At 37.5% G+C, this 72,089-nt stretch overlaps 3 protein-coding genes and 1 long non-coding RNA gene across 5 annotated transcripts; 3 read left to right on the forward strand and 1 right to left on the reverse strand.

The window, feature by feature from the left end:
- The first annotated feature begins 2,481 nt into the window (after positions 1 to 2,481).
- Positions 2,482 to 45,313, forward strand: LOC140153726 (uncharacterized). Of its 2 annotated transcripts, XM_072176557.1 has the most exons (23): positions 2,482 to 2,579; positions 3,219 to 3,258; positions 3,850 to 3,923; positions 5,857 to 5,919; positions 8,737 to 8,877; positions 11,503 to 11,600; positions 19,826 to 19,931; positions 20,726 to 23,209; positions 23,732 to 26,154; positions 27,825 to 28,069; positions 28,885 to 28,992; positions 30,464 to 30,573; positions 32,327 to 32,417; positions 33,095 to 33,211; positions 34,636 to 34,723; positions 35,054 to 35,207; positions 36,332 to 36,478; positions 38,356 to 38,462; positions 38,988 to 39,047; positions 40,318 to 40,421; positions 41,993 to 42,093; positions 43,538 to 43,663; positions 44,889 to 45,313. In XM_072176557.1, exons 1-23 carry the CDS (start codon positions 2,539 to 2,541, stop codon positions 45,007 to 45,009), a joined length of 7,149 nt encoding a protein of 2,382 aa, XP_072032658.1. In that variant the 5' UTR covers positions 2,482 to 2,538; the 3' UTR covers positions 45,010 to 45,313. The 2 variants fall into 2 exon arrangements, with proteins under 2 accessions (XP_072032658.1, XP_072032657.1); XM_072176556.1 differs by having other exon boundaries at positions 20,726 to 26,154.
- A 6,675-nt stretch (positions 45,314 to 51,988) lies between these two features.
- On the reverse strand, positions 51,989 to 56,129 carry LOC140153728 (sperm-associated microtubule inner protein 10-like). The gene is given in 4 exon segments (XM_072176559.1): positions 51,989 to 53,604; positions 53,607 to 53,730; positions 54,920 to 55,013; positions 55,975 to 56,129. Coding segments are annotated over 4 exon segments (354 nt in total). The 5' UTR covers positions 56,019 to 56,129; the 3' UTR covers positions 51,989 to 53,512.
- On the forward strand, positions 56,124 to 65,851 carry LOC140153727 (small ribosomal subunit protein uS12m-like). The gene is made up of 3 exons (XM_072176558.1): positions 56,124 to 56,200; positions 63,565 to 63,681; positions 64,601 to 65,851. The coding sequence occupies exons 2-3, from the start codon at positions 63,594 to 63,596 to the stop codon at positions 65,023 to 65,025; spliced, it is 513 nt and encodes a 170-aa protein (XP_072032659.1). The 5' UTR covers positions 56,124 to 56,200; positions 63,565 to 63,593; the 3' UTR covers positions 65,026 to 65,851.
- Positions 65,852 to 67,710: 1,859 nt separating this feature from the next.
- LOC140153730 (uncharacterized) lies at positions 67,711 to 68,831 on the forward strand. Its single transcript, XR_011859136.1, has 2 exons — positions 67,711 to 68,279; positions 68,746 to 68,831. It is a non-coding gene; the product is annotated as an uncharacterized lncRNA (long non-coding RNA).
- The last annotated feature ends 3,258 nt before the right edge of the window (positions 68,832 to 72,089 follow it).

The following is a 72,089-nucleotide window of genomic DNA, read 5'->3' on the forward strand; positions in this document are numbered from 1 at the left end:
TGACACAACACGCAATTACAGAATTTTTTATTTTTATTTTTTGACAAATTGGGCATGCAGTTAGTGTGTATACAAAGTTTCAGACCTCTCTTTCTTTTTTTATAAAGAAGGCACAGACTCCCAAAGATGAAATTTATTTAAAGGGCAACTTTTGGGTCCAAATTTAGACCCCTACTCCAACTTTAAATGGCTGCCACAGAAAATCCAGAAGAGCTACAGACCTCAAATTTGCAGGTTTTTAATATTTTTACAGGTACAACATATGACTAGAATATAAAGCAAATCTGAGGGGGTCAGGTGGGGCGACTCCTTGATTTCATATGGAATGACCCGTTTACGTGTAAAACCAATGACAACGTCAAAATTCAGCCAATCTTGGCCGGCCCCCCCTGGTTGAAAGGGATTCAATCATGTTTCACCGTTGTTCATCACCGTTTAACAACTCGCGTCCGGCGCGTCTGCATGGTTTACTTCCACGCAGACGACGCGGCCGCATCGTTGTTAAACGGTGATGAACAACGGTGAAACATGATTGAATCTAAGGCTGGCATTTTCGGGCGGGTATTCGGTACCGAGATTACATTACCGGGCAGGAAATACCCTGCCCGGGTACCAAATTCAAAAAAAAAAAAAAAAATCATTGATAGAGTATGACATGAATACAAATTATCAATTTTCATATTAAAAATACAAAACATCTTGAAATTTTTTTTTTTTTTTTTTTTTTGTTTTAGGTCAACCATGAATGATCCTAGCATTTAGGTCTAGGTCCACCGACACTACAAAACTGAAAAAAATTTTTTGGTACCGGTTTACCCGCCGAAAAACGGGCGGGTACCCGGTACAAAATTACCCGAAAATGCCAGGCCTAATTGAATCCCTAACTGAAAAGTGAGTCAAACTAAATAAATGACATCAGCTGGATTTGAAAATTGACGGGGTGGAGGAGCAGGTGGGTGAGGAGCAGGTGGGTGAGGAGTAATGTATTAGCATAGGAAAATGTAAGATTTCCGTGGTGTTGGTTTGAATAAATTATTGTATCTTCATAACTCCTTGTCATATTGAGCCAGTGTGGTAAATAAGCAAAAATGATCACGGGCCATTTGGGCCCTTGTTCTTGAATCTTTGGGGGCCCTCGCTAACTTTTGCGGGCCCGAATAAATTGAGCGTGGAAAATAAACACATTTCTTGAAAAAATAAGCATTTAAAATGAATCTCCATTATAAATTAGTGTAGTGTGGACGATGTCTTGGAAGATTTGTGCATTTTCAGTCCCGTTTTTCAGTAAGCTGAAATTTATTTATTTATTTTTTCACGGGCCAGATGGGCCCCCACGGCAGATTTTCATCGGGCCCACATTAATTTTCATGGGCTATGGGCCCCCGGGCCCGCCTTATTTACCACGCTGTATTGAGCTTGTTAATGTCTCATTTTAGAGCCAATTACTCAAAGAAACAAGATTGACTTCAAAATTGATCAATTTCATATTCCATATTAGTTTGTCATTACATTTTGTACCACAGGTTGCCTCTAAATGCACAGAAGTCAATGCAATCACGTGCAAAAACTGCACAGGTCCATATCTCTTTTAATATTCACTGTATCATGATAAATGTATGTATTTTCTGAAAGGAAATTGCACAAGGAAACTAATTTTTGCATTATAAAAATGGTGGGAAAATATGAATGATTAATTAAATTTTAATTTAAAAATATCAACTTTTTTTGGCGCACCCTGTATATCGTGAATGCGATTACATAATTTTTTTTTTGAAGGGTGAGACTGATGCATCACTATGTTGTGAACATATATCCTAGCACATTGGACAAAATCCAACTTCAGACATTTGTTGTGGGGTAAAAAATGTGAATAAGGTCCAATTTGAGAAAAACGCATTTGAAAATTATGATTTACATTGCGGCCTATGGGCTAATTAGTTTTTAATTAGGCAATTACGCCAAAACGATAAACATTTTTGAGGTAAAAATGGTATGAGATGTTGCAGTTTTACAATATCTATAACATATTAAAAAATAATTTTTTTAACCATTTTGACCATATAACACAAAATGGACCACCTCATGACATGCGACCTGCTAGCAAAATTCCCCAAAACAGCATTACGGGGGTGTTTCTAGATCTTTAAGTCTCATGACGATAGCAGCTTTTTTTAATGGAACTGCTATCAAAATCCTCTGAAATTCCATGTGCGTAGTCTCTCATCACCAAAAAAAATCATATATTTGGGTCAAGTGAAGTATCCCACATATTTATGAAGGTTTCCTTGAGCAAGCGGTTCTTTTAAATTTCAATGTAAATTTGTATTGCCGGTTTAGGTCATTTTGGCTGACTAGCAAATGTGTTAACTGAGGTTTCCCTGTCATATGAATTATGTTTCTAGTACTACAAGTAGTAGTATTTTACCTTATAGCCCAATTGCTTCATTATTTTGATTGGTTGTGTTTTATGATTTTATCATAGGATTTTAAGAGTTTAAATTACGTTAGGAGTGGTGTGAGCAATCATTGGCAACAAGAATGAGTTCAATCAGGTTTGCTGGAGAAGGGGAGAATGCAGGGTAAGTATACACTTGTCAGGATGAGACAGCAATGTTGATTCATTGAGGTGGTACTACAACCCCTGATAAATTTTGTGACTAATTTTGCATTTTTCTCAAAAAATAACTACACAGTGGTAACAAAAGTTATATTATAGGGGCAAGGAATCAAATTACTTCACTGAAATTTCAGTGATTCAAGACAAGGGTTCATTATGTTAAGAAATGTACATTCTAGCGGTACCTCTTTTCTTATCATAAGTAACGTACTGCTTGTCTTGAGTCACAGAAATTCCAGTGTAGTAACTGGATTCCTTGCCCATATAATATACATAACTTTTGTTATCAGTGTGTTATTATTTTTGAGAAAAATGCAAAAATAGTCACAAATTTATCAAGGGGTGTAGTACCACCTTAAAACAAATCATTATCCCATGATCTCATCAGAGCAATTTGTGTTTGACATTTATGACAGAAAGTTGAAATCCTGGAAATTATTCGAAACCTTATAAAATGACCATGAGTTTCACTTTTGATATGAAACTGGTACAGGAATCCTGTGCACAAAGTTACGAGCCTGTTCTTTTAAATACGCAATTCAATCAATCCATGTACCACTATGATTATTTATGCTTGTTTAAATGTGTTTTACCTATACAGGGCTGGATCATCAAGAAGCAGGAGAAAGAGGAGGACATCTGTAAGTAGTTTGCATCTAATGCCATTGTAGCTTATAATGATGTGATGTAGGTAAATCCACAAAATGGGTCTTTAGAATTAAATACTTCTTAAAGGAGTATTTTGTGATCCTAGCATCCTCTTTTTATGACATGTTTCAGTAGATATCCACGAAAAACGTTTCTCAAAATTTCAGTTGATTCCGATTTTGCGTTTGCGAGTTATGCATGATTATGTGTATTACACTGCTCCATATAGGCCACTGTTGTAATTTCGTTCTGGTATACCAGAATTGGGCAATATTTTTGCTAAACAAATTAATCTGCAAGAAAGTTTTGGTACATTAACATTATGTAGCCAGACGTATCCAGTGGTATAAAAATCTGAACATTTTTTGAGAAAAGTGGGGGGATGAGGCTGTGGATCACAAAATGCCTTTTTAACTATAATATAGGCCTACAACATTTCTCAATGAAAACAAAATGTTTGTGATGTTACCTCACTTCTGACATTGGAAAATTTGAGATCATAATAGCCATTTGAAACATGAATGAAGTTTATTTTTGAAAGCATTACTTCCGCAACATGTATCATGTGTTAATTTTACTTGTAGATACTGAAGGCCCCATCTCCATCTAGGACTGCACTTGGTGATTTAGATCCAAATGCTGCGGAACAACAAAAGTTGTAAGTATACTAAGACTGCTTTGCATTCCCTTTTGATTATACCATTTCATGCATAAAACAACACATCCCCAGTTATTGCTCTTTTTCATGGATAGCTAGCTGTTGGATCAGAACAGGATTTGTGGCCTTTCCATGGTCAGAGGAATTAGAGGGATGATAAATAAAATGGTCTACTAAAGTAGACTTTTTGTACATAAGATTTTGGGGTGAATCCACAAATTGATTATCATAAATTTTCAGTCTTTACTTTGAAAGTTGAGAATCAAATTTGATATCTTTAAATTTTAGAATCAATACAGTTGATAATTTTTTGGCAGGGTTCGCAGGTTTTTGCCGCAGGTGGAAAAAACCGCGGTTTTAACCGCTTGGCAAAAACAATTTTTGCCAGTTTTTGCCGGCAAAAATGGCAAAAACTGTGATTTATAGTTCAGTTTTTTCATCTCAAAACAAATTATTAAGTTACAAAAATAATTTCCTGAGTGTAACAAGGCCAGATTTTGTAATTATGAGTAACATATTAAGAAATTAAAGGCATGCGTTTTCATTACTCAAGTGCATTTAACCGAAATGTGGCATATCAAATTCAAAACTTTTTCATTTTAAGGCCCCGATGAGAAAAAAAAAATGTTTAATAATGATTCATTAAAAGTTGTGTGCTACTGTTTGTGAGCTTTCTGTGTTACATTTTAATATTTGAGTGACTATATGTGAGTTTTTGTCAGTTTTTGCCATTTTTGCCGGTTTAAACCGGGCAAAAACTGGCAAAAACAGGTTTTTGCCAGTTTCAAAAACCGAACCCTGTTTTTTGGGCCATAATCAAATGATTGATGCTTGTGAGCAAATTCTAATACTTGCATATTTATGTTTTGGTAGATCTTTAATTGCTATTGCATTCCACTTGAAATCCATACTGTGATTAATATACATGTTATACAGTATATAATATACACCCTCTTTGGATAACATGACCTTAATCTTCCTCACAGGGAGTGTGAATTCAAATTTGGGTTACCTGAATGAGTGACACCATTTGAAATTTACACCCCGTGTGTGTGAGATTAAGGTAAATAAGGTCATGACTTCCATCTGGAGATGTATGGAATAACCAATTCCATACAGTGTATACTGTTACATGTAGTTGACAATGCCTGTTTTGGATTCCTAAGGTATAAAAGAAAGGTGTATCCTTCGTGTAAGAGAACATCAAACATATACCAACTCTAATCCTAACCCTAAATCCTAACCCTAACTCTAATTCCAGGGTTGTCACTACACTGGTCGGTGCCGGTCGGTAGTAACCAGCACTCAGACAGACCAACCGGCACTCAAGGGAATATGAGGACTTGCCAACCGGCACTAAAGTAGAGAAATTGTACTTTTTACCCTAAAAAACAGCTGGAAAGTGATGCATGAGAGTATTTTGGGCAAATATCATGGAAATTTAGCCGGCACTAAATTCAGTCTAGTGACAACCCTGTCTAATTCTATTAGTATTTCGTGATCTCTTTCACTAAGGATAAACCAAAAGAAATTAATTTTGCCTGATTTTGTGATTTTTACTTAGACTGCAAAAATACTGGTGTTTGTCAGGTGTTTGTAGTACTCTATTGCAATATTTAGTTAAATAAAATTTTAGGGCAACATGATATAAAAAGGTAAGAAATGTCCTGTGGTTGTTAGAGAAAGCCCAACAGCATCAATTGTGCATTCATTGCATCACTTGTTCAGCATGTTCTGTGATGACACAAATTTATGGCTCAAAACTGTGGAGCTCCACGGTTGTTAGCAGACTCCACAGTTGGTATGTGGCAAAACATACGCACCTCCACAGTTTGAATGCGATTACAAAACGCAAATAACAATGTGTAAATGATTGGACTTGTAGTGCTCATGGTACTTTGTTGTTTATTTTGACCTGTGTGTTCTTTTCCAGGGATGCCAAAAGTAAACGACGCTCATCAAAGAGAGTTAGTTTTGCTGATACCATGCATGTCCAGTAAGTATAGTGTAGTTTTATCAAGTACTATCATTGAAGAAGATGTCAAAGGTACAGCAACAACACTCCCTGCCTTTTTAAAATCTTGAAAGAATAATGCAATTGACAAGTAACACTAACAAATTCTAGCATAATAAAATGTAATTTGTAATCTAACTGAGCCTTGATAGTTGATATACTTTGCCCAGACAGAATTATTGTGGTACTCTATCACAGATACTTAAAAGGGCATTTTGTGATCCACAGCCTCATCCCCCCACTTTTCCAAAAAAAGTTGAGATTTTTATACCACTGGATACCTCTGGCTACATAATGTTTATGTTCCAAATATATCTTGCAGATTAATTTGTTTAGCAAAAATATCGCCAAATTTGAATTTCGTTCTGGTATACCAGAACGAAATTACAACAGTGGCCTATGGAGCAGTGTAATACACATAAACATGCATAACTCGCTGTAATGTTGTTATGTTTATAACATGATGAATGAAGACACAGGAATACAATTCATATGATTAATATGTATCACTTTAATAATATAAGAGATGCAGCTCTTTAGCTGCCCATAGCATGGTCCTGCATAGTCCAAGTGTGCCTACGTGGCAGGGTGTATATGAGAACAGGGGTAAGTTCAAGTTCAGTTCAAGTTCAGGTTAAGGATATAAGGTTGCCAGTTCATTTACCAATTTAGAGAACACTACATCCCTCCCATCTTTTATAGATAAAAGTCAGTTATATGCACATCTTTTTATTAGTTTAAATTTGTTTACTAACTAACACTGAGATTTGATTATTGATGTTGATAAATATGCCGAAACGAAGATAAACGATAACTGAATATAATGTTGACTATAATGTTCACACAGAACTTTTAAATGTAACAAAGATAAAGTTCACAAAGAGATTAAAATGTCACAAAGACCATGTTCACGTTTCACGAAGACCTTAATAATGTTCACGAAGACCTTACTAATGTTCACGAAGACCTTAATATTGTTCACGAAGAAATATTAACATATATCACAAAGATGATCGAGTCTCACGAAGTTACTCAATATATAATTATCACTAAGACATTAATTAATTCTCACAAAGATTATAGCTCATTAAGGTTTCCATATTCACGAAGATTGTCACACAGTCAGAGTCTCACGAAGTACAGCACAATATGAAGGTTAAATCAAAAGATGTAGTCCTCGTCCGAATCATGCGGCTGCCCTAGATGGATTGTGTCATTATCTTGGACATTTTGGACCAAATTCACTTGCGCTTTGGTTTCCTTCTTGGTGCGGGGTGAGCGGCATACAACTGAAAGATGTCCCATTCCTCCGCAGTTGTAGCATTTCTTCCCAGTTGCCTTACATTCAGTATCATGTGGAAAATCGTCACCACAAGCGAAACACTTCTTGTTGCTATGGTTACCTGGTTTCTGCGACACACGTATTTTATTGACTGTGACTCTCTGCTCGGTTCCTGGTGCCATTTTTGCCAATTGCAACGTTGCAACTTCCTCGGCACGTATTTTTGATAGGGCTTTCTCGAGCGATAAATCTTCAACACGGAGTAAACGTTGCCGTAGTCCTTGACTACGGACACCTAACACAATTCTGTCCAGTATAAGACTGTCCTGTAAAGTCCCAAAGTCACAAGTATCCGCCAATATGCGGAGACGGGTAACATAGTTGTCTATGCTTTCTTCTGCCAATTGGTTGCGGCTGTTAAAGATATATCGTTCATAGGTTAGGTTCTTTTTCCCTTTGCAAAACTGTTCAAATTTGGTTATGACCTTGTCATACTTCTTGTCGTCACCATCAGCATCCCAAGTAAACGTGTTATATACTTGTACTGCTGGATCGCCGATAACACTTAGCAATGTAGCGACTCTTGTGGGGTTGTCTTTCCTGTGTACACTGGTTGCAATTTCAAAATTAGTGTATCGTTGGTTGAAATTTTTCCATGCGTCCGCAAGATTGCCAGAAGTCAGGTCAAGTGCAAGAGGTGATGGTATCCGAAACGCAGCCATATTTGCTTGGTAGATAGTCAAAATTGGAGAAATTGTTCATGTAAAAGTCTACAATCCACCAATGAGAGTATATATACACAAATCAAGTCCACAAAGGCAAATGCAAATTTTCCACAGAGTCAAATGAGAGATAAGTCACAAAGAACTTAAAATGAAGAGCATGCATGAGTTCTATATAAAGATCCTCGTCGCCATTGTAATGTTGTTATGTTTATAACATGATGAATGAAGACACAGGAATACAATTCATATGATTAATATGTATCACTTTAATAATATAAGAGATGCAGCTCTTTAGCTGCCCATAGCATGGTCCTGCATAGTCCAAGTGTGCCTACGTGGCAGGGTGTATATGAGAACAGGGGTAAGTTCAAGTTCAGTTCAAGTTCAGGTTAAGGATATAAGGTTGCCAGTTCATTTACCAATTTAGAGAACACTACACTCGCAAACGAAAAATTGGAATCAACTGAAATTTGGGAATAAGCTTTTTTTGTGGATATCTACTGAAAAATGTCATAAAAAGAGGATGCTAGGATCACAAAATCCTCCTTTAACATGCCTGTTACAATAAACTTTAAATACTCATAATTTTGACTCCAGCTTCATACTTCCATCACATTTCTATTATAAGCTCAGCATATAGGGGTATTTAAAGTAAATAAGTTTAGATCGGAGATCAGATATAATCCACCGGGGGTGCTAATCAGGGAACAGGCACTATTCTGCCATGTGATTGGTTGTGTCATTATCGACATCAAAAACACACAACTTATTCTACATACTCCTATTTTACAGGGAATTTTGGACTGAGCATCATGCCAAAGAACTTGGTCTTTGGGACACCAGTCATGATAGTGTTGCAGGGTTGCAGCATGGTACACAAAAGAACCAGGAAAATGTCAATGCTCCAGATGTGCAGAGTTCAGTGGAGCCAAGGTAAGGATAGTTGGATTAGCAACAAATTTGGATACTTGCATCAGTGTGCTCAGCACTTTGTCATGTCATTTTGCTAGTCCTCTTGACAGTCTCTGAGCTGTTGTCATTTTCCTCAAGGTGTAAACAAGCTTAAAGCAGGGGTCGACAATTTTGACGAGTGCCACCCTTGCATGTATGTACATGATCCACCAGTGGAGCTTCTGCGACCCCTACGCAGAACTTCCGATAGTGGGTTATCTGCGCACGGTGGACGCAAGGAATCCACTGACGGATTTTCGGCGCACGATTTAATCATCTCATGAATTTGGAGTATGAACATTATTAACAAAATAATATTTCTTACTTTCTACCATTTAATAATATTAAATCATAACAATTCATGACATGATTAAATCATGCGCCGAAAAAATCCGTTAGTGGATTCCCTGCGATCGTCATGCGCAGAATTACTCCACCGGAGTTATATACGGAGGGGAGTTTCTGAGTTATTTTTTTAAACATGTTTTTTAAAAACATGAAACTTGATGCGCAGAACTGACTCTAAACATATAGGCCCTAAAATAATATTTCTTACTTTCTACCATTTAATAATATTAAATCATAACAATTCATGAGATGATTAAAAACGTGCGCCGAAAGTCCGACTGTGGATTCCCTGCGACCGTGCGCAGAATTACTCCACCGGAGCTATATCTGAGGGGAGTTTCTGCGCACGTGCGCCGAAAGTCCGACTGTGGATTCCCTGCGACCGTGCGCAGAAAAACTCCACCGTTCCGACTCTAAAAATATATATAATATTTCTTACTTTCTAAGTTATTTTTTAACATGAAACTTGATGCGCAGAACTGACTCTAAACATAGGCCCTAAATAATATTTCATACTTTCTACCATTTAATAATATTAAATCATAACAATTCATGAGATGATTAAAACGTGCGCCGAAAATCCGTCCGTGGATTCCCTGCGACTGTGCGCAGAAAAACTCCACCGGAGCTATATACGGAGGGGAGTTTCTGCGCACGTGCGCCGAAAAATCGGTCCGTGAATACCCTGCGACCGTGCGCAGAATTACTCCACCGGAACTATTTACGGTCACGGAGGGGATTTTCAATGCACGTGCGCCGAAATCCGACTGTGGATTCCTTGCGTCCACGTGCGCAGATAATCCACTATCGGAAGTTCTGCGTAGGAGTCGCAGAAGCTCCACTGGTGGATAGCTTACATAACTCACCCTTGAGAAGCTGATGTGTTGTGCATACCATGCTGGAGAGCCACTAAAATGTAAATGGGTGGGATCTAAGAACAACACCTCAATTATAGGTGTTCCTTGTTTATATGCAGTGGCGGCGCCAGGAATTTTTTTTTTTCTAGGGGGGCAAAGTGAATTTCAGGGGGCAAAATTGGCAAATTTTGCCCCAAATTGCCGCAAAAAGTGGAAATGTACGTGATTTTTTGGGTTTTGCCTCAAAAGTGGGGGGGGCAAGAAAAATATTTGCATGCCCCCCGGCCCCCGTAGCACCGCCACTGTTTATATGACAGCCCTAGTGCAGCAGGCATACTATTTCATCCAAATGTGATACTACAAACAAATCTCTTTACTTCATTCAGATCTTGATATAAAATTACACCAGGGGTTCAATTTCATTTAGCTTACTTTGGAAGAATTCAATCTGATTGATGAAGGATCAATCAGTTGTGTTGCATTATCATTGGCAGGCAAAGTAATGTTTATTCATTACAAGAATGGATTCTCAGAGTTTTATCAAAGTTGAAGCATATAAACTAGCAATAATATGAACTTGATTTTGAAGTTCGGAAGCAGGGTCTTAGCTAGAAATTGAGGGTTGCCCGTCATTTGAATAAAATTGCCTGTCCTAATTTGACCTTTAAAACATTTACCAGACATCTATAGCCCATTGGGGGTTCAAAGAGTTCAAATATGTGCTGAAATGGCCTTGTCCTACAAATTGGGTCTACTAAAAAGGGCATTTAGCTTCTCAAAACATACATTTATCATATAGCATCTGTCAAAGGCATTCATTTTGCCCGTCCCAGGAGCAAACTGACCGTCTAAAATGACGGCCAGACGGGTGGCTAGCTAAGACCCTGTTCGGAAGAGATTCGGATAACAAAGCCTGGTGGCATTAAATTTGACACCATATCTGCAAGCCTTAAACTTGAAATGTGTTAGACTGTAATGCTTCCATGAGTGTGAATATACAGGTTGATTTAGTCTTGGCTGAGATGATTCTCCTAATAATATATTGCATGTATAACTTATGGGTGCATGTATCGTGTTCATGTTTTTGATATAATTAGGGGTCAATGTCACCAAAACTCATTTTGTCTGACCAGTTCTTATCAGTTGATAACTTTTATTTTGGGTGTCTGTTATGAATACATGTTCTGTGCAAAGCATATTTTCAAAATGAAGTCTGTTGCCACTTGCCTAGGTGTCCCCTTATACAAAATTTGCAACCTACAGATTGTCACAGCTGTGTGTGAAATGGATCCTTGATCTGGTCTCTCACAAGCATGACAAAATTATACCATGTGTGTGCATTTGAGGTCTGGAGAATTCAGCAACATAAAAGGCCTAATCACCAACACTTTTATTTAAATAGATCTGAGGACCAAAGTCAGCAAACCAATGCAAGCACCAGTGATCAGCAAGAGCAAGTACCAGACGACTCGCCTGAAAAAACTGGACACAAAATATCTGGTAAGCTTGGTTGGTAGTAATGGTCATATTACTTGGTGTTTTTAAAATGTGCAATGCCATATCACTAAAAGATATGATCCATACAGTGAAACAATGTTCATTAATTGCTTTTTGTCTTATGGATTTTAACACTACTAAAGTATAGGAGCTTTCTGAATTATAGCTTTTTGCTAGCTGTTTTCAACTTTTTTTAATATGTGCAATGGGAATCTGTTAGGGGTAGTCACAGTCATTGTACTGATGAACCCTGTGCCATTTGTAGGCAGCAAACGTGGTTCCGACATATTCTAATGACGGCGGAATAAATGTAAAGAGCTTTGAGGCTGTTTACGGCATAAAGCACTATTTATATATCTACATTTATTAATTTTTTTATTTAACTGGTAGCTCAATCAAAACATGGTAGACGTAAAGATAAATTTAGCGATGGCATTAGTTTCTTAAAAATGCACTGCATAACATAACATTTTTGGAAGAAAACACAATCTTAGACAAATAAAAAAACACCACTTGCATTCCTAGCTTCCACCTTCGGTTTCGCTTCGTTATTCGAAGGGTCGTTATTCGAAGGTTCATTACTCGAATTAACGATAAGGTTCGTTATTCGAAGGACCGTTATTCGAAGGGTCATTACTCGAATTTACAACAAGGTTCGGTATTCGAAGGGTCGTTATTCGAAGGGTCGTTATTCGAAGGGTCATTACTCAATTTAAAACAGGGCTCGTTATTCGAATTTACAACTAGGCTCGTTATTCGAATTTAAAACCAGGCTCGTTATTCGAATTTAAAACAAGGCTCGTTATTCGAAGGGTCATTACTCAATTTAAAACATGGCTCGTTATTCGAATTTACAACTAGGCTCGTTATTCGAATTTAAAACCAGGCTCGTTATTCGAATTTAAAGCAAGGCTCGTTATTCGAAGGGTCATTACTCAATTTAAAACAGGGCTCGTTATTCGAATTTACAACTAGGCTCGTTATTCGAATTTAAAACCACGCTTTCGTTATTCGAATTTAAAACAAGGGTCGTTATTCGAAGGGTCATTACTCAATTTAAAGCAAGGTTCGATATTCAATTTAAAATAAGGCTCGTTATTCGAATTTAAAACAAGGGTCGTTATTCGAAGGGCCATTACTCAATTTAAAACCAGGCTCGTTATTCAATTTAAAACCATGCTCGTTATTCGAATTTAAAACAAGGGTCGTTATTCGAAGGGTCATTACTCAATTTAAAGCAAGGTTCGATATTCAATTTAAAACAAGGCTCGTTATTCGAATTTAAAACAAGGGTCGTTATTCGAAGGGTCATTACTCAATTTAAAACCAGGCTCGTTATTCGAATTTAAAACCATGCTCGTTATTCGAATTTAAAACAAGGGTCGTTATTCAAGGGTCATTACTCAATTTAAAGAAAGGTTCGATATTCGAATTGAAAATAAGGCTCGTTATTCGAATTTAAAACAAGGGTCGTTATTCAAGGGTCATTACTCGAATTAAAAAGTAGGCTCGTTATTCGAATTTAAAACTAGGTTCGTTATTCGAATTTAAAACAAGGGTCGTTATTCGAAGGGTCATTATTCGAATTTAAAAGAAGGCTCGTTATTCGAATTTAAAACAAGGGTCGTTATTCGAAGGGTCATTATTCAATTTAAAATTAGGCTCGTTATTCGAATTTTAAACAAGGTCAAGTTATTCGAAGGGTCATTACTCGAATTTTGGAGATGACCCTTCGATATTGATTCTTCGGAATAACGAACCTGGTTGTAAATTCGATTCAATAGGGTTCGTTATTCGAAGGGTCATTACTCGAAATGACAATAATGGGCCTTATATAGGTAAAAAAAAAGAAAGAAACAAAGAAACAAAGAAAGAAAGAAAGAAGAGGAAAGGAGAGAGAGAGAGAGATAAAAATATAGACAAAATGAAAGGATATAAAGAGAGGAATAAAAGAAAGAACGAAGAAAGGGGAGGGCGAGAGAGAGAAGAGAGACAAAGAAAGACAAATAGAAAAAAAGACAAAAAGCAGACAAAAAATAAAGAAAGTAATAAAAGAAAGTAATAAAAGAAAGTATTAAAAGAAAGAAGGAAAGAAAGAAAGAAAGAGACAGACAGAAAAAAGAATTAAAGAAAAAAATGACGAAAGTCAGAAAGGCAGGCAGACAGACAAAACATAAAGAAATACAAAATTTAAAAAAATGACTGATAGAGAGAGAGAGAGAGAGAGAAGACAGACAGAAATATAAAAAGAAAGAAAGACATACAGACACACAGACACAGAAAGAAAGAAAGAACAAAAGAAAGAAAAAAAGAAAGAATGAGAAGAAAGAAAATAAGTAAGCAAGTAAATAAGAAAGAAAGAAAAAAAAAAAAAAAAAGAATGGCCAAAACTTGCAAAAATATAGTCAGTCAAATATTAAAAAGTAACACAGAAAGCTCATAAACAGTACCACACAACTTAAGTTATAATGAATCATTCAACACATTTTTTGTCTCATTTGATATGATAACACATTTCAGTGAAGTGCACTTGTGAGCAATGACACCCAATGCCTTTAATTTCTTATACTTATAATTGCAAAATCTGGCCTTATTAGGCCTACAGTCAGAAATATTTTTTGTTACATAATAATTAGTTTTGAGATGAAAAAAAATGAAACATTTATCACTTATGCAAATTGAATCACAAAACATGGCTTGGCTATTTGCAATAATAAAAAAAGATACAAAAACAAAATTTTCTGTAATAAAATAGGTTTAATAACCAGTTTAACTACAAGTTTGTCAAAATTGCCTCATAAAAACAATAAAATACAAAAGAAATTGCATACGTGCATTAGTAAAGGAATGATTAGTCTCGGTCCCAGCGGTTTGTGCTCCTCCGTCACTTTGTTTAGTGATGGAGGAGCACAAACGCTGGTACCGAGACAAAGGAATGATAAGTGGTTTCAATTTTATGTTATCTTGTCCACGTCTATGACCATAATGAGAACCGAATATCCGATATCTTTCAAATAAAAAAGCCAATTGAAGCTGCAATTTCAAAGAATTTAAATATGAGAAAACCCGAATATGACTTAATTATAGGTTGATACATGCGTATCACTTGTTGGGAGTGAAATTATACAAGAGCTTGCGAAATGACGTTACGTTAACTTTAACTTTAACTTCTAGAGGATTATGTATTCAAAACCAAGATGGGTTTGAATACATAATCCTCTATAATCTCTAGAAGTTAAAGTTAAAGTTAACGTAACGTCATTTCGCAAGCTCTCTATTAATGCACGCGTACTGAGATGTTGATGCGTCTAATGCACGAGCCTCGAAGGGGGGAGTGCATTAGACGCATCAACATCTCAGTACAAGTGCATTATTTTGTACAATTTCTCGAGCAACAAGTGATACGCATTTATTAACCTATTTCATACATAAGAGAAAAAAAATCCTGTTACTTTTTCATTTTTGTAACAAAATTGTTACTAAAAATTTGGGAAATGCAGGCAAATACAAATGCACCAAACTCAGAAGTAAAATGAACGCGTCCGAAAGCACTGCGAGTACTACGCGGAGTGGGCGCCGTGCAATTATACAACATTTATGCACGGCTAGTAATTTACTAAAGCTGGTTTCATACTTTCTGCCGCTTGCCGCTGAGCGGCATGACGCTTCATCATGCCGCTTGTACTTTTCTGCAAGCGGAGCGGCACACCGCTAAGCGGCAGCGGCATGACTCTGAAAGCTGCTCTTGCCGCTCAGCACCGCTCCAAAATCGTATTTTGTTCTCATACGTCAGAGCGGCACCGCGCCGAGTTGACTTGAATTCAACTCCCAGCGGTGCTGCGCGCGCTGCAAAGCGGTGGAGTAATCGATATATCGGCTTGACGCTGGTCACCGCTCGCGTTTTTAGTGAGATTGCGCAGTGAAGTAAAATCATCTTCAGAGCGGCAAAGCGGCAGGAAAGTATGAAACCAGCATTACGGAGGCTTTGATTGGTTCTCACTATCTAGGAGTGTATACAATATCATCATTTCGCCATTTGCCCACTTCAGTGCCCCCCTTTGTTTTTTTTGGTTTTTTTTGTTTCTTTGCATTCCGTACCCATTCAAATCTTCGAGGTGTAACTTTTCATTAATCTCCTAATCTATACAATGAAAATTGAGTTTCTGCATGACTATTCCGACGCGCCGTAAGGTTATTATGATGTTGCGATTATAAAATTTGAAAACAAAATTTGATTAGCAAGCTAGCCAGAGCTGCATCATCTTTTCTTCCATAATATAGTACATGAAAATACAATGCGTTTGGTGAATTGTAATTCATTATGGAAATATAATAGACATATTAATATTGAATAGCAAAAACTTGTTGCATCGAATATTCGACGCGACGTGGACCAAAAAGTGACACTAACAATACCAAATCCTTTTATCTAAAAACATTGAAAATCTCACCGTATTATCAAACTTTTGATAACATTTTCAAACATATTTTCTCATTTTTAAATAGGCCTATATCACATTCTCAAAGATCATAGTTTGCCAATACCATGTTCCTGGTTTTGAGGGAGCGATTGACATATTTTGATACAGTTTTCTTATAAATGACACCCTTCCTGACGTTGATGACGTTTTGGGCGCTTTGGCTCGGCTAACTCTAATCAGCGGAATCAGTGGACCGGAAAATTCAGGGCAACTTTCATTGCATCAAAATGCGTCATTAAAGGGAAAAACCCGGAAAAACATATCAAGTACTGAGTAAAATGAAATCATTTACTAAGATATATTATTACTGACTTTTCCTTGGTCTCACATGAAATTTCTTAACATATCCAAACTGAATGTAGAACGTAGCCTTTAAAGTGTAGGCCTATACCGGGGCCTATACGAGGGATCCAACATGAAAGCTTACATCGGCTTTGCCATTTCAAGCAGCTTTTGATGACATAATGGTAATCTAGCTGAAACTTAACCAGGTATTTTCTTGTTTTGAAAGGGGCAGTAGCTTCTAGTGACAGAATTTAAACTTCTGAAGTCCAAAATCAAATATCTACAGTTGGTAAACATCATTAGCAAACATTCCTGACTTGAATATCTAAAAGTTGATATCCATGGTTTAAAAAGGGCACCTGAGTTTGAGAATAATTGTACAAGTGTGCTCTTTTCAAATATGTATTTGGATTTCCCTTACGATAATACATGTGAGAGATATAAAGGCTCGAAATGGTAAAGAGACTTTCGAGATAACCTATACTTAGAATGTCATGTACGTAGAACTATAATAAAAAGGGTTATGCAAGGGCCTATAGTTAGCCCTTAGTGTTTTTGAGTATTTACGTGACTGTTTAATTTACTGTTTAATTTGGTTAATTTAGTCTTTACCTCATGTACCTTAACTGTAATCATGGTAACCTTTAAAGGTATTTAAAAAGTAAACGTATTGAAGTGTTTAAACAAGTATTTAAAACCCAAACATTTTAATTGTCGGTGCATTAATAGGGAACGCTATTATTATACCAATTCATGTTTAACAAAATCTAACTCCATACTTTTTTATCGTTCATTAAAAAAGTTAGGTTTCTAGCATGTTTCGTTTTGTACCTTTACTCTGTTGAAATCCGACATCTAAAAACCCAAGATGGTCGCCAATTAAATATGCAAATTAGGTTATTTTGTATTTTTCGCTTTTATTTAACCAAAGTATTAATTAATTAGTTAATTGATTAATTAGTTTCTTTCTTTCTTTCTTTCTTTCTTTCTTTCTTTCTTTCTTTCTTTCTTGCTTTCTTTCTTTCTTTCTTTTGTATTGGTTTTTTACCTATAAGGCCCATTATTGTCATTTCGAGTAATGACCCTTCGAATAACGAACCCTATTGAATCGAATTTACAACCAGGTTCGTTATTCCGAAGGTCAATACTCGAAGGGTCATTAACGGAATAACGACCCTTGTTTTAAATTCGGAATAACGAGCATGGTTTTAAATTCGGAATAACGAGCCTGGGAGTAATGACCCTTCGGAATAACGAGCCTTGTTTTAAATTCGGAATAACGAGCATGGTTTTAAATTGGAATAACGAGCCTGATTTTAAATTGAGTAATGACCCTTGAATAACGACCCTTGTTTTAAATTCGAATAACGAGCCTTATTTTCAATTCGAATATCGAACCTTGCTTTAAATTGAGTAATGACCCTTGAATAACGACCCTTGTTTTAAATTCGAATAACGAGCATGGTTTTAAATTCGGAATAACGAGCCTGGTTTTAAATTGAGTAATGACCCTTCGGAATAACGAGCCTTGTTTTAAATTCGAATAACGAGCATGGTTTTAAATTCGGAATAACGAGCCTGGTTTTAAATTCGAGTAATGACCCTTCGAATAACGACCCTTGTTTTAAATTCGAATAACGACCCTTGTTTTAAATTCGGAATATCGAACCTTGCTTTAAATTCGAGTAATGACCCTTGAATAACGACCCTTGTTTTAAATTGAATAACGACCCTTGTTTTCAATTCGGAATATCGAACCTTGCTTTAAATTCGAGTAATGACCCTTCGGAATAACGAGCATGGTTTTAAATTGAATAACGAACCTAGTTTTAAATTCGGAATAACGAGCCTACTTTTTAATTCGGAGTAATGACCCTTGAATAACGAGTCTCATATTAAATTGAGTAACGACCCTTCGGAATAATGAACCTTAATATAAATTGAGTAATGACCCTTGAATAACGACCCTTGTTTTAAATTCGGAATAACGAGCCTGGTTTTAAATTCGAGTAATGACCCTTCGAATAACGACCCTTGTTTTAAATTCGAATAACGAGCCTTATTTTCAATTCGAATATCGAACCTTGCTTTAAATTGAGTAATGACCCTTGAATAACGACCCTTGTTTTAAATTCGAATAACGAGCATGGTTTTAAATTCGGAATAACGAGCCTGGTTTTAAATTGAGTAATGACCCTTGAACAACGACCCTTGTTTTAAATTCGGAATAACGAGACTTATTTTAAATTAGGAATATCGAACCTTGCTTTAAATTCGAGTAATGACCCTTCGAATAACGACCCTTGTTTTAAATTCGGAATAACGAGCCTTATTTTAAATTCGAATATCGAACCTTGCTTTAAATTGAGTAATGACCCTTGAATAACGACCCTTGTTTTAAATTCGAATAACGAGACTTGTTTTAAATTCGGAATAACGAGCGTGGTTTTAAATTGAGTAATGACCCTTCGGAATAACGACCCTTGTTTTAAATTCGGAATAACGAGCCTTATTTTAAATTCGGGATATCGAACCTTGCTTTAAATTGAGTAATGACCCTTCGAATAACGACCCTTGTTTTAAATTCGAATAACGAAAGCGTGGTTTTAAATTGAGTAATGACCCTTGAATAACGACCCTTGTTTTAAATTGAATAACGAGCCTTATTTTAAATTCGAATATCGAACCTTGCTTTAAATTGAGTAATGACCCTTCGAATAACGACCCTTGTTTTAAATTCGGAATAACGAAAGCGTGGTTTTAAATTGAGTAATGACCCTTTGAATAACGAGCCTAGTTTTAAATTGAATAACGAGCCTTATTTTAAATTGAATAACGACCCTTGTTTTAAATTCGAATAACGAGCGTGGTTTTAAATTGAGTAATGACCCTTCGAATAACGAGCCTAGTTTTAAATTGAATAACGAGCCTTATTTTAAATTCGGAATAATGAGCCTACTTGTAAATTCGGAATAACGAGCTCTGTTTTAAATTGAGTAATGACCCTTCGGAATAACGAGCCTTGTTTTAAATTCGGAATAACGAGCCTTGTTTTAAATTGAATAACGAGCCTATTTGTAAATTCGAATAACGAGCCCTGTTTTAAATTCGAGTAATGTGGCCCTTCGAATAACGACCCTTGAATAACGACCCTTCGAATAATGACCCTTGAGTAATGACCCTTGAATAGTGAACCTTGAGTAATGACCCTTCGGAATAATGAGCCTTGTTGTAAATTCGAGTAATGACCCTTCGAATAACGGTCCTTGAATAACGACATGACCCCCACCTTCAGTGGGTGAAGGCTTTAATAGCAAAAAGGACATTTTTGTGAGGAAAGCAACATATTTGAAATGGTCTTCTTTGTGGGATTGGGTTTGCTGTTTACTGCATCAGAATTCAAATAAAAGTCTTATTGTCAATGTGTGCATCATTCATTATATTGTTTGTTGGCTTCTCTAGGCCTGGAAACGCTACTGACTGGTCAAATCAGAAACACTCCACCAGAATCGGAGGAACTGTCTACAGCTTCTGAACCACCACAACCTACACATGTTCAAGAGTTAAGGTATATAATGTGACGTGCTGATAAAGTCCAACATCCCTTATCCAGACCTCTTTTGTACGGATCTCGCTGTTATCCGAATGTGTGATGTTCATAGAAAAATGAGTTTTTAATGCTTTGAGAGCTTGATTTCATGCACTGAAGCATTTAGAAGGCCATGTGTCATAACTATGTGGCATAAAGCACTCAAATACCATCTTTCAGTGTTATTACCCAATTTTTAATTAACATATCAATGTTAGTACTTCAGATACTATATGCAAAATTACACATAATTCACTTATCCGGATTTTTCATTTATCCGACCAATGCTTGGTTCCAACATGGCCGGTGAGAGGTTGGACTGTATATAGATATGTTACCTATTATTTCAATCTACTTCCTATCTCTCCATCAAATGTGTAGTAAAGTTGTAGCAAGTGAGATTTAAGACCTCTTATAAACATGTTGAATTTTCATGCATGGGACAAAAATAATGTACCTCCCTCATTTTTCGGCGAAGGAACTCGAACAATAATTGGTGTGATCATTAAACATGAACATTATGAATGATATTTGTGCATTTTTAAATGTTAAAACACTTAAAGTACATTATTGTCACAATGCATTGAATGCATCGCAATTTAGCGTGCAGACACTTAAAATCACAGCTTCTTGAGCACATAGAAAAATAATCTAGTGATACATCGATACATTTCTACTCCATGAGTAACATGCAAACATGGCAGATTTGGGGATCTCATAGTTCTTTGATTAATTGATTGATTGATTATTTATGGTGTTTTATTATCCAACAGTTCCAGTTCCACTACAGTAAATATTCCACCCTCTGCAGCACCATCATCCATCAGTCAAGAGTGTGATAATAATGATATCAAAGAACAACAGATTGAGCAATTTGAAATCCAATTTACTGAAACCTGCTCTGAATCCACCGTGAAAGAAGCCAACAAATCTGTGAGCAAGAAGCATTCACGGCGTAGTTTGACATTGGTCGGAGCACCCAGCTATCTGCGACGTATGCCATCCAACAACGACTCCACAATGTCAGTGTCTATGGATCCCCAGCATTGGGCTATAGCTCAGCAATCCAATCTGAATCTGTCACAGGGTACAGGAGACATGGATCTTACTGCAACTAACCTCTCTCTCACTCATCCAGAGAGTTTTGTCCATGATGAGAGTGTCCACGAGCAAACGGACAACCAGAGCTTCTTCCAACAATTTTTAGGCTCAAAGAAACCAGCTGCTTTGTCATGGCAAGGTGTAGATGCTCCTGTCGAAGACGATGTGTTCACTGATGAAGATAGCCCTGAGGGAGAAAAAACTGACAACAAAATATTTTTCCAACAACTTATGTCCAGAACGTCCATTGAAACAAATAATCACATGCAGAAAGAAGTGACATCTAGCTGCAACAGTCCAGCACAGAAGTTGGACAACAGGAGCTTTTTCTCAACTCTTATGGGTAGCAGTTCTTCTCAACAGAAGGCAAATATATCCTCAATGACTACACTAAATAAGACAGCGATGTTTGGTGAGGATGAAGCGACAGGAGGAATGGAATTCACTACTTGCATCGGAGGAATGCTACCTAATCAAGCGACTAATCAAGTGTCAAATCAAGCATCGTTAAGACGGAAGCCACTCGGAGAAAGAATTGAGGCTCTCGCAAACTCTTCCGAGATGACGATACGATTTGGAGGTCATAACAATGAAGGCGACATGGAAATGACTGCATGCTACAGTGGCAATCAGCAATCTGGCGGACTGCCATCGTCTTCTAAGCAGCCTTTGTCAATGAAAGCTGATGCCACACAGATATTTAACCAGTCTGGTGCGATGGAGATGACAACATGCATTGGCGGTATCACAGGCAATGACCGCACAAGGTTCACTAATGTTTCCGGGTTGACATTCATGAATAAAACCTACACTGATGTCACATTGAACAATACATCAGCCGTCATGAGAGAAATCGACTCTGCATTGGGACTGAAGAGAAAATCGGACGTGCCAGCGGATTCAATGCAAGAGGCCCACAAGCAGAAAGTAAGACGAAGTGAAGCGCCAACACACGAGTCCACAAGGGTGTTTTCTGGAACGTACGTGCACACAGGTGTAACAGATGCCAATAATAGCAAGGCACCTCTAGCTTTGTCTCCGATTAGGAAAGATCCAAATGATGTTAATCAATGTGGTGAAGAAACTGCTGCTATAGAACTAACAGGATGCATCGGCAACATCCAGCAGAGACGGTCTTCATCTTCTGCTCCTCCGGTAGAAAGTACAAGAATCTTACAAGCTGAAGATACGGCCGGTATGAAGTTCACCACTTGTGTCGGTAGCGAGTTATCTCAACTTGAGAGACATAACGCCACAAAGCAACCACTTGAGGGGGACAGAACCAGGGTGTTTACTGCTGAAGACTCTGGAGATATGGAAATGACAGAATGTCATTCGGTAGTGGTAACAAGTAAGACACCATCATCCTCATCATCGGCAACGTCAAAACTGGCAACTGGTCAGGATCGTACAAAAGTATTCCAACCAGATGAGACCTGTGGAATGGAATTGACCACTTGCGTCGATAATTTGATAGGTAAAAATACTGACATTGCAAGCCAAGAATCAACCCACAGCTTGTCTGTGATGCAACACAGTAAGGCACCAAATGACATGGACAAAACAAAGATCTTCCTATCAGATGATACATGTGGTATGGAATTCACAACCTGCGTTGGTAATTTGCTGCCCAATTCACAGAACACGAGTGTGAGACGAGAGAATAAAAATCGTACCAGAACGTTCTCAGAAGAAGCTGATAACATGGAGATGACGGAGTGCATGGATTCCTTTGTCTCCGCAAGGAATGCATCCAGTGATACCTCGGCAAAGGCTCCGAACCCAGATGTCACAAAAGGGTTTTCTGACAACGCAGCGAAAATGGAGTTGACTGGTAATGTCAATACCTCTCTGGGATCAATATCACACAGCAAAACCCCTCTTGCAACCTCGATTAGTCATCGCAAAAAGGAGGAGCGAACAAGAGTATTTACAGATGATGCCGGAGGAATAGAAATGACGGAATGTATCGGTGGACTTATTTCAGATTCAAAGCACATCTTGAAACAAAATGACAAGACTCCCAAAGACCACACAAGGTTGTTTATGTCCGAAAACACGGCCAAAATGGACTTGACGGAATGCGTTGGCAGAATGTACCCCGATTTCACTTGCCCTGAAGCGGAGCAACCTGTTTCAAGCACAGGTAAAAGTGAATCGAAAGCTGATCGTACCAAGATGTTCTCAGATCTAACTGCTAGAATGGATATGACGGAGTGTGATGGACGTATATTCCAATCCATATTCAACGGCAAGGAGAGTAATTTACCAACTGATAACGAGCACACCAGGGTGTTTTCTGACGAGACTGCAGGTATGGAAATGACCCAATGTGTCGGTAATGTGTCTATTGGCTGTAATTCTATAGCAGCTGGTAAGGAGGAGAACAAAGGGGCTGCGTCAGAGTCTACTCGAGTGTTTTCAGAGGAGACAGGAAAAATGGACATGACTGAGTGTATAGGAACTGCATTTGCTTCTCATCCAGGCCTCACTTCAGCTAAGAAGGCAAATGTTTCTACCCTAAATGACAACCCACCAGACCAAACCAAGATATTCAGTGAGGATACATGTAGAATGGAAATGACAGAGTGTGTTGGTAATGCATTCCCCTCATTTGCTTCTCATCCAGGCCTTTCGTCAGCCAAGAAGGCAAATGTGTCCATTCAGAAAGAGACTCTACCGGACCAAACCAAGATATTCAGTGAGGATACATGTAGAATGGAAATGACCGAGTGTGTAGGAGCAGCGTTCCCCACATTTGCTTCTCATCCAGGCCTTTCTTCAGCCAAGAAGGCAAATGTTTCTACCCTAAATGACAACGCACCAGACCAAACCAAGATATTCAGTGAGGACACATGTAGAATGGAAATGACAGAGTGTGTTGGTAACGCATTCCCCTCATTTGCTTCTCATCCAGGCCTTGCTTCTGCTAAGAAGGGAAATGTGTCAATTCAGAAAGAGAACCTACCTGACCAAACCAAGATATTCAGTGAGGATACATGTAGAATGGAAATGACAGAGTGTGTAGGTAATGCATTCCCCTCATTTGCTTCTCATCCAGGCCTTTCTTCAGCCAAGAAGGCAAATGTGTCCATTCAGAAAGAGAATCTACCAGACCAAACCAAGATATTCAGTGACGATACATGTAGAATGGAAATGACCGAGTGTGTAGGAGCAGCGTTCCCTTCATTTGCTTCTCATCCAGGCCTTTCTTCAGCCAAGAAGGCAAATGTTTCTACCCTAAATGACAACCCACCAGACCAAACCAAGATATTCAGTGAGGATACATGTAGAATGGAAATGACTGAGTGTGTTGGTAATGCATTTCCATCATTTGCTTCTCATCCAGGCCTTTCTTCAGCCAAGAAGGCAAATGTGTCCATTCAGAAAGAGAACCTACCAGACCAAACCAAGATATTCAGTGAGGATACATGTAGAATGGAAATGACAGAGTGTATAGGTAATGCATTCCCCTCATTTGCTTCTCATCCAGGCCTTTCTTCAGCCAAGAAGGCAAATGTGTCCATTCAGAAAGAGAACCTACCAGACCAAACCAAGATATTCAGTGAGGATACATGTAGAATGGAAATGACAGAGTGTATAGGTAATGCATTCCCCTCATTTGCTTCTCATCCAGGCCTTTCTTCAGCCAAGAAGGCAAATGTGTCCATTCAGAAAGAGAACCTACCAGACCAAACCAAGATATTCAGTGAGGATACATGTAGAATGGAAATGACAGAGTGTGTCAGTGGATCATTTCCTTCTTTTGCTCCAAAAGTTTACACAAAACATGCCGATGATAAAGAAAATAATGTTCCTATCAGCAGCATAGCTTCACGCAGCAATCAAAGTTTAGCGTCAGGTATAGAAACGAGTGAGTGTGGAGAAAGTGAAGAAATGTTACGGTTAAGACTGTCAACAATAGCAGAAGAGAAGTCAATGAGAGAGAACAATGAGAGTATGGTACAGATGAACCGCTCATCAAATCAAACTCAAATGTTCTCTGGTAAAGACTGTGGGATGGAGTTGACGGAATGCGTGGGCATTTCCGATATACTCAGAGATGGCCCAACAAGAAATATGGCAGCTGGAGCTGGAGGTGCAACCAAGATTTTCTCGGAACATACAGCTATGATGGACATGACTGAATGTGTTGGAGGTGAATCTGTTGGAATAGTGGAAAATGTTGTTAACAAAACAGGCAGTGATGAACTTGTCGGAGAACACACCAAGGTCTTTTCCGAAAATACAGCAAGGATGGATATGACAGAATGTGTGAGCGGGGTGCTTTCTACAGCTTCAGGCGGGAAGATGGACGACAAATGTTTGAATGGTTCTGTGAGTGAGAAGAAAAAGGAGGAAATAATTATTGAAGGTGCCGAAACAGACAGTACTAAGATCTTCTCGGAGTACACAGCAAAGATGGAGATGACAGCATGTATTGGTGGTGTTCTTGATGGGTCTATTAAAGCTGTTGATACAGTTAATAGATTAAATAGTGAGAAAGAACATCTGGGTGAACAGACTAAAGTGTTTTCTGATAATACGGCCAAAATGGACATGACCGAGTGTGTGAGTGGTATGCTTTCTACAAGTGCAGATGATAGGAATCATTCTGCTATTGCCACATGTCAGCAAGTTGATAGGAAACGTGTAGCGGATGATGTTGTGAATGAGGAGACGGTCGAAGAAAAGAGACGTTCAGATACCTTCACACTGGACACCACTAAAGTGGAGGCTTCGGCTCAAGACGTCGGTAATGAGACAAAACGTAGTTCAGACACATTTACCATCACCAAGAACTCGTCCACTCCACCAAGTAATGACGATGAGCAAAATCTGAAGGATGGAGAATTGCGAAGGTCTGACACTTTTACTTTAGACAAAGCCGTCGCACAGACAAAAGCTTCTGGAGAAATTCAATCGGCCATGATGCAAGACTTGTCCAAATCGAAGGAAGGTGCTCCCACAAACGAAGAAGAAAGACACGGCTCAGCTGAAAGCTACTCGGGTGATGGGATAATGGAGGAGGAAACTCTAGAGATGGACAACACAGGAGATATTATGTGCTACTCGGATCTGTTTAAGAAAGGATTGAAAGGTAAAATACGTAGGTTACAAGGATTGTGTTGGGTTGTGGACCAGAGAAGAGAAGATATCTTACCCTTCCCAGAATCCTTTGCAACAGGATGCATCACCTCATTTCATCAAATGACACTCCCATTACATGTAAGCCGCGGCTTAAATTCCGGAAATTACGGTACTTTGTACCTGTAGGTTCCCTTTTCATTTTGAGAATAAGTTAGTTAAACAAGGGTTGATACGTCAAGAAATAAAGACATTTTGAATGATGTGGATGTGATCAGTTCATTGAGGTACATTTCATCACTATATCACCATATGTTGCACTGGATAGCAAAACAGTACAGGAAATGATCAAAATGTGTTATGGGAAGTGTAAGATATCTTCACTGGTTGTGCATGATATGTATCACTATCAGGGTCTTTAATAGTCCAGGGGCCTACCATAGGGCCCCTGGTGGAATGCAACGGAGGCTCATCAGGGTTGATCCATTCCTTCACAGGAAGCCCTTCCAAATCAAGAAAGTAATGGATAGAATTGGTAAGAGACAGTCTGCATGTGTAACTGAAAGGGCTGCTGCATGGGTTATGAACTTAAGGGTATACGAGGTATTGTTGGTCGAAGCAGCCAAAAAAAAAAAATTGATTTTCATTATCTGAATCAATATATTATTGAAAAATAACACTTTGGTGTTTTGCAAAAGTACATTCTACAAATCACATACTTTGAAAACTTGCTTAATTTATTGTTGTTAATGAGTTATATACGTTTTACAAAAGTGTTGTTGTTTCAGCCCTCTTTACAACATAACTCAAGAACCACAGGACCTACAAAAGTATATCTGTGATATTTGAATTCTTCTACACGCCGCTATGAATTGAGCAATGCAATTTTGCTAAAGCTCACTACCATTCGCAAGATGCTGTGAACTACATTTTTTTGTTGCTGCTTCGACCAACAATAACATCGTATACCCTTAACACAAAGAGTTTGTCCAAAATGAGCACGATTCTTATATAGTCATAGCAAAGGAGTATTTTGTGATCCTAGCATCCTCTTTTTATGGCATTTTTCAGTAGATTTCCAAGAAAAAAGCTTATTCCCGAAATTTCAGTTGATTCCGATTTTGCGTTTGCAAGTTATGCATGATTATGTGTATTACTCTGCTCCATAGGCTACCACTATTGTAATTTTGTTCTGGTACACCAGAACGTAATTCAAATTTGACAATATTTTTGCTATACAAATTTGGAAGAAATTTTTTGTACATACACACGATGTAGTACATACACATGATGTAGCCAGAGGTTTCCAGTGGTATAAAACTTTTTGAGAAAAGTGGGGGGATGAGGATGACAAAATGCTCTTTTAAAACATGAGGAGTTGGAATCTCTACAAGGAATGGAGATTGCTTATTTTCTGACTGCCTGCTTGTTCATATAACTCTGGATGTATTTTGAACAAGATTACGCCACATAAATGGATTAACATGATGAAATAAAGTGTGTTTATAGTGAATCGCTGTAAATCTTTGAAGAGTGTATACTTTACTATGTATGTAACATATTCACTGTGTTAAATGCTTAAATTGTCGTATGTGTTAGTTCCACCTTGCCATACTTGGAAGTATGCTCTCAAAAGTTTACAATAATTTACTAAATCATTTCTTTTTGTTGCTGCTTACCCAGATGTAACTATAATGGACACAAATCTTTCCATGGATATCCCTGTGTTCCAGTCTGTATCATCTCAGAAAAATGATACGTTGGATGATTCAGTATTCAGGACAAGAAGCCTCACATCAGCACCATCTTCAACTTCCTCTGGGTCATCTTCGTCATTTTCTCAGAGTGCTTCCGAGAGCTTCTTACCTAGACCTAGATTGTCTCAAGCGGATATTTCAGCATTAGACCCTCCTATCTCGGAGTCACATGTGAGTATATTCGGCATTAGCCCCTTTTGTCTCAAAGTCACATGTGAGTATATTCAGCATTAGCCCCCTCCAATCTCAGAGTCACATGTGAGTATATTCGGCATTAGTCCCTTCTATCTCAGAGTCATGTGTGAGTATATGCAGCATTAGCCCACCTCTATCGAAGAGTCACATGTGAGTATATTAAGCATTAGCCCCTTCTGTCTCAGAGTCGCAGCTTTAAATCAAGTAAGCAAAATAATTCTGAATGCAATCTTAACTAATGTTTAGCTGCCATGTGTTAGATGAGTACAATATACTATGTGTAAATTGCCAAATGTTCACAGGGCAGATATTGCACTTAGGCCTAAAAAAATTGTTTGATTGGCGTAACCCGACCTACCCTAAAATTAGGCCTGACCCTAACTTTTTTTATTTTTTTTTGCAAAAAAAAAAAATACTAGTAATAAAATTTAAAAAAATAAATAAAAATAAATAAATTTAAAAAAAAAAAAAAAAAGATCAAAAAAATTTATCAAATGAAATTTACAGCTTAAAAAGTAAAAAAAAAAAAAGGAATCCCTACCTACCTACCCTAAATTTTTTTTCATGTTACGCCAATCAAACAATTTTTTTTTTTAGGCCTTACCCACTTCTGGCACTGAGCAGACGACATAGCTTCGGTTTTTGCATTTGTGCACAAATGAGTTAAGATTGTATTCAGGTGTCAAACATGTCTACATGATTAAAAGAATAAAGAAACACTAATTATTAAAGTTACATATGCATAAAAATTAACATGTCTTTTTGCTTTTGTGTAAATTTCTCCCATGCAGACACTGCCAACTTCAGGGCCTGTACAAATAGAAGAATTCCTGGACTTCTTGGCAATATCAAGCACAATACCTAAAGGTCGGCGCAGCATCATGCATCAACCAGTATCCGTAAGTCCCCTATTAAAGGAAGGTGACCTGATATATTTGGAAAATCAAATTCTTTAAAACTTATGTATAACATAAACTGTTGTCCCTTTCAAGCATTCATGCAAAAAGATCATGTAAATGTTCATTGTAAATGCGACTAATTCTTCATGGAATTAATGTAGCGTAAAACTGGTAGGCTACAGTGTTTTTATTAATGATAATCATCATGATCATCATGTAATAAATAGATATCAAATGAAAGATCCTATTTTTTATCGACAGTTTTTGATGATTTCTTCGGAAATATATCGATTTGGAATGTCTAATTTCAATATGTTAATGAGAAAAATACGAGCTTTTGCCTGATACCAACATCTGCATTTTGATAGGTAAAGAGATGAGGTTGTCAACCAGGTCACCCACCTGGTCAAACAATATTTTTTCTGAATCCTTGAAATAAGAGGAATAATTTGGTATGCTTTTTAACCAGATTTGAGCAACTTTGAAATTTGACAACTGTGTTGACCTTTGACCTGGCTTGAATATGGCCGGAGTGCCGGAAATTATTTTTTGTTAACATCTTGAATGTGTTATAGGACCTTAAAAGGAAACTAAACAAGTTGGTTTGGCAGAGTCCTGGGGTATACATATCATTGTATATACTACACTGTATATAGTATGTGCATTATGTATTCATGTTTACAATTGTTATCAATCATATTTTACTTTAAATTAAAGATTCAAATTTTGTTAACTTAAAAAAAAAAAGAAAAAAAAAAAAAAAGGTCACCCACCTTTAATTTATGTATTTTTACATAAATTTGAACTTATTCACACAAGCAAAGATATATCACTTACAGTGATTTTTTTTTTCACTCATCCGAGCATCACTTCAGATGATATGCAGCACTGATGGGTTGCTGGTACTTGATGTGTTTCCGCAAATTGGATCATGTGATTGCAATATTGATCCCAAGTCACATGACCTGATTAGCTTCTTGTAGGCGGGTGGGAGGGGGTGGTGGCTTAAGTCGTACATAGATGGCCTCCTTGACGCCTCTATGGTCCCATGTAGGGTCCGTGGCTAAAAATTGGACTACATTTAGTTCAAATTTGTTTGACCGCTTTCATGTGGGCCCCTAATGGCTATGTTTCATGTTTGTGTTCAAACACTCGCTTGGTAAATGATTGCTCAGTTTTGCTAACATACTGGGGAGGGCAACCATGTCATTTGATGTTGTAAATGATCCCAGTGTGATCCAGAGTTTGAGGTATGAGTTTTGGTAAGGCGACCATGCTCCAGATGGTGTTTGCTGGTTTCTCATGAACAATCACACCAGCCCTACGCACCTTGGTTATGGCTTTGGTAACTCCGTGAACATAGGAGGGAGTAATAATGCCCCATTGGGACGGCCAGTGAAGCGACAAAAGAAGTTATGTTGCTTACACATACTTATGCTAACCAGTTATTTGTTGTATTTTGTCTTTACAGCTGGGACAGCCTGAAACTCTTGGTGATCAATTACAATTGAACCTTATTACGCAGCCTAAGCATCAGATGTATGAATGGGCAAATGATTACCTCACATCCTCTATTGAAAAGTATGTATTGAGAAACTTAGATGTTTCAGATCTTAAAATGTTATGCCTCAGTTATTGGCCTATTCCAGTTGAAATCCATTCATCCCCTATGGAAGACATGACCTTAATCTCCAACAGGGAGATGTAGATTGTAGGGATGTAGATTTCAAATGTAGTCACCCATTCAGGTAACCCCATTTGAAAGTCACCCATTTAAGTAAATAACCCCATTTGAAATTCTCTACTTTCAGTGTGGAAAATTAAGGTCATGTCTTCCATAGGGGGTGTTTGGAATGCTACTGGAATAGCCCATTGTTTTTATTAAAAGGCCCTATTCTTTGATTATTCAGGTATGAGAATTGTCCTGCTTTTGCAAGATTTCCTGCTTTTTTGTGGTACAAATTTCCGCACTTTCTTTAAATTTCAGCTCGTTTTTGGCCTTTTTAGCCTCATTTCAGGTTTTTTCATGGATGATCATTCTTATGCCTGATTATTATGGAAGATTTCTAAGAATTTAAGTTTTGTGATAGAATGAAAGTTAAACTGAAGCACTGTTTTTTGATTACTGCATTAAATATATCTAGTAGAATATTTCTGAATTCCTAACAAAGGGTGAATCTGTTATTTATTCAATCAAAGGAATATGTGACATGATCAAGGGAATGAGTCACATGTCTAACCCTGGTTGAAAATATGAGTTTATATACGTTTCTAAGGGAACATTTCAAACTTTCAGAAACTGAAAACCCCATGTTAAAAAGACTTTTCTTTGCAAAGTTACGTCAATTTATTGATCGCTGAAAACAATATAAAACAAAAGAATTTTAACACTTTCTTTGCCAATATCTCAAAATCAATATTAGCGGCATCCGACACATTTCCCTTGATCGTGTCACATGTATATAAGCAGCAGGTCTCTTGGTAAGTTCTTGGAAATAAAATTTTATTAGTTCAGTGACAAATTAATCAAATTCAGCACAGATATATAACTTATATAGTATTATTGTACCTAAAACGCCACCTTTTGAAATCACAGTTCCAAAGTAAGATTGTGGCCTAATGTTACCTCCCTCTTGGTGAACTTTTGGGGCTAGAATTTGGGCAAGAATCTGCACATCGATTCTTTCAAAGATTCTCAAACAAAGTTCCATTGATCAAACTTCATTTTGGGTTTACTCACGATTTGATTGTTACACTGTGCTGCACCTGCCTTTTCTGTAACTTAAACAAGTCAGTGGATGTGTTTTTTTTTTTTTTAATGTCATCAACTCTGTCTATTAAAGGAAGGTGACCTGCTATATTTGGAAAATCAAATTCTTTAAAACTTACGTATAACATAAAATGTCATCCCTTTCAAGCACTCATGCAAAAAGAACATGTAAATGTTTTTTGTAAATGTGACTAATTCCTAATGGAATTACCGACATTTATACAGCGTGATATTAGTAGTCTACAGTGTTTTTATTTTAAATGATAATCATCATGATCATGTAAAATATTGATTTCAAGTGAAAGGCCCTATTTTTCTCATAAACATAAAGAAATTAGAAGTTCCAACCTAATTAGTCTCAAATGTGATATACCATATTTGAGACTAATTCGGCAGTTTTTTGATGATTTCTTCGGAAATATACCAATTTGGAATGCCAAATTTCAATATGAGAAAAATATGAGTTTTCATCTGATACCAAAATCAGCATTTTGATGAGGTGAAGTGGGGGATGAGATTGTCAATCAGGTTACCCACCTTTAACCACTATCTACCTATCTATAGGATGCGAGAGATAATCGGAGAACAAGAAGAGAGACTCTCAAAAGAAAATCCAGACATTGTGAAGGAGCTACAACATGCTACACCAGAAAGGGTGAGGTTTACAGTTGATACAATGGTATTGCTTTAAAACAGTAGAGATATGTGTGTGTGGGGGTGTTATAAATACTGTCAATTAGGGACACACACGTAGGGGTGGACAAATTGTTATAGGGCTTTTTAAGGTATGTAATAAATTTTATGGGCAAGATATGGTACTATTCTCTGCATAAACAATGGACTTAGAATGTTAGTACTATAGGTAAAATAACTATAATTCTCGATCATGAGAGGATGTACCTTCTGCGTCAGCGTACTTTTCAAAGAATAACACAATTGTGCGTCCTACATGACCGAACATTGACCTTGCTTAGCAACGACTGTGTGATTGGTCAATTCTCAAAAGCTGTATTTGCACCATAAGCGCCGGTCTTTGTGTAGTACGCTCAACGCAAATACCTGTGTGTACCCAAGTTGGCTCTCATGATCGAGAATTTGATATTTTGCCTATAGTAAACATTAATTTAACTATGCCTGTCCCACAGTGCACATGGTGCTTACCAGCCAACTGTCAACATAGGAACTTTATATGGGAGATTTTGACGATAAAAAAATTATTTCTGAAAATCCTGAAAAGACTTCTCATGGGGGGGGGGGAGCTGCCCACTGGCTTTTTGTACAGCGTTTGCAGAGGCCTTGAATTGAATAAACCATCTTGTTCTCTTATTTCAGTCTCAAGAACTTAGAAAGATGGTGGTTTCACTACAGGATGGGTGCAAAAAATCAACTCAGAAAATGTTTAAGGAGTGGAGGAAGAAGATTACCTCGTCAACACTAGAATCACTCAAGGTATGTGTATATATGTGTATTGTGTATGTAAATGCATTATATAGCTACCTACTACCAAGGCTAGAATGAAAAACTAGTACAAGGTACATTATTGTATGCCAGGTTTAGTGTCACCAGAGTATATAGTTTAATTTAATGTTTTAATAGACCCATACTTTGGTTGTTAATTGCATCATAAATGCAAGGGTTTACACATTCACAACATCTAACCAGAGGCCCATTTCACTATAACAATCTTATCTTACATTTGATTTATTACACATAAAATTAGAGAGATTTGACAACATGAATTATTGTTTTCTTATATAGGATTAGGCAGGTCCAATTTGAGTTCAAGCATATGAGTGAGACCTGTTCTCACAAAATGAGCTGAAAGTTGCCAGGGAAGAAATGGAGATGGATCATTGAACATTAGACTTCTCCGTAGTCCACTTGCCCATTATGCATACTCTGAAATATTTTGATGTAATAAATATCAGTACAATTTCGAGTTCAACTGACTGCATTCATCATATTAATAACATATTTTACTTATCGACTATGGCATAGTCTAATTGAACATCAAAAATTAAGATGTGCAACTTTCCTCTTATTTGTAGGAATAGATCTTGTGAATCATGCCAGCCTTGCATTCACTTCAAAATATATAGCCAGTTAGCCACCAGAGGAGGCTTAAAGGCATTCCTACAATGCACTAGGATTGGGAAATTTGATCAATATATCCTAATTTTAAAGGCAAAGTCCCCATTGCCACACACACAAAATGGTAATTTTAAAACTGCAGCCAACGAGCTAATAGTTGATACTTATAACTTATATTTGACTTTCTTACAGGAAACATTCATATTGTCCCACTGCATTAATTTTATTCGTAAGTCTCATTGTTTTGAATGTTAAATAAAAGGATAAAAACACCAGCTATTTGCACACAATCCCAATGCAAGGTATGGTCAACTATGCAACATGTGTACAAAAGCCAGACATACCAAGGTCAGAAACCCCATTGGGTTCAGTGGCGTACCGTGGCCGCTCCAACCCCGGGGGGCTGAAGGAAATTTTCAATATTGCCGCCCCTTCCTCAACAGCCCGAAAAGGTTGACCCAATTTTTTTTCCGGTGGTTTGAAAAAGTTTGCCGCCCCCTTCTTCTTCCGTCACCCCTTCATTTTGGCTGCCCCCTGCTTTTACCCCGGGGGGCTGACGACCCCAAAGCCCCCCATCCAAAATATGCGCATAGGGTAATGGGAATGGCTTTAAACATCCTCTGGTTAGCCACTATCGAAAGTACATAACCATGCAAGTGGTACTCACAGGAGTAGAACTAAGGGTACAATGTTTATGGCACAAGAAGAAACCTGATATTTAGAAAAAAGAAATCATTGTATTTTTGACATCGGGTACTTTCGATCTCATTCAATTTGAACAGAAATCACAAGAGGAGTTGGAGTCTGGAGTATCTGTTGTGTGTAGTTCAACTGAGAAGATTGAAGAAAGCTTGCAAGGTTTAGAACAATGTAAGTAATGCGAGTGGAGTTGAAATCAAACCAATGTGTAAATCATGTGTACATTCTCTGTAGTGGCGCTTATGCTTACATGAGGTGAACTGATAAATCTAGTAATAGTATTGGATCGGGCGAAAAGCAAGAAATGTTGGCAGAATATTGTATCGGCAGAAAAATGATTTGCATTCTGATATATTTATTCAAAATATTAGCATTTAGCATTTTTTTCAGTTTTTACTAATGTTAGGGATATTTTTGCCCATCCAATGTTAGGGATATTTTTGCCCATAAAACAAATTTGAAGACCTAATTCAAAAATGTTCATTGTTTGTTATGTCACAGATGATGGTGAACTTGACACAGCACTGGGTCAAGTAGACAGTACTACACTACCTACAGCAGAGGAGCAAGGGAAATATCAAGCAGAAAAGGAACTACTAGACAGAATCACTGAAGAAGTTGAACAACTGAAAGAAATGATTCCAGCTCTGGAAAAGTAAGAGTTACAATTAATATTACCTTACTTTGAAAATGTACTTATTGTTCGTACCATCCAAAGACACCTCATGCCATATTTACCACTACCTCAGTATATAGACGTAGCCTGAACTGCTCTCTGCACACTGTGGGCCATATAGTCAGCCAAACCCCAGGCTAGGTTAGGGTTAGTAAGCACCTATTGGGCATTTGATTTGATTTGATTTGTTCGGGTTTTGACAACCCTGGATAACCCAAGAAAGCCTCTATTGAAGCTTATTTCCATTGGGGTCCATTTGAACACCGGGACGGGTTGGGAACAGTCAGGGGTTAACACCCTACTCTTTTCGAAGCTGGCTGCGAGATACATGTACAGGTATGGTTCTCTGTACACGGGACCGAAGGCTTAACGTCCCCTCCGAAGGACGGAGTACTTTCATGATTCATTTACCCAATTCTAAATGAACCATGGGGAGAGCGGAAGTCTGAATTTAATCTACAGAAGTTGCCAATTAATTTCAGACTTTTTTTTCCAAGTCAATATCCCAGCAAATCGCCACTGCCGGGAATCGAACTCGGGACCTCATGCACTAAAGGCAAGTACCCTAACCATTGCGCCACGCTCTCCCTTGTACGCTCCACCATGCACAAACTCTTGTTTTGGTAGCAGCAGAAGCTGTTGTGACAAAAGGTTGGCAGCATCTGAACCAACTGCTTAGTCAGAATGAAGTGTCCATCCAGTGTTCTACCATTATGTTGTTCATTGTGCTATATAGCTTCTTGACCCTGCCACTTGGTTGGCATGTGGAACTTGCATCAGTGTGAGCATTGCCTGCAACTTTATATCAGTTCCATCATTCCCACCATAATATTTATGGTGGCCATCACAAATTAGGGCAACCAAAATTAGGTTTTGTGTCAGAATTGCTGTAATGTTATTTAGAAAACATTCACTACAGCCTTGTCCATAACTGATCTTTTTTAATCTTGTAGCTTGAGAGGCTACTTACTTTCCACAAATTTGTACTGACTTAGGATCACAAAGTGATGGATTGATTTGGTTCCATTTATATATTTCATATCATCAACATGGTAACTTGGTAAGTTTGCTTTAGTTATGTGAGTTTCATACTTTATTTTCAGACAAAAAGGAGATCTAAGGAAAGAAATGGAAACTCTACAAGCAACCCACTGTGCGATGGAATTAGAAGCAGAGCAACTTGCTTGCGTATCGAAATCACCGGAATTTAATAAGGCTGAGGCTGTAGACAAAATCAATAGAATCCACAGGTAATCATAGATGATGTGATAGAGGGGGTATTGCATTATAATGTAAGAACCTACCTAGCTAATATAACTTGTGAAGTCCACAGAGTTTTCCATAGCATGATCGGCTATTCCAGTTGAAATCCATATACCCTCTATAGAAAAGATGACCTTAATCTTCATTAGGGAGTGTGCATTTCAAATGGGGTAACCTGAATGTGTGACTCCATTTGAAACCTACACCCCCTGTGTGGGAGATTAAGGTCATGTCTTCCACAGGGGGTGTGGATTTCAACTGGAATAGCCCAATGCACTCTGTACAATAGAACGTTGTGGTCAATCTATGGCTCACATTAGATTCTGGGTAAAGAAAGTTCAAATAAATACATAAATAAATAAGCCGGTGTGTATATTACAGATGCTTTACCAATGTCACATACAGGTTGTGTATTAAGGGCAGACCACAAGTCATGATAAATGTCAAGAAAACGTGGTCATTTGGATAGGTGCTTGTTCATCAGGAACACAGATACATGAATTGAGTACCTTGCAGTGTGGAGGCTTGTGCTGAATGGCAGCCCTGGAATTAACCCACAGCACCCATGCCATTTTGCCGTGGGTGCCCATCCCCACTGCCGTAATGCCCTCAAAATATGTCCTTTACCCAAGGCAGTCACTTGCCATGCCCTCAAAAGTGAAGAAAACACACACAAACATAGATAGATGATTTGAATGAGAAATTGCCTTGGTGCCCTTCTCAAATTTTCAACAGTTGCCATGATGCCCTCTTGAAATATTACAAACTGCCGTGCTGCCTTGCCTTTTCAGTGAAAGTCCAAGGATATTCTCAACTTGCCCTAAAAAAGTTGTTGTGCCCCTTCAGATCCTTAATTGGAGGGCTGCTGAATGGAGAATGTAGTTTGTATGAAGTAGCTATTGCAGTCATCTTGCCACAGACATGTTGATATTCTTTCTATCCATACAATATCCATTTGGGAGCATGTGTGGCCGAGTGGATAAGGCGCCCGACTCGTAATCCATAGGTTGCGAGTTCGAGCCCCGCTCGTGCCAACGTGTTGTGCCCTTGGGCAAGGCACTTTATCCTCATTGCCTACTGGGGGATGGGTTGGGTTGGATTGGATGTTTGTATAGTTGTTTATTTCAATGTTTGCAATATTGGCGCTGATTAAGCTGCTGCCTGCAAATTGCATTGTGTCTGTTTAGGTGTGTTTAATGTTCAATTCTAGCAATTTGACCTGCATGGGTCACCATTAGAGTTTGAAATAAAACCTTCCTTTTTTTTTTACAAACATCATGCACTAGAATTGGCTGTAGTTGTGCTATGATGTGGTGATAATGAACTATCTATTGTTTTCTTTGGATCGACTTTGTTTCGATCAGTTAATCCTAAGTATAAGCCCTGCAACAATTTGTGAAATTGATTGCTGAAAGCTTAAATTGAAACACAAATTTGCCTACTCAAGTCTGTTTTACGTCCTTAGGTTAGGTGTTCCTAGTATCTTAATGTGTTTATTCATACAAATTTTATGGCACTAACAATTATACCTTGAGTTTGTATTCAAATTATGACCCTCAAATACTACTGTTGTACGGACTTGTCAATGACTTGTCAACTAAAAAAATAGTTGGAAGTTATTCAACCCTAAAGCACACACACTTATGATATATTGAAATACTGAAAACAGGGGAAAAATAACCGAAGGCGCCAAAGGTAATTGCCTTGGTGCCCCATGCCTTTGCCTTGGTGCCCCTCCAAATGTGTAACTTTGGATGTATTCTTTAGCATGTGATTGCCTTGGTGCCCTAGCAGGCCTTAGCAGAACACACTTTAAGATTGAGAAAAACAATGTTACGATATTGTATCTATTTGTTGATAACAGATTGCAGGAGTGGAAGCTAGAGGAGTACAAACATAATGGATGTAGAGTGTGCTTCACTTTCTTAGAAGGATCAATTAGGTTAACTTTCAACTTGGGGAATAAAGTGGGTGAGTACTTAAGAAAAGTGTATTACTGGCATATATATTTGTGAATATTCTGAATCATCCAGGGAGATTTGTGTTGTGATCATTTCGATAAGTGGTTCGTACCAAAGAAAGCATTAGCCAGTTGACCTAGCAAAGGTCATATTCTAACATGCACTACCACAGCGAATTTTTTTTCAGTAACGTGTGCATATTTGAACAGCAAAGATCTGCATTGATTGTCTGAACTGCTGCGTTGGACGTACATCAGATAATTAAATTATAACACCAAACGATACTATTTATGCTGTAAAGAGTACGGCAGATCAGATAACAAAGAATTAGCCTTTAAATTCTTTAAAGCACAGAAGTGAAGGGGTTAACTTTTACAAATGTCCAAGTCATGTTCTTTGGAAGGTTAACGGAGAGAGATCTCTGAAGTATTTCATGTTTTCCCCAGTAACATTTTGCGTATGTGATTATTTGTGACACTTGTTCTATCAACCACACTTTGACTAATTCACTATGTTTTCCTCATGGAATTTGCAGGTAGTGAAGAGGACAATATAAGAGAAATAACTGGTGTCAGCTATGAAAGCTTACTTGCAGGTAAGACTAAAGCAAATGTGTCACAACTATATATATGAGGACATTAGAGAGATAAAATGATTCATATCAACACTTACATGTAACTTTGTCAGAGTCCTTTACACTGATTTAATCACTTGGTGAATCACTGAACACTCAATAACTGAACAAGCAAAACTTGACATGCTGTATAAATGCCTAAAACGGTCCACACGTAGGCGAATGCAAAATGATTTGGCCTAGAATTGAAAGGAACTGCAGTGGGATTGTCTTCATAATTTAAACTTTTTGATAAGTGCAGCCAATGCTGGGGAGAATTCAGCTTGATTCCACTGAGGAGCTCATTTAGCATCACCACTGACTAGCATTCTAGCATATTAAATTGGTTCACCATAGTGAGGCACATAATATAGATCACATGGAATGTATGTAACTACCATGTACTTGGGTTTGGGGGTGGTGTGATGTGGTATCTTATGCCATAGTACATGTAGGTCTGTCCATGGTCTATGATCAAATTAATGGTTATCTGGGAGTCGCTAGTCATCAACCCGGCAAACATTGGATTCATTCAATTTCCTGTTTGTTGGCTAGTGGTGTGATTCAGCTTCATCACACATATCAGTTCATATTTCTACACCAATAAAGCCTTCCTACGTATGTTTGATGATTATTCACACCAATGGTATCCCAATTTTTTATGATGATCAGGGTTGTAGCTAGCGGCGTAGCTAGGGGTGTAGTGGCCTGGGGCCAAGGACACATAGTGCACCCCCCAATTTCCGCACATTGCCCAAATTAGCACAAATACCACTAATTAGTTTTGGTTAAATGAAATTGAATTTTGGTCTCAAATTAATCTTTCAATTGCTTGGAGGGGGCTCAGAATTGATGCTGAATTGGTCAATTTGGTGCCCCCTCCCTAAGGTGGTGCCCAGGGCATGCACCCCCCTTGCTACACCACTGGTAACTAGTATATTTTTAGTGCAGGGTGGCATTTGATGAAAATATTGCATATTTGGAAATTTGTTGTCAAATTCTTGACTAATTCAATAAAGTTGTGTGCAATTTTGAGTGGTGGGTGGCTCCAGTGCTAACATTGCAGGTAAGTGGTGGGCTGCAAAACTGAGTGGTGGGCTCTGCTGCCCACCACTGCCCACTGTAGCTACAACCCTGATGATGATGATTATTAAATTAATTTGAAATAAATCTATTGATAATAAAACAAAAATGCTGTGCATCTTCCTAAAATTCCTTTTGACTATCTGTTTTTGACCATTTCCTTTAATAGGTGATGCTTGCATTGCTGCCAAAGTAGCCAACACTATGGCATTAAAATCTGTCGATATCGAGACATTACGGCGTACCATAACTACCACAAAGAATTTTCCACAGGTATGTGTTATTTAATTGTGTCTTAATGAGTTTGTGTCATCAACAGCATGCCAGATTAGGCCACAAAAAAAAAAAGTGTTTGTTTGCCCAGACATGGGGTAGAAAGGAGTGGGTCGGTAGGTCGATTTCCTTTTTTTTCTTCTTTTTTCTTTTCTTTTTAGATCTGTACATGTGTTGCAGCAAGTGGGGTAAGAGAAAATATCGACATTCAGCTTTACATTTTGTACTAATTGTGTCAAACTTTAATTATAGGTTAATGAGCGTGTATTACTTTAGGGAGAAATTAGACAAAAATAATGCATGCGGCGCTAATGTCGATCGCGTAGCGCAAGTGCATTATTTTGTCTAATTTCTCGAGCAACAAGTAATACGCGTTCATTAACCTATTTGAATAGTATTTCATACCCGAGAAGAAAAATACACGTGATTTTTGCTGTTTTTATAACAAAACTATCACTAAAAATGTTGGAAATAAGACCAAATATAAATGCATCAACCCGCCCGAAAAAATGAAAGCTGTGATTGCCAGGAATATTAATTTTCAAGTGTCATTTGGCTTTTTTGGGGGGGAAAAACAATGTTTTCTTTATTTTTATATCATTGTAAAAAAAAAAAAAAAAAAGTGTATGTTTTTTATTTTTTGGGTCGGTCGTGTCTGGGCAAACAAACACTTTTTTGGCCTTAGGATGATGTTACTAGCGTAATAACAATCATTTCTGATCTTTACACTCACTTTGACAGGTCTGTAACTTTGATCCTTAATCATGTAAAGGGAAGATGTAATCAGTGGTTACAGTGTGTTTTATGTTCTTACCAAACAGAAATCTGATCATCACTTTCGAATTAAATTATCAGTGGTTATGGAGAATATTGGAATATTGGAAGGCTATCAATAAAGTCATACCGTATTTCGTCAAATAAACGTCCCCGGGGGCGTTACATTTTCCCAAGGGGGGGGGCGTTTATTAGAGGTCATTTTAGCACGACAATTCCCGTTAAAATCATTAGGTAAGCTTAAAAGTCACGCTAAAATGACGAACTATGAACTTTTGACACTGACTTTTGGTTCACTTCCGGGTTTCTGATGCAGATTTTCGCCATTTATTGCTGCTATTACCGACCATGTGAGCAACTTGGTAAGCTTACTTCACAAGATAGCATGGAAATATCGGAATTTTTGAAATATCTTGGTTGAAAAAAGTGGTGGGGCGTTTATTTGAGGGGGGGCGACTATTTGACGAAATACAGTATATACTTGCATAAGGTCAGATTGTCTCAGTGTTCACTGTAATGTTACCGATGTTACCTGGCCCTCATCCAGGAAGAACAGATGATTAATTGTGTTTTCAACTGATTGAGTGTCCCAGGTTTAACAAACAAAACAAAACAAACAAACAAAACCGACGATATGGTCTCTGAGATTCATACCTGGAGAACACACAAAGGAATCTGTGATTTTTTTTTCTATTGCATACAATTGCAAATGTAGTCACATGTGGTGCAGGTGAAATTCAAAATGCCCTTTTCTTCTTAACCATATAACAAACACCGCTATTTTCTTTATCCTGTAGGTTCTGCAGCAGCTGTCTACCAAGCTGTGTCCAGCCCGTTTGATGTATGATGAGGTGGATAGCATTGCTTTCTGGCATCCGTTGACTTTCTCTGAATCAAAGTAAGAATTTGTGTGTAGACCTTGGTACATTACCAAATTCTTATGAGCTGCTACACCAGAGGTACACTGGCGTGCAGCTACTTCATTGGTACTTTAGGGGTGGCAGCAATAGGAATAGGATAGTGTACATGTGTATTGGCTATGTTACTGTAGAGCTGCCTCACAGTGAGTGTACACTGAAAGTTGTACAGGTCAGTTGATGAAAAACCTGAGAGTACACCCCACCGCAATTCCCAGTACACACATTGTGGTGTTCAAAGTGTATGTGTGTTTGAAGGTGCAAAACTAACCACAATCAACACAACAACTCGTAACAAATCGATTCCGAGTTAGATTGACGGGTGACGTTAGCTGTGAACTAGTATCTTTAATTCCGACTTTTATTATATCCATGCTTGATTGACACTGACCAGCGATATGGTACAAAATGACAGCACGATCATTAAAACATGAGGCAACTATGTCTTGGTCTGGAGATTGTTGGTGCTCATCTATAAATGTGCATTTATTAGTGCTGCATGAAGTCAATTGAATGTCATCCTGTCAAGATATTCTAGATTTTCATTCTCTTTTTCTGTAATTAGTCAGTGACAGGTGGACCAAGTGCTCGTTGACCTTGTGTACCATGTGGTACCATAAATGGTAGTAGAGGTACGGGTAATTGGTATTGCATTCTTGTGCAGAATTGAGTGATTCTGTTGTGTTTGTCTGTTCTTGAAATTGAATAATTTATTGATTAAAAAAAATTTCTTGATCCTCTGAAAAAATTTTGGAAGCTCTGAAACAAATCTCTGAGTGATGCTGCAGATTGGAGTTGATGGTGCATTTTGCATTTGTATATGGGATGCACTAACCTAGCTTGTCCATATGTGGTTGAAAATAAACTGCATATTATAGTCTGTGTACCTTCCTCAAGTCAGATATTGATATAATATTGGATGGCTGAGCATGATACCATAACATATCAGATGAGTCATAAAAATGTTGGTTCGATATTTGTATGACGAATCCGATATATTATGGTATCATGCGAAAAAAGCCATCCAATATTATCATTATTAGGTTTTCTTGACTCCTAATAACCCTGAAAACATAATAGTGTTTTTTATTGTATCTCTAGTCTAAGTGTAATGATGAGAAGTAAATAAAAGTATACATTTTCAGAAAGGAAATGATGCAAGGAATCCAACTAGCATAACAGATATCTGCAAAAATTAACAGTTTCTGAGAAAATCTCAAAATTTGATTTTACTTTACTGACTCGAGGAAGGTATACAGACTAGTTACACTCATCGATGATGATGAAGTGTGACAAATTTAACTCTACTGGTATTATACTGTTACTATTTGTAACATGCAAGTATTCTTTCAGGTGACATAGCTTGACCAACTTGAGTTTATTTTGGTGAGTTTTAACTATTTTATATTTTGTGTTGTTTTTCAGACTGACTGTGGAATTTTCTCATCTCAAAGCCTACCTAAAATTCTATGTGACCTTTGAACTTGTACCAGGGACATACCCAATGAAGGCATTACGTCACACATACAGACACAAAATTGGACAGAATGTGTAAGTACAATGGACTTTCAGGATACACAAGTAGTGTAAGCGAGTAGAAATCTGTGCAAATATGGTAGCGCGCAATCCAAATACGGCAGCCAGCGCTTGTGCAGTTTGTTCGACGCACAACAACACGCAAACGCTGGTCAATTGTGTGCGACATTGGAACAATTACGCATTTTGCTGTCAATTGTGAGATATTAATGACCTCGATTTGCGTTCGCGTTTTCACAAATAATAAAATATGATTGGATCGCACGCATCGCGTTTATTAATGAGGTTATGAATAAAGAATAAAGTAATTTTACACTTTTTAGGGGTTAAGCACCAGTTAAAAAAAAAACAGCCATCAATATTTAGCCCGTAAAGCAGAGTATTGGAGATTATGAAGCTAAGATCTTGAAAACTTGAATATTAAAAACCATAGATTTTTAGAAACCAACACTGAAAATACTTTACAGTACACAGAATTAATGCAGTTGTACATTATTATGTCACTCATACATAAATGATAAATTGTAGACCTAATTTTATCATCAGCCTCTCCATTTCATAGTTTTTACCATCAGCATTGCACCATAGTACATGTGCATCTGACTGTGTGCTTTAAGACTTGCAAATTTAGTTATGGGGTGTAAAATGTGAAGTCTGTTATGCCAAAACATGGTGTTATGTTGACAAAACATTTCCTACATTCATTATTATTTTTTTGTAAGTAATATAATTTATGTACGATTCACATAAAACAAATATGAACTGTCTTAAATTTGTGTAATGGTTGAAATTTAATCACTCTGTGAAAGATGTATTGTTCCAATCCAATGTCCCATTCCGCCCATCTCCACCGGATTATATTTCAGTTAGCATATCACACTCATAGAGAGTTGATTTTTGTATACTGAATGGTACATACTATATGGTTCTATTCATTGAAGTAAACCAAACGTTTTGTTTAAAAAAAAAAAAAGAAGGTTTGTCTCAAAGCTCACGAGAAATTTAAAACAAATGCGAAATGCGATTTTTTTTTTTTTTTTTTTTATTCGACTTTTTTCATGGTATTTTGAGAAAAAGTCTGATTTTCGCCGATTTTTTCTGGAAAAAACTATAAAAAAATTTTTTTTTGAAATAAAAAAAATGTCCGCATTTGTTTTTTGTCAAATTGTGGGATTTTACAAACGCGCGCGCAAGCTTTTTGTTTTGTTTTTGGCCTTATATGCTAATGTTATCATTACAGAGAAAGAGAAGTAGAAGCTGCATTGTCATCGGTGAAACCTGGCTGGAACTACCTGTCAAGATTAACCTCAACCATTGAAGAAATTATACAAAGTAAAATACCAAAGCAACAGGGATATTGATGTGATTCTTAATGAAATAAATTGTGGCTTGTTCAGGGTCAGAAATTTGGCGAGAATCCGAGAATCCATTCTCGCAAAGATTCTCCTCAAGAAAATTGCAAGAATCTAAATGGATTCTCATAAATATTTCAGTTTATCATACAAAGTTATATGGCGAGAATCCATGGATTCTTGCAAAATTCCACTGGGTGAATCCAAAAGGATTCTCGCACTTGGTTGTGAATTTCTGACCCTGCTTGCTCCAACATAAATTTGAACCATCTGTGGAGAAAGTGAGATGATATGTGTATGTTATCACACGAGTTGGGCGCAAACATTGGTTACAAACATATCAACTTGTACCCCCTCATTATCACTGTAATTGATGTTATGATATCAGATATATTCCCTCAACTTGTACCCCCTCATTATCACTGTAATTGATGTTATGATATCAGATATATTCCCTCAACTTTCACAGGTGGTCTGATAACACACTTATACATTGGTTACAAACATATATCAACTTGACAGGTGGTCTGATAACACACTTATACATTGGTTACAAACATATATCAACTTGTACCCCCTCATTATCACTGTAATTGATGTTATATTCACAGGTGGTCTGACAGTTCTGTGTGTTCCCTGCCGTGTGCTCCCAACGATTCTCATTGCTGGAGTGGATGTTATGATATCAGATATATTCCTTCCACTTTCAGCACACTCTTTGAGTGAATTTCCTCCGTTCATATCACAAAACACCGCATACCAATGTATAAGTTGCAAATAAAGGTGAAACAATCAGCAGAAATTTAGAAATCTTGAAGAGAAATACTGATGGTTAACAGACAAAATAATGATGAATTTAACAAGTATTCATCATTTTAAAAGTGGTGATATGAGCATTTTGAATCTGAAGCATTGTGTTTATTTTTCAAATGTGTCCTGCGCTGATATTTACAAGTGACTTTTCATTTTTTTCACATTAACAGCAGTGAGACTTTCAAGTGAATGAGCACAGTGTGTAATTTTAGATGTGTGCAGTAACCTCCATCTGGTTGTGTTGTCATGTTTGACTGGTAGGAACATGGGTGTTATTCACACTGTTTGCATTCGTTTGAAATTCTCATTGTAATTTCTAATGGATTACAATTTTGGTGCTTGAGCATATATCAACTCAGAAGAGCTTGGTCTGAGATGTTGAATAGGACATAACTCCAGTTGTCATTGGTGATAAACAGGGCTGGATTTACCATATGGCCAGATGGGCCCGGGCCCAGGGCCCCCCAAATTGCCATTTGCAGCGTGCATCTTCCATTTTAGCAGAAAAACACCATGTTTTGGGGCAAAATAGTGTACAAAATTGCAAAATTTTGCATGCTTCATGCGCACTGGCCTATTTTATAGCAAAGTTAAGCTTCAATTTGGCCTAAAATTGAAATTTTTTTCGTGCACTACTCGCTCAAATGTCTGTAAAATCTACAAACTTGACTCCAAGTGCACTCCAATTTTTGGCCTGGCCCAGGGTCCCCGAAAAGGTAAGTCCGGCCCTGGTGGTTAACTATGAAAGTGCTGAACTCCAGTTGCCTGGTGGTAAACTATGAAAGTGTTGCTCTATTTTAGTAAGATCATATTCAACCTTACAGCTCTTTTGGTAGCTTCAATATATCCAAGAAGTTTTCTCCAAAATCAAGAACTAATGGGTACCAATCATTTCGACACAGCGTGTATTTAAATTAATGCAAAATGAAATATGTGATACCAAGGAGACTGAGGGAGTCTAATGTCTGTTTTTTTTGGTTTTGTTAATTTTTCACTCACACTAAAATTACTAATGTATGTGCCAAACATTAAAACTATTTCGGATTACCATGTTATGAGTGTTTCTCTAATAAAGTAAAACTTTAGAATATATCTCCTGTTTTGATCAATAACTCAAAATCAACATTAGTGACATTGGACTAATATTCTTCTTGATCGTGATCAATAACTGAAAATCAATATTAGTGACTTTTGACTAATTTGTCTTGCAGACCTGCCAACTGTCCCTCATTTTGAGGGACTGTCCCTCATTTGGGGTTTACCAAAGTGAAAATGAGGGACAGTTCTGTTTTCTGAAAATTTCAGTGATGGCAAATTTAAATGCAAGAACAGCAGAAAATGATGAAAATGTCTCTTTAAAATTGCTATAGCATTCTCTTTAGTCTATTGGGATCAATTCAGACCTGCAAAGCTTTGTCTGAATTCTGAAAGTATTGCACACTTTAAGTCTTTGAATTTGTCGGTACCTGGTTTGTGTACATGTACAAGGTTTTGGGTCTCAATGTCCCTCATTCTGACTTCGGTAGGTTGGCAGGTCTGGTCTTGATTGTGTCACATATATGAATATCTTTCTACACAGTTTTTAATTAAAACATCAATTTTTTTTTTCGTAAGGGAAGGATAATAGGAGTTTTCTGTTCTTTTCTCTGCAAGTCTCTAACGAGTTGTGATATCATCAGATACCGTAAAAAATTGATAGTTGGCATACAATTACTATCGAGAGCTTTTAAAACATGCAAACATGAAGAGCCCCATCCACAAAAGTGTAAAGGGTTTTGAGCAAATCATCGATACACATACCGTAAACGTTCGCCTAATGGCGCTATGGGCTCCCTTGACATAACTGGAATTTTAGACGCAAACTAAAAGTGTCCTCCCATAAAAATTCCAACAAATAAGGGCACGTACCCTTAATTATTGTTGGGATTTTTAGAGGAGGGAGCTCTCTATTTGTACATGAAATGTATCCCAAGGCAAAGGAGCCCAGGTGCGCCATTAGGCGAACGTTTACGCTAGTTATATACAAACAAGTAAACCTGCAAATGTTTGTCTCAACCCCATTAGCTCAGTTGGTAAAGAGCTGGACTTTGCTACAATTTCATGTTTTCAGTAGCGCTCGATAGTAAGCACATATTCTAACTATCGAGTTTTTACAGTAGTATGATAGATGACAAGAATTGTTCAAGTTTCACTTATTGTATTACATGTACATCGTGTACTTTCGCCACTTTTAGTAGCATGCAGCGTTCGAAATAGGGCCGGTCAGCCGGCCATTGGCCTGTAACTTTTTGGCCTGGCCGGTAACTTTTCTGACTGGCAGTCTAGTTGCCGTCCGGGCTGGCGGTAACTTTTAAAGGTCAAAGTATTAGGCCTGTAACTTTTTGAGGCATATTTCGAACACTGGTAGCATGCTGCTTTTTGACATGCGGTTGTTTTCAAACACTTGTTTGTAACCTCATTTTATATATTTTCTTGTTGTCCAGTAATATATATTATACCATGTGAATAGTCCTTTGCGAATTATTGTATGTAGAATGTGTATATAATGTAAATAATAATTATACAATTGAGGATATGAAGCTTTGAAATGTAATTGTAAAAGAGAACAAGAAAAAAATTACACAAATTGAGGTATTCTTCTGTTGAAAGCAAGTCAGGATGCATAAATTTAACATTGATGAAATTTTTTTTTTTTTGAGCAGGCATATTAGTCTGACTGTTCATCAAGTTAAAGATAGTTTCGTAGGAGACTCATAAGAGTTGGAGCAAATGAACTTTGAATTAATGGTATAAATTTTTTGTTATATTTCAGCAATCTTTCCTTTGAAACATTAGCATACAAATTTTCACACATTTTTTCACATAATTATCTAACTTGGCAACCTTTATTTGAAATGTTGTGAAAAACTTAGAAATACTAGTAGTGTTTGGCTATAGTATGACTTTATTTTAGTCCTTTAAAATGTTTGAGTCTATAGGAAACTAAGTGATTGTGTAGATGATCCTAGTATGCCATTCAGTAGCAAAATAATGTGGATAATGGAATTGGTAGTTATGAATATGTTGTAAAAGGGGAAATGTAACAAGGATGTGTTCTAGTTGTTATGTATGCAATCAAGGTGACAACACTGTATGGCAAACATAAAAGATTTGAAGATAGAATATACCACTGTACGTTTAAACCTTCCAGACTGTTCAGTAGTTCTTCTAGTGGCCCTGATGTCGACACTGATCTAGAATTGCCACCTGCTAGATAGGCGGGTGCTCTAAGATTATACCCACCCGGCAGCATGCAGAATCTCGCACTATGGTGGGATGCATTGGGCTATTCCAGTTGAAAACCTTGCATCCCCTATGGAAGACATGACCTTTATCTTCCACACAGGGAGTGTGAATTTCAAATGGGGTAACCTGAATGGCAATTCCATTTGATACCCCCCCCCCCCTGTGTGGGAGATTGAGGTTGTGTCTTTCATAGGGGGTGTATGAATTTAACTGGAATTGGCCATTTAAGCTTCATGCTGTCTAAATGTATGTCAAACATTTTAAAATAATAATAGTCTTTAGCCTTGTTTGCACTCAGCATGTCTAACTTTGGTTATATTGCCATAACCTGCCTGAGTATTTCTGGCTTGAAATTTTGCTCGTGTATAATTTTGTTTGTAGAAAGACCCATTTGCATAGAATGAACTTCACTTTTCATGAATTTGTACATATTTGTAAGGCAAAGCTGTAATAAAGTCATAATTTTGCATACACTTGAAATGAAAGGTTGATATTGTGAATATTGCTTATTGTGAATTTTATTGACTAAATAACATAGTAACAAAAAACAAATAATTTTCGCCCATTATAACCTGAACGAAGAATAACTTGCAGGAAGAGGTTGGCATGCCAAAACATTTCAATCTAAATTTTTTACATCAAAGCCCTATCTCCATTAGCTCCCTTGGGTAATGTCATTCATAAGCATGATTGCATTTACACACATTTATACATTACCCAGGGGAGCTATTGGAGATAAGGGAGAGGTGTCTCAGTGCAACAAAGCCTTAACTTCATTAGCTTGCCTGGGTAATGTCATTCATAAGCATGATTGCATTTACACACATTTATACATTACCCAGGGGAGCTATTGGAGATAAGGGAGAGGTGTCTCAGTGCAACAAAGCCTTAACTTCATTAGCTTGCCTGGGTAATGTTATTCATAAGCATTATTGCATTTATACACATTTATGCATTATCCAGGGGAGCTATTGGAGATAAGGTAGAGGTGTCTCAGTGCGACAAAGTCTCATCTCCATTAGCTCCCCTGGGTAAATATTATTCATAAGTAGTGTTGCATTTATACATAACATTACCCAGGGGAGCTATTGGAGATAAGGTAGAGGTGTCTCAGCGCAACAAAGCCTAAACTCCATCAGCTCCCCTGGGTAATGTCATTCATAAAGCATTATTGCATTTATACACATTTATGCATTATCCAGGGGAGCTATTGGAGATAAGGTAGAGGTGTCTCAGTGCGACAAAGTCTCATCTCCATTAGCTCCCCTGGGTAAATATTATTCATAAGTAGTGTTGCATTTATACATAACATTACCCAGGGGAGCTATTGGAGATAAGGTAGAGGTGTCTCAGCGCAACAAAGCCTCATCTCCATTAGCTCCCCTGGGTAATGTCATTCATAAGCATGATTGCATTTATACATTACTCAGGGCAACTATTGGAGATAAGGTAGAGGTGTCTCAGCGCAACAAAGACTCATCTCCATTAGCTTGCCTGGGTAATGTCATTGATAAGCAGTTTTGCATTTATACATAACATTGCCCAGGGAGCTATTGGAGATAAGGTAGAGGTGTCTCAGCGCAACAAAGCCTCATCTCCATTAGCTTGCCTGGGTAACATTATAAGTAATCAGTATTCATAAGCAGTGTTGCATTTATACATTACATTGCCCAGGGGAGCTATTGGAGATAAGGTAGAGGTGTCTCATCACAACAAAGCGCTATCTCCATTAGCTTGCCTGGGTAATGTCATTCATAAGCAGTGTTGCATTTATACATTACTCAGGGCAACTATAAGGTAGAGGTTCCCAACTTTATTCAAGGGCCAAACATATTTCAAACCTTCAATTGCTTGAGAGCCAAACATATCTCCATTTTTTATGTTCTACGTTAAATTTTAGAGTTGGTCATCCGACAGGCTGCCTGTTGAGAACCCCTAAGATAAGGCAATGTTGCACTTGAGTTCTCGATAAGCCTTTTGTGTGTTACTTTTATTTAACCACTTTACCAACATGTAACATTTTCAGCAGAAAATAAAACCATTTATTAACCCTCCCCCTCCACCACCACACACACAATACAAACTGCTGCTCTCCAACTTGAAATGTTTTATCAGTATAAACTGTTTAATCAATCAATATCACACAAAATTATACTACCACAATTACAAAATACAGTTTTGATAAAAATATCTGGTAAACCACAATCTGACGGTATTCAATGTACAGAGATTGTGAGAGAGTGACCTGCACCCAATGATTTTTTGAACTGAATATTTACATTTAAAATGTCAGAGTTTACAATGATTGTATTGAACACAATTGAACCTCTCGTCACATTACACTGTACTTTGAAATTTTCTTAATTAATGATAGTTCAAATACAAGGAGCCCTGGAAGTTGGTTGGGCAATGCTCATCCAAAAAAGTGGTTACAGCCACATATGGGACTAATGGAGAGGGGATCTTATTTACAACATGTTAAAAGTCCCAGAAAGGATGTCATTTGTGTGCTTATAGGCACAGCATCCTTTTTGTTCCTATAGCGCTATTGGTGCCCGAAGAGGTACGATGACACTTTTTATTGTACCCTGAACATGTGTACAGTGCATTTGTTTTTTATTTAAATGAAAAACAATAACACTATGCAACTGTTACTTATTATGCTTGATACAATTGTGTACATCCATATCAAAACGATGCACTTGTCGGCTGGTACATATGTCTTATTTTACATAATAGCTAGGAATAAATACCAGACTCATCTCAAGTGGAGGTCACCTCAAAGCATACCAAAGTCACTTGATCTAGGAATACAGAGAACATACTCCTAAACCATGTGACTTGGGGATGATTTGAAGTGACCTCCATTTGAGATGAATCTGGTATTTATTCCTATTATGTGTGAAATGAGACACATGTAGCAGCCGACAAGTGCATCTTTTTGATATGGATGTACACAATTTATTATATCTCCAGGGAGTGATGTTAAGAGTCATCGGTACCTAATCGGGCATCGATAGGACCAAATTGGATGTGGTGCCTAAGCTATTACATAAGGGTATTAAACAATACACAATTCTGCCAGTAACACTAACAATCCTAATGACAAAAGGTTATTAAATTCAAAATGAACATTTCTGTCCCCCTCACCACCTCATCCCCCCAAATTGTAGGATATTGTCACTTTTATAATCTTGTGAGTTCTGTAAGGCCTCGTATCCATAGGCTGTTCTCTTGTGGTGTGTGCCCTTGTTCCGTGTGCACTTTTTCCCATGTGACCTGCCACACAGACAACAAACCGTAGCGGCCACTAAGCAAAACAAAGGTTTGTTGTCTGTGTGGCAGGTCACATGGGAAAAAGTGAACACGGAACAAGGGCACACGCCACAAGGGAACAGCCTATGGATACAAGGCCTAATGGTAATCTTTTGATGAATTGTTACCTCAAAGGGTATTTTACAAACCCTTTGTATGAGCATAGATATTCATGCCAAAAACTTCATGTGGGTTGTCTTACCAAGCCGAGTACCTGCATACTGATAAAACTAGGCTATTGGGCGATTTCACATGAAATTTGTACATCCCTTTATTCCCTTATGGTAGACCTGACCTTAATCTTCCACACAGGGAGTATGAATTTCAAATGGGGTTACCTGAATGGGTGACTCCATTTGAAACTTGTACTCCCTGTGTGGAAGATTAAGGCCATGTTTTCCATAGGGGTGTATGCCCACCTGTTCAATTGATTGCAAGAGATGTTCAGGTTGATTAATATGCACTGATAGCATCATATCTCTCTTGGAAGTGGAATAGATGGGCATATCAAATTAATACATTACACAGAATTCAATTAATCATATTAATCGTAAGAGCGAGGACTACATTAATCAATTGATACACTTTTACAAATCACTTGAAATTGAAAGATACATTCTCTGTGTATTTCTGAAGAAATCATCAAAAAACTGTCTAATTAGTCTCAAATGTGGTATACCACAGTCAAGATTTATTTAACAGTTTTTGATGGTTTCTTTGGAAATATACTCATTTGGAATTATGTTAATGAGAAAAATATGAGCTTTTACCCGATACCAAAATCTGCATTTTGATTTGGTAAAGTGGGCAATGAGGCTGTCAATCAGGTTGCCCACCTTTAAATGAGACTTAATGTACTAGCAAGTGTCTTGTGCTGATTTCGCTTGTTATAAAAAATAGTAATATTATAAAAATAACTTTCACCTTCAAATCAACGACTCATCTCATCTGAAGACTGGCTCCATTAAAGCTGAATACCTTCTATTTATTTCAAAATCAACATATACTGTACGGGCCTGCAAATTACGTACTGGTATCAAAATAATGTCTATGAGAGACGATCTCTTTAGACAACTATACAAAGTTGCAATAGATTTGATTACTGCTCCAAAAGATCATCTTGTCTAAACATTAGACTGCTTTGGTATTTAGACTGTGCAGTATGAAATTCTGGCCGTAAGGCTGTGTAGTGTCCAGTTCTGGACGTTTTGCTTCAACTCGTTGTCTTGGTTCCACATCATTCATACGTTCTCTTTTGTCCAAGTGTAGTGTTTCATTGTGAGGACCTTTAGGGATGATGCCACTCATTTCACAATTCTGAAAATACAAAATGGAATTTATAAATGAATCAATACTTAATATTACTTATGCTTGATTTTGTTGTCACTTCAAAGTGTTTACACTAAATAGGTGAATCCCTCCCTAATTCTAACCTCCATGGTTATAACATGTCTAACGTTAGACCTGGTCTAACTTGTTTTGTGCATACGGTCCAAGAAGAGCAAGGAGGCAGCTTCCTCCTGTTTGACCTCTTGGCCCTTTTTTATCCCATTCCCCCTCATGGGATGCCGTATTTATAAGATACATCTTCCTGTTCAGCCCCTAAAAACACTTAAGGTGTTAATGGGCAGAATAAGAGTAAAATTGCAACATCTTGCACGCTTCGCACGCACTGACCCATCAAATACCAAAATTTATCTTCATTTTGGGCTAAAATAGTCTGAAATTGTAAATGTTTTGTACCAACTACCAGAGCAAAAAACGACCCCCCCCCCAAAAAATTTTAATGCCTTCGCTACCACTGCTGGCCAGTGCCTGAGTGTAACCCAAAGGTTTATGCAGCCAGCCGTGTAGGGAGTGTTTTACACACCTAAATTTGTAAATACACACCCAGTTTTTGCCTGTATGGCCTATACTTTGTACACAAATCTTTAATTTACACACAGGTTTTTGAATTTCACGTACCCAAACCTTCAAATCCTCAAGACCTTGGTGTAACCATAGACAGGCAGCCTAACTGGCAATTGTGTGCACACACCCCCGCCCCCCAACCACCCATCTGCTGGCAATCGCGGATCTTGTGTATTGCTATCAAAACTATAGCTAAAATAATAGTTTCTCGATCATGAGAGAATGAATGTACTGCGTGCACTGCGCAATGTTGCAAGTTTAGTGGAATGACACAATAGCGCGATCGATTGTGCACGCATAGGAAATGCAGAGCGTGTGTGGTAGGCGTTGTACGCCAACGCAATTGGTCATTGTGTGCCTATTGAGCTCTCATGATCGAGTAACTATTATTTTAGCTATAGGATGTCTGATGCCAGGGACCAAAATGGCTGATTTTTTTTGTGCATCATACCGGTGTATTATACTATATCTCTATGAATTTGGCATTAGTGCAGAATCCGCATAATAGGACTAAGGTTTAAATGTGTAAAGTCTTATGGGTGTCTTGCAGTCATGCAAGCACACCAACCCCAGCACAGATCAGAAGGTTAATTACCTTAACTATTAGCTCTCTATTTCTCATGTCATTTTTCCATTCTGGAACATACTTTCTTGGAATAACTGGGTGAAGCTTTGAAAAATGTGGAATGCTGAAATGAAAAAGGAAATTATTGTAAATGTAAATAATCTATAATAAATAAGCGAGTTGGAAAATTGTTCGTGATAAAAACTCAGATACATGTAGTGGCAACTGCAAATTGAATTCTTGCAATGATATTCATTCAGGGTCTTAGCTAGAAATTGAGGGTTGCCCGTCATTTGAATAAAATTGCCTGTCCTAATTTGACCTTTAAAATATTTATACATCTATAGCCCATTGGGGGTTCAAAGAGTTCAAATTATGTGCTGATATGGCCTTGTTCTACAAATTGGGTATATTAAAAAGGGCAATAAGCTTCTCAAAACATACAATTAATAATATAGCATCTGTCAAAGGCATTAATTTTGCCCGTCCCAGGAGCAAACTGGCCGTCTAAAATGACGGCCAGAGCCCCGAAGGGGGGAGTGCATTAGATGCATCAACATCAGCACAAGTGCATTATTTTGTCTAATTTCTCGAGCAATAAGTTATACAAGTTTATTAATCTATTTCATACACGAGAAGAAAAAAACACGTGATTTTTACTTTTTTTATATAACAAATTATCACTAAAAATGTTGGAAAACAGAACCAAATCTAAATGCATCAACCCGCCCGAAAAATGAATCAATCCTACACAGTGAAACACTGCGGCGTAGTACGCGGAGTGCACAATATACACAATCAATGCATGTTTCGTACTTTTCTAACAGCTTTTCTGATTGGCTGCTTTGATATAAGAGTGTATGAATGATGCACACTTGTCTGCTTCACTGCTTGTTGTCTCTCTCAAGTTCTCTCAATCTTGTCTCTAGCATGCCTAGGTCTTAATGATGTTGTTCATGCATGGCATGCAGATGCTATGATGTTGTTTTTACATACCGGTACATGACATACACCTATGATACAGGCTCTGATTCTGAAACACCACCCTACCTCGTCAAAAATACATAAAATTGCTCAAGTTTTACCTTTGATAACTGGTGCCTGATCGACTTCCTACCCGGTCTGCCATTTTCACGTTTATTTTATATCACAGCAGAGAAGATGTAAGCTTTTCTCGTCACGATACACACATGCACAGCTGATTTGCCGATTTGTTTTCTGTTGCCTTGGAAGAGGTCACTGCAGCGAATCACATGTCAAAGGTCGAAAGGTCACATTAAAAATTTGCCGAGGAGCTGTCTTAAAAAATTGGTGAGTTTACATTAAAATTCATTTTCTTGTAAATATTGCTTATCAATGGAGGAAAATCGTCTCCATTCTTGTAAGTAATTTGATGACATACTTGGATCTGAATTGCGTTGGCTGTACGACTTTGTTTGCTAATGTTACCGTACCAAAAACTTTGATACCTAAAATCGGAAGTGCAGAATTCGGAACCCTGTCCTGCATGCTGCATGCCTATATGCACTGCATTCACCTGTATTCACCTGTATTCACCTGTCTTCTCGGGCTCTGATGGAGGCTATAAAAAGCCTATAAAATGCCCACCTTAAACATCTAAATTACACTGCATAGCCTAATAAGTGAGAAGGAGTTAGTAAACTGACTTCTGCTGCCAATCGGGTCCAATTCCATATGTGTACTTGTTGTACCACTTGGAGAGAGCCGCGTCGACACCATTCTTGAATTCGTTGACTGATTTGGCTGTTACTACATCGTCCGGGAGCTTATTCCACGGAGTTACTACTCTTTGGGTGAATGAATTTGACCTTAAGCTGAGTCTTGAATGCCTCTTCTGAATTTTCATACTATTGCCTCTTGTTCTCCTTCTTTAGCCAACACAAATAAAGCCTCTTTCTGAACATCATTGAAGCCATGCATTATTTTGTAGACTTGAATCAAGTCACCTCTTACTCTCCTATATGCCAATGATGGCAACTTCAATGCTTCTAATCTCTCTGCATAGCTGCATTATCATGTGTTGCAATTTGGTCATATGATCATGTTGGTGACCAAAGCAGAGCTATTTTAGTATTAGAAATCTGGCCATAATATAGAGTAACAGTTTCACTTTTAAAGGAAGGACACTAATTTTGGAAATTCCAAAAAAAACCCTGGCTTATCAGACATGGTCTATTAAATTCTGCATAAAACCGGGCAGCCTTACATACATGTATTTGTTATTTTCTATAGATCTGCTGCGCATCCCGGGCGGGGGACACTGCCATTACAAGGTGGACACCATGCTCATGTATGGACTTTCAAAATGGACCCTAAACAAGTAATTATCCTTCGATCTCACGAATACCAAACCAAAGTATATACATGTAGGTATGCTAGGTGAAATCAAATTTGCCATCAAACTGCATCATTTTATATATCAAATTAAAGCCCTTGAGTAAACAAAGCCAACACTGAAAACCTTTTTTTCATAGCACTTTCCGTAGCAAAGTTATATCTTGTCAAAGATTGACTTTCATCAAAAAGATTCAGCTAGCAAAATTCCCCAAAACAGCATTTAGGGGTGTTTCTAGATCTTAATCTCATGGCGATAGCAGCTTTTTTTAATGGAACTGCTATCAAAATCCCTCTAAAATTCCATGTGCGACTTGATTATCACCATAAAAAATCATATATTTGGGTCAAGTGAAGTATAAAAAACATATTTATGTAGGTTTCCTTCACCGACCTATTCTCGAAAAAAATTCAAATTTCTATGTAAATATGCATTGTGTTTGGGCCCGGTCTGGGGAATTTAAGCTGACTAGCAAATGTGTTAACTAAGGTTTGCCTGGGATACCTAAAGTATATGTAGGTATGCCAGGCAAACACATTTGCTAGTCAGCCAAATTCGCCGACAATGTCAATGCATTTTTACATAGAAATTTAAAACAACTGGTCAAGAAAAGAAACCTACATAAATATGTTTTCTATACTTCACTTGACCCAAATATATGATTTTTTATGGTGATAAGTCACTGCACATGGAATTTTAGAGGATTTTGATAGCAGTTCCATTAAAAAAGCTGCTATCATCATGAGATTAAAAAGATCTAGAAACACCCCCGAAATGTCGTTTTGGGGAATTTTGCTAGCTGAATCTTTTTGACATTGTTTGATGAAAGTCAATCTTTGACAAGATGTAACTTTGCTACGGAAAGTGCTATGAAAAAAGGTTTTCAGTTTTGGCTTTGTTTACTCAAGGGCTTTAATTTGATATATATAAATGATGCAGTTTGATGGCAAATTTGAATTCACCTAGCATACCTATATTTTTTGTGAGTGGACGCGGCGAATCAGCCGTAAACTCGGCAAATTGTATTCTGAGTTAAAGTGTAAAATGTATGTGAAGGTCGTATTCATAGGTATATCAATTCGTTTCGACAAGTATCTTATCAAACGCTGTTTAAATCAATCAATACTACTACTGAAGAGGATAAGCTTCTACCTATTTCTATAGAATAGGTCTTGTCTTTGTTTGCTTTGGCTAAATCCTGTTCAAGTGGTAGATAACAAAGTATTGTATTTTGTCTAGGTATGTATAATCAACAATGAACAATGAGAGGATATTTCTGAACCTCGTTGACTTGGGGATGATTTGAAATGACCACCAATTATGACAGACTGTTGGATATTTATTACCAGAAATGTAGAAAAAGAGACACATGTAGAACCGATAAAAAATAAAATTTTGTCGAAGGAACAGAGTTCAACAAATCATAACCCCGCTTTTGGATATCGTTTGAAGTCAAATGATATACCATTTTAAAGCTTATGGTATATATTTTCTAAACACGAAATAAAACAAAATTGACCGGGGCCGACTTTACGGCTGATTCGCCGCGTCCAGTCACATATATTGTCATGTTTTCCACACTCTAAATAAGTATTTTCAAATGAAGTCTGAAATTATACCCTTTTCATGTAAGCCTTCATTAATGTTTTGCATACGATGTTCTTAGCAATTATATAGGCCCTACTGCCCTCATTTGCTATCTCACTGTCATGCATTTTATTTCACTGTAATGGTTAATCAACATTGTACAACCAAGCTGTCGTAAAAGTATACCCTTTTCCCCCCGATTTTGGCAATTTTTGACACCCTTTGCACTGTACGCGCATACATCGCCCCATTCGCCCGTCCGTGAAAAACTACCCTTATTACGTGTTTTTGTACATGAGCATGGTGTCCACCTTGTAATGGCAGTGGCCCCCCGGGCTGCGCATTCAAATTGCATTGTATTGCATCGTAATTTCATTTGTGGCCATGCTAATTATGTTTACACAACATGAACTCACGTGTTTTCAAGCAATTTCGCCGATAATAGGTGATCATTAAGCGATCGGAATGTTGCAAAAGTACAGATCGCATTCAGCTTACTTCATATGAGATGATCTTTGGAAAAATATGGCATAATTTGTCATGGTGCTTGCGAAATGCCATGCAGTAAAATACTAAAACGTTGCGGCAATTCATGATTGACAACTAAAAATCAGCGTGTCGTTCGTATCCTCCGCTGTCAATTTCTTATCCACTCACTAGTCCTCACAAAAGCTTTGTGTTGATTACGTAATGTGTGGAGGCAAATTGCAATAAGTACAATGAAATAATGAGTAGGGCGGGCTCCGGAGCGGGTTTCTTCTTCGTCTTACGTAACAGTATTGTTCTCCAAAAAAACCTGGAAGCTTGTTTGGCGCTCTAGCTAAAATACAGCAAGATAATGTAAGGTAGTAAATTGTAAACCTGTATTTTAGCTAGAGTATCTCGAGCTACCCTTGATGTTCAATTAACTTCAACTTCTCAAGGACAAGAGTCAAGTTAATAATAAACAAGAAGAGTCTTTCCCCGAGTCTTTCAAAAAGACACAGTTCACGTTCACGTATCAGGTGTATAGTAATTTGTTCCAACTTTCCATTTTCATATCAAACCTACTCTGCACTGATCTATTCTTACAATAAATTAGTGATTTGATAAATGATACCTACATCCTGACTCTGGCTTATACGGTATAACTCTCCAGCAAGAAACGACTCATTGAAATACAAACTTTCAAATCAATACACTATCATAGGCCTATTGAAATAGAGGAGGGGGGCAACATGCCCCGGGTGCCACCCTTGGGGGGGCACCAAATTGACCAATTCAGCATCGATTCTGCACCCCTCCAAGCGATGAATGTCAAAATTTTTGTGTGCTTTGCGCGCATTTCAGCACAAAATCAATTGAAAGAACATTTTAAGACCGATATTCAACTTCTAGTAACCAAAATTAAGTAGTGAACGGTATAGGCTTTATTTGTCCAAAATTTCACGCCGGTGAGGATGAGGTGCAGTTTACAACATAGAACATTTACTGCAAAATTAAAACAAAAATAATTTGCAAGCTGCAAGGTACAAACACTAACAATCATGCACTAGCTACACTGGGTTTCAGAGAAGAACGGCAATCCCTCCCATATTCTTGGATTGACGCGAGCGCCCTGTTAATGAGCGACAATATACACGGAGCTTTGTGTTCACATCGAGGGCAACAATCTGTGCTGACCAACGATTTGACGCACAATCGGCCAATCAGATTATTGGTCTGTTGCTATGATTGTCAGACGATTGATTCAGCCAATCAGAACCCCACTTCTGTGTTTACGCTCTGCACGCTCTCAAAATGTAAACAAGTGCCGTTCTTCTCTGACAAAAACTGTAAGTACCTGTACCGTACATATGGATGAAATAGTAAAAAGCAAAGAGTTATGGCTAAAATGCTGTCCATGTCACAGAGCTGTGCACACAATTTACAGTGGAATGACACATGATAAGGCCCTTGAAACTTGATGCCGAGTTTATCGTCCCATTTTTTTTTCCAGCTCATAATGAGGCAACTATTTCATTATTCATTATTTTCAAGATTTCATTATTTGGCTTTTTTACCAGCGCTTATCTATGAGCTTTTTGTCATTCGATTTGTGTATTTCCAGTTTATAATGCAAACTTTATATTTTCATAGGAAAATATAAAACTGTAAGTACGGTAATAGTATACTGTACTGAATGTAAAAAATGATCATGTTGAGGTGATGAGGTCGCATTGCTGACTACACTGTACTAGTACTAACTAGTACAATATTTTGTTCGTCTGTGCACCAAAAGAAAACATTGAATTCACATGCACTGACCTTTCTACAGCTTGCAGAACTGGCTTCTAGCAGTCGCAAGTTAAAGTTGGCAACATGTAGTTAAAAAATTGGTGCCGGTATTCATTTGGGGTTCATTCATATATTTGCATGACTAAATGGTTGTTTAATGGCTGAGGGGCCGCTACCCTGTTCATTCATACATGTACCAGAAAATTGTGTGGTTCTAAAAGAAGCAACATTATTAAAAAACATGATTTACACACCCAAACCTTCAAATCCTAAAGACCTAAAAAACAGCAGTGCTGAGTTGGTCTTGGCTTGCAGCATAGCATCCAACTAGTTACAATTTGATGCTAGGCCAAGGCCACGCTCATTTGGTACATGGTTAATCCATTCTGAACATAATTAGGACATATAAGTGCACTGTGACATTATCATGGGTCCTTCAAAATCAAAGATAATTTGATTGAACAGTACGAAGTGCTGATTTTGACCCTCTCTGAAATCCCAACGAAATTCCGAAATCTATCTTTTTTGGCATTAGGTATTTCAGACACAGCCAGTGAGTGACCACATTCAAAAAGAGGATTCAATTAAGAAGAAAATGCCCCTCAAAGAGAGCACTTTGTCATTTGGACCACTTAAATTCCCAATTTTGGTCGAGGTCGTCAAACTTTGATTGCCCGCCATTCGCAAACGAAATGGAATTTGATTTTTTTTCTTGTGACCTCACCTAGGGATCCATGAAAGGTACCCCTGAGCCAAAGGAGAGCAAAATCCAAGAGGGTGGGTGTACACTCAATCTGTTTTGACATGGACTGACCCCATATATTTTCATGACTAAATGGTTGTTTAATGGCTGAAGGGCCGCTACCCCGTTCATTCATACATGTACCAGAAAATTGTGTGGTTCTAAAAGAAGCAACATTATTAAAAAACATGATTTACACACCCAAACCTTCAAATCCTAAAGACCTAAAAAACAGCATTGCTGAGTTGGTCTTGGCTTGCGGCATAGCATCCAACTAGTTATGATTTGATGCTAGGCCAAGGCCACACTACATTTGGTACATGTAACCAGGGTTAGAATTCGTTTAAAAATTTTGCATAGCAGTTTTTGGTTAATTCATCATAATCAGGATACTTACTAAAGCATTATAAAAGGGCTACACAAATGCAGAATTGGGTAGCAGTTACTTCAAAATAACTGCTATGCAATACAGCCAAATTCGAACCCTGCATGTAACTTATCAATGAGTAGGAGAGGGCTGATATTCTCTGAAAGCAATTTGCAGACAATTTTTTGTGTGCTTGATTGTAAATGTATTTTATATGTATTTATCATTTCTAGTATTATACAATGCATGCTTCCAAACTTTACTAAAATTGGACCAGAGAACCATTTATACTAGAAATATCAAGAAGGAACACAGCTTTCAATATCTGTATGCGATCCAACTGCAATCATTTATCAAGTATTTCAAACTACAACATGATCATACGACCGTATAATAGTACTCCCTGTGGAAAACGCAATATTGCGAGTTGCACAAAATCACACTACCCGCGGAGTTGTGCGTGTGACGATAGCGGCTCTCTTGGATATGCTGGTCATGGAAAACAATAAACATACTAAAATTACATTTCAAATGATTAAGGGTACTACACCCCTGCCCAATTTGCGTGCCTATTTTTGCATTTTTCTCAAAAAATATAGAGCATTGGTGAAAAGTAAGATATGTATATTATAGGGGCAAGGACTACAACTGCTACAATGGAAATTTTATTTCAGCACAGACAACAGTTGTGGAGCTACAGTCAAAAATGAGGGAAACCAATATTTGATCAATAAATCAATAACTACTTGCCTTGAGTTGCTGAATTTTCAGTGCAGTAGTTGTAGTCCTTGCCCCTATAATATACATATCTTACTTGTCACCATTGCGCTATAATTTTTGAGAAAAACGCAAAAATAAGCAAAAAATTGGCTAGGGGTGTAGTACCCCCTTAAACAGGGGTTTGAAATTCACCTTCCCTCCACAGTGCACATCAAAGATGGCAGCTCTGAGACAGTGTGATTTGCTAAAAAGTGACTTGCCTGTAGTTTTTGTTTTATAGACCAAGTTAGTAGGGGTAGCGCTAGAACAAAGCGCTCCGGAGTACGCAGGGACCCCCAAACTTGCAGAAAATTTGTAAGTAGGGGGTCCGAAGTAGAGTTTGGTGAGTCAGAGCTGCACAAATGCAGCATGGATAGTATGTCTTCGGTATCGCTAGATTGAAAAGCTGGGGGTCTGCAGGAACCCCTGAACTCCCAGAAAATTTAAATATAGGGGGTGCGAACTGTATTTTGGTGAGTCCGGGACCCCAAAATCTACCCCTGCTGAAGTTAGGCAAAATTGTCATCACAGGTGAGGTGAACTCATCAAAAAGTGGTTCTTTTTAAGGGCTTTAAATGTGGTTCTCCAATTTTCTTCATTTTTTATAGAGCGCTGAAATTTCACATTAGCCATCAACATGTTAAGGTCACTTTGCACAAGGATAAGACCACTACAAGTTGCAGCTACTTCATCACAATGTCAGTTACTCAGTGGGAATAGTAAAGGTGATTAGTTTCTTAATTTTCTTGGTGTGTTTATTTTTAATATGCAAACAATATTTCTTTTCATAACCCAGGTAGTACTTACTATACTATTTGTGACATTGTAATAATAGAAAAGAAGCATGTTTTGAGTACTTGTTTTTGCTAAATTATTGTTCATAATAGCAATATTTAAAATATTGTATGTTTATAATAAATCACATAGTGATTTAAGAATCAAGGAAGTCCAGTGGCAGTGCTCACCATTTCTCAAAATCTTGTTTCCGTAGGCCCCCTTCCCCTCCTGTATCACTTTTCGCTAAATTCAACAGAAGAAATCAGAAATTTCAAATTCCTCTATAACCTTCAGAGAAAAAAACAAAACATTGATGATGCCCTCCCTCCCTTCCTCCCCATGTCTCCCTCCCTCGCTCTCTTCCTCCCTCCTTCCCTCACTCCCTTCCCTCCCCTCCCCCTCCCCTCTCTCCCTCCCTCCTCTCTTCCTCCCTCCTCCTTCACTCCCTCCCTCCTCCCCCTCTCTCCCCCCCTCCCTCCCCCCTCTCTCTCCCTCCCCCCCCTCTCTCTCTCCTCCCTCCTTCCCTCCCCTCCCTCCCTCCACATCTTTGATACCAAAACCGAAAGTGTAGCAAATATGCTTTTAAAGAGCATGGAAGTAAAGAGATGTATACTTTCCTTCCCTCCCTCTCCTCCTTCCCTCCCTCCCTCTCTCCCTCCTCTCTCCCTCCCTTCCTCCTTCCCTCCCTCCACATCTTTGATACCAAAACCGAAAGTGTAGCAAATATGCTTTTAAAGAGCATGGAAGTAAAGAGATGTATACTTTTAAACCTCCTTTTATAAGGCATCCTCTATCTTGTCATTGTGGTTTTTCCCTTTCTTATTTTAAGACAATTTATGAAATTTATTTTTTGGATTAATACTACAGGATTCTTACCATTGCTAAACATATTTACAAAATCGTGGAACACATGGCTACAACCAACCTGTTCACAATCAATCGTACCTACACGTTGTAGTTCAATCGATCAACTTCACAGAAATGGACCGCATAAGAAGAAAGTACGAGACACAAAGAAACACATGCAAGGAAAGCCTCAAATCAAAGGCATAGTACTCAAGGTGGTCACCAGGAAACCTAAGAAACCCAATTCAGCCAACAGGCGATGTGTCCGGCTACGTCTGACCGATGGTAGGGAAGTGACCGCTTTTGTGCCCGGAGAGGGACATAACTTACAGGAACATAATGTGGTGCTTGTTGAAGGAGGAAGAACACAGGACTTAATTGGTGTCAAGCATACTGTTATCAGAGGGAAATATGATTGCGCCCATGTAGTTAAGAAGAAGAGATGACATTTTGACTGGAACAAAAAGAACGGGTTTGCAATGATTTTTGTGCACTGATTTGGGCCCACCACAAGTAAATGAGACACTTAGAGGAAATATCAAAATTGACATTTTACTTTTGCTACATTGATTTATGGACATTTTGATACCAAAGTACCGGTACCATTTTATATTTCTTTCAAAAGATATGAAAGATTGAAAGTCATTCTTTCTGCCAAATTTCAATTATTTCATTTATATAAACACATTTTCAAGTTTTGGGCTTTTAAACTTCTGAATTTAATGAAATTTGAAACAATAAAAATCACGCACAATACGCATATAAATTTGTATGCTTTTGCATTTATAGATTGGTATCAAAGATCATTTAAAATGCACTATTGAAATATAATTGTTGCCTATTTTTGACTTGTTTCCACTTTCTGCTCATTTATCAAGTCATTTTACTTTTTCAGAGTGCCTCATTTGATGATGGTGGGTGACTGTGGATCGCATATTTCATAAGATAATTAATCAAAATTGCTACTTACTGCACATGTACTTGGTAGTAACTTTCATAACATTTTGGGGAGGAGCATGATTTCACTCATTCATTAAATGTAAGGAGTATATTACAATAATTGTATTTTATGCTTGATTTAAACTTCTGATTGCTTTCACAAAAAGGACAAAGAACCTGCTGTCTGTTAAGAGCTCTTAAGAGACATGTAATCATTGGTCTTTCTGGAGGAGTGTACTTTCCAGTACCGGTAATATTTTGGTTTTCTTTCAACCCAGAAAGGGAATTGAACAAAAATCCACTTTTTAGGTGCTGTTACCATGGTTACATATGGTCATTTTCACGGTAAAGGGTGTAACTTTGGATTTTTAACATTTTAATCCGTAGTGTTCTAATAAACCCACAGAATTCCATAATTTTTGGCCACATAAGTCATCTAGTTAGCAGCTACCTTGGGTAGCATAATCAGCTTTGGGAGTTACTGCGTTCAGTTTTAGCAGGCTTAAATGTACTTAATATTGTCATTTGGAAAAACTATAAAAACAGTAACATTTTTGTAAAACCCTGTGTTTTCTTCAGTTAGTTCATGGATAATTTTTCTTATCCTGAAAGTACAGTCATATGTTCAGTAAACACTGCCACATTAGATTTAATTGTGAACGGCCCTGTATTTTTGAGAACCGGACTTGATATTTGTCGTTTCGAGGCTTCATTTTCCGTTAACAATTGTTAACAAACTTTGTGGGTGTAGCTTTGGTTCATAATTCTTGGTTATTTCTTCACTTCTTCTTGATTTATAACAGTTGTTATCTTAACTTGAAATGGGTAACAAAAATTAGCCGATTTGCAAGCTTTTAAAATTTTTATAAAATCTTGACTTCAAATAGCCGTTTTTCCGTTAACTTTTTGAAGCCTCCGAAACAAACTGTTCAGCAAGCTTGTGCAAATATAAATAAAAGAGCTCATCCAATCTATTTATCAAAATGTAGCAAAGTAGATCCTCAAGTCACATGTTTTTAAATCGTGGAGATATATATCACCGTTTGAAAATGGGACCCAATACAAACTTTCCGTTAACAATTGAAGCCTCCGAAACAAATGAAGCCTCCAAAACAACAGTAAACTTAATTATCATCTATGCATATCTAAATTGGTGTGTTTCATACTGATATCTGCATTGTAATTATTACTTGATATGTGCAGAATGTCATAAATTTAAAAATAAATTGACATTATGGTTAATGTTTGAAAAATATACTGATACCTTAAAAAGCCTGTTTCGGAGGCTTCACATGCAAAAAACACCATACTTAACAAATGGGTGAAAAAATTAATGTGTGATAAATCTACAATATCTGCCGCATAGAATCATTGATTCAATACACACAAGAAAATAACAGCTTAGATGATCCCAACACTGTTGTTTTCAAAAAAACTACTTCTGCAATGTTTAATAATTGTTAACATGAAGCCTCCGAAACAAAAAAAATGACTTGCTGTGATAATTTAATTTTTGTCACAACTGAAATCAATACTTAGAAGCAAAGCATGAAAATTGGTAATTGTGATATTTTTTACCTATTTTTTTATGTCAACTTGTAGTAGTTAGCTAAATATTTTACTTTTATGATCACATGTGTTGTTAACTGAAGCCTCCGAAACACAAATCACTTGAATTGCCAATTCTAAAAAATAACTCCAATTTCTGTGAAACTTGGCTGGGAGGTTCCTTTCATCAAGTAGTATTTGTACATGAAGTTAGACATTCAAATTATTTTAGGAACCCAATTAAAACTTAAAAAATATGTTTAAGGTTTGGAAATTTCCATTGTAAATGACACTTGATGTTAAAAATTTTCAAAACTGCAATTACAAACATAGCAAAACATGGTATAAAATTTAACTTATATCTGTTGACTTACTTTGGAATGGAATTTCACATGTATTCCAGCTTTCATGTCAAAATTTTCTGAGGTTATGTAAAATACATTTTTCTTAGATTTTAACCAAAATGTTATGCAAATGTCAATTTTTTATTAGAAATCAAAAGGTTTAAGCCTTGAAACATTATTTTACTTGAATTTAAGTTGCTTCTATGCATGATTTCAGTAAACAGAAACATATTTAAGTGGTTTGAAATTTTGACCCTAAAAATCAAAAGTTACACCCTTTACCGTGAAAATGACCATATGAAACAATCCCCTCTGTTGGTGTCATCACAACAAACAGCTCAATTTCCAAAATAATGTAATGATTAATTAATGATTAGCCAAACTGCTCTGACCTTTACAAATGGGTGTAACAAACCAGGAGAGAGTGGTGTTCTCAAATGCATGAATGTATGTGTGACCAATTTTACACACATTTTGAGCCCTAAGCAAGTTCCCCATCTCCACCTGCATGCAAAACATTAAAGCAAAGATAGAGACTGAGGGAAAATGTTGAAGGGGCCAGTCTAGAGGACTTCACACAGGAGTTGGTGAAACAGCCAGATGATTGAGTGAGTAGCAAAAAGTAGTATTTATGAGCGCTTTCAGACATTGTTAATTGGCAGATACAATAAAATGCAATTTCCTAAGAAATTGTCTTTTGCTGCGCCTTTGATGCAACTTGAAGTTGGGTGACCCTATTTACAGTATCATCTCCCACTTTATTATCAAAATTGGGATTTTGTCATAACCCCAATGAAATTTAATAGATTATATTGATATGAACAAATAATTGACTGCAGCCTCAGCTCCTGGCCTAATCCCACATGATGGTTTATACCGGGTGGTTTACCTAGAGTCCGCAGTTTTCCGTTTTACGGAAAACGGAAAAAAAATCACGGAATCGGGGGTACAACACGGAAAATGACATTTTTGTATGACGTGACAAAAATTGTTAAAAGACAAGAGAAATAAATGTTAAAAACAATCTTGAGTTGTGTGTGTCAATTTTTATGATAAAAAATACTGTTTAATAATACCGAAATAAAGGTATATTACCAAGGCATGAACCTCCTATCCATCCAAACATCGCAACAGTCGGCCTATTATCGTAAGAATTTTCCAATCAGAGCATATTGATCGCGATACTGAACACTTTATTGTGACATTAATATCATTCATTATAATCATTATTTATACATTTTAAGGTTTATTCATAAAACATGGATTTATAAATTTTACAACACAGATTACAACACGGAAAATGGACTTGAGAAAACGGCAAACTTCGGACTCTAGGTTTACCACTCCAAACAGTGTAAATGTACCTGTAGTTACTAAAATATGGACAATGTGATAAACGTTTTTCCTCAAGTTTAAATTCATCAAGTTGTTTGGTGTGTCATTATTGCAAATAATTTGGCATTTGAATCTTGTTCAAATAAATTACAGACCCAAGTCGGATGTTTACTGTTTGTTTTAATGAAGGGCTGACTTTTCATGTGGTTTACTTTTAAATTGTCAAAATGATTACATGTATGAATATCTTTATGTTCAAAAATTTACAATAGCCGACATTTTGTCAAAATTCCTTGTATTCATATCTGTAATAGTTACCATCATATTGATCCCAAAGACTTGTACAAAGACTAATTTTAGTCTAGATGGATTCTGAATGCAATGACACTTTTTAAAAAAAAAAAACATGCAATTTTTTTTTTTTTTTTTTTTGCCCTCTGCTCGACTCCCTATTCCAGAAACATACAGTGCACTAATAATATTTTGAGATTAAAACCATATTATCCTGTTTTGCCAAGAGAAATATAGCTAAATCCTAGTTAATTCCAACTGAAAAAAAAGTCAAATTTTAATATTTGGCCAATTTTTAGAAATAGGGGCCAAAACATGAATTTTAGGGGTTTGTTTTTCGTTTGTTTTTTGTTTGTTTTTTAGTAAACTGTTACAATCAAGCACAAAGACTTACACTAAGACTAAAGGTTTATACGCATTCTAATTTTTGGGAAACACATTTGCTATATCATTTATAAGCAATCATCAAAACGAACATAAATACTACATGTATGAGCAAACTTTTGGCAGAACAGGATGATATTTTTTATTCCAAAAAAATTGGGGCTGTATTTTTCTGGAAAAGGGGGTAGTTTTAAAAGTGATTGAATATGGAATTTGAGCCAATATCTTAGTTCGGTTGAACTAAAATGGTTCAGATTGAATGAGCAATTGTTTCTGGCAAACAGAATTTGTTTTATAATTCAGTATAGTTGCTGCGGTAGTATTTTTCTGACACATGCATAATGGAAATTGTCATGACTGAGTGGGTTTTCAAAATACATGTGTACAAGTTGTTTGTTCATATATGCCCCGACCTTTACCTTTGTTTAATAATTCATGATTATTATTGTGTATAACCTTGCACTTAAATCTAAGGGCCTGAAATGATGATGATTGAAGCCTCATCTCAATGCCATAGTCCAATAACCTCAATTACATAATCATAGTGCAAAATTTGACCTCAAGCAGAGTATGGGTTGCAGAGTACCCAAATCTTCAAAGGTCATTCAATGAATGTACAAATGTATTGGGGTTTAAGAACTGTACCCCTGATAGATGAGCATGTTGTGGATCCTAGTGAGTGATTCCCTGATTTATTAACTAGAGCGGTTACAGCACCATAGCTGAACCATGGAGCTTTGGTAGTGTGGTATACCACTGTCCTGAGACGAGCTATATTTGTCTCAGCTGAGACGAATATACCTAAAGGTCTCGGCCACTGTCACACGTTTCAGATTTGTAATCTTTCATGTGATGTGACGCCATCGGGGGCACACTTTTGTTTTGTTTGCGAGACATTCAATGTAGAAACAAAGGCCTATGGTAGAAAAGATACAAAATACAAAATCTTTTAAAGCATGAAGGCCTATGTTTAAATGAACATTGACACGGGTCTTATGAGGAGTGTCACCCCCGGTGGGGAAAATATTTTCATTATAATTATGTCAGACGGATTTATCCGCCTGATATACTGTGAAGCTCCAAAATCTTCTTCTTTCTTTCTTTCTTTAGTAGAACCAAAAATTGCTACTAGTGCCAGACGCTTACACCAATTTTGACCATTATTATGTTTTGATGAATCCAAGTGCGTGAAAATATTGGATCCAACACATAATAATGATAAAATTGGATGCTTTACGCCCAATATTTATTGGTCTCGCTATGAGTTTTTAAAATATTGGACTCGACTACGCCTCGCCCAATATTTTAAAACTCATAGCTTGACCAATAAATATGGGCTCAATCGATCCAATTTTATATCAAACTTGGCCACAAGAACCACTGACCCAAGCTTAATATAACTTCTACACGAATAGGGGTCAAAGGTCACGTAAGGGTTATTAGGGGTCATTTTGTGAAAATCTTAAAAATGCTACTGCTCCTTTAAATGACATGCTATGACCACCAAACATGGTCAGCAAGAACCACTGGCCCAAGCTTCAAACAAGTTGTACCACAGATGCATTTATGAAAATCAATACATACACACTAAGGTTATATGGTAAATGCTATATAGCAATATGGTACAATAATGGTGAATACTAGTACTTGGGTGGGGGGGGGGCAAAATTTTGAAATATGTAGGGGAAACGATCCCCGGCACTTGGGGAGTATGAAACTGCAAAGGTCATCTGAGGTCAGGTCAAATTTAAAGTTGCTCCGATTGGGCTGTAACTCGGGGAAACTGATCTCTGACACTTGGGGAGTATGAAACCGCAAAGGTCATGTGAGGTCAAAGGTCAGGTCAAATTTAAAGTTGCTCCGATCGGGCTGTAACTTGGGGAAAATGATCCCTGACACTTGGGGAGTATGAAACCGTAAAGGTCATCCAAGGTTACAGGTTAGGAAAGGTCAAATGAGGTCAAATGTTAAAATAGGCCCGATTGGGATTAAATGTGATGCAAATTACCCTTGATTTGAGAGAGCATGAGTAGTCAACTCAAGTTGACCCGAGATCAAAGGTCAAATGAGGTCAATCAGAAGTCACCGCCTGACATTCGTGGCTCGTGAGCCACAGTAGCTCTAGTTTATATTCTGTACTTTTTTCTTTCATTTGACACCACTCGGGGATCAAACCTCCTTGGCATTTCGAGATACGGGACTCCAAATATGAACATCATTAACCCGGGTCTTAAGAGGAGTGCACCACCGCTGAGGAAACTATTGCTATTATATTCTTCACTTTTCCCCTCTTATGCTGATCAATGCTGGTGTACCTCAGGGCTCCATACTGGTCCCGTATTGTTCATCATATTTTTAATAGCGATAATATCTTTGCCAAACGACTCGATACGCTGATGATGCCAAATACAACCCTGTCATTCATCAAAGCTAAACACAGCCAGCGCTGCTGCATCATTCAATCGGGATCAAAAAAGATTGAGACATGCATGGGCAACAACATGGAATGTCCTGTTCAGAGCTGCCAAGTGCAAGTCCATCCACCACAAGCCTGATCTCAACTTCTTCGGTACAAAAAGGCTGGAGGAAGAGGATGTGTATAAAACGTAGACCTTGGCCTTTTCTATCATAATAGCCACAGACCCAAATTATGCTGCTCCAAATAAATC

This window comes from Amphiura filiformis, chromosome 5 (genome assembly GCF_039555335.1).
Source record: "Amphiura filiformis chromosome 5, Afil_fr2py, whole genome shotgun sequence".
Lineage (NCBI taxonomy): Eukaryota > Metazoa > Echinodermata > Ophiuroidea > Amphilepidida > Amphiuridae > Amphiura > Amphiura filiformis.

Bases quoted from the DNA above. Each gene is read 5' to 3' on its own strand.
- LOC140153726 (XM_072176556.1), top strand. From the start codon at position 2,539: ATGAGTTCAATCAGGTTTGCTGGAGAAGGGGAGAATGCAGG. The intron at 5,920-8,736 runs GTAAGTATAGTG...CCTATTTTACAG, and splicing joins GCTGATACCATGCATGTCCA to GGAATTTTGGACTGAGCATC. The intron at 40,422-41,992 runs GTATGTGTTATT...TTTATCCTGTAG, and splicing joins CCACAAAGAATTTTCCACAG to GTTCTGCAGCAGCTGTCTAC.
- LOC140153727 (XM_072176558.1), top strand. From the start codon at position 63,594: ATGTTAAGGTCACTTTGCACAAGGATAAGACCACTACAAGTTGCAGCT. The intron at 63,682-64,600 runs GTGATTAGTTTC...TTAATACTACAG, and splicing joins ACTCAGTGGGAATAGTAAAG to GATTCTTACCATTGCTAAAC.